Source organism: Lactuca sativa, chromosome 6 (genome assembly GCF_002870075.4).
Source record: "Lactuca sativa cultivar Salinas chromosome 6, Lsat_Salinas_v11, whole genome shotgun sequence".
Taxonomy (NCBI): domain Eukaryota; kingdom Viridiplantae; phylum Streptophyta; class Magnoliopsida; order Asterales; family Asteraceae; genus Lactuca; species Lactuca sativa.
This window is the reverse complement of record NC_056628.2, coordinates 136,790,697-136,862,785: the sequence shown is the minus strand read 5'-3', so window position 1 is coordinate 136,862,785 and position 72,089 is coordinate 136,790,697. Positions and strand designations below refer to the sequence as shown.

The 72,089-nt window shown below is 37.8% G+C and overlaps 2 protein-coding genes across 7 annotated transcripts; one reads left to right on the top strand and one right to left on the bottom strand.

The window, feature by feature from the left end:
• Positions 1–51,151: 51,151 nt before the first annotated feature.
• Positions 51,152–55,871, top strand: LOC111908544 (L10-interacting MYB domain-containing protein). Of its 6 annotated transcripts, none has more exons than XM_023904363.2 (9): positions 51,153–51,287; positions 51,488–51,551; positions 51,817–52,179; positions 52,266–52,416; positions 52,621–52,961; positions 53,042–53,171; positions 53,336–53,646; positions 53,728–53,854; positions 54,950–55,871. In XM_023904363.2, the coding sequence occupies exons 2-9, from the start codon at positions 51,492–51,494 to the stop codon at positions 55,354–55,356; spliced, it is 1,890 nt and encodes a 629-aa protein (XP_023760131.1). In that variant the 5' UTR covers positions 51,153–51,287; positions 51,488–51,491; the 3' UTR covers positions 55,357–55,871. The 6 variants fall into 6 exon arrangements, with proteins under 6 accessions (XP_023760133.1, XP_023760131.1, XP_023760130.1 ...); XM_023904362.3 differs by having other exon boundaries at positions 51,175–51,287; positions 51,428–51,551; XM_042895880.2 differs by having other exon boundaries at positions 51,210–51,287; positions 51,428–51,495.
• Positions 55,872–60,428: 4,557 nt separating this feature from the next.
• Positions 60,429–71,108, bottom strand: LOC111908543 (uncharacterized). Its single transcript, XM_023904360.2, has 7 exons — positions 70,122–71,108; positions 69,909–70,055; positions 69,565–69,674; positions 62,286–62,631; positions 61,993–62,181; positions 61,662–61,762; positions 60,429–60,991 (listed from the first exon to the last, which is right to left on the bottom strand). Exons 1-7 carry the CDS (start codon positions 71,028–71,030, stop codon positions 60,538–60,540), a joined length of 2,256 nt encoding a protein of 751 aa, XP_023760128.1. The 5' UTR covers positions 71,031–71,108; the 3' UTR covers positions 60,429–60,537.
• Positions 71,109–72,089: the final 981 nt, after the last annotated feature.

The following is a 72,089-nucleotide window of genomic DNA, read 5'->3' as shown; positions in this document are numbered from 1 at the left end:
GATACTCTTGTAACGATTATGCACAAACTCACAAAGACTTGGCAACAATCATTACAGAGTATTCCAAAGGAGATCAACTCCTTGGAAATATTCTTCTTGCATTAAGTTTCCTTAATCTTACATAGATTGAAAATTCTAACTTTGAAACATTTCCAGATTCCATTTTGACTATCACTTCTGAACAAGAGTTGCCTCCTTACAGATTATGTCAATATGGTCCTTCCAGAATTATCACTATACTTCCAATTGTCCTTGAGTAACCAATCTTTGGTAAACCTTAGATTGTCCTCGACAATTGTTTAATCCTTTTAGTCATATCCAGTTCTAAACCTCTTCCCTTCTTAATGCCCTAGGCATTTGGAAAATTTTAGAACGGATGATTATAGCACATGTAATCGATCCTATATCTGAAGCATATGGGACACGATTCATGATGTCTCACATAAAGACTAAACCAGTCTTTTGCTATAATATGTCCATTTCAATTTGCTAAGTTCTCATAATTCAGATTATGAAAAGGGATGCCGTAATCATAATCGAATTTTAGAACGCAAATAATGGACCCGTATACAGAATTTCCTTATGTTGAGCCATTCCAACATGAAATTCATATATATCCTTGACTAAATGATTAAAACCTCATGATCTAAGCTTATAGATTTGAGATGAAGCATAATTTCCTCTGCCTTAATTATAGCAAAACAACTTTTTCCCAATTGAAACTTTTGTTTTCTATAATTACATTGCTAACTTGCAATACTTATCATAATTATCATGCTCCCACTAACATGATGATTATTAGCATAACACTTATGCTCCCACTAGCTTTGACATGTACCCAGAAATCAGCTGGACTTCTAGAAATCAATACTTCATTGACTTTCTTACCAAAGTTCAAATTTCTGATACTAGATTGTTTTGATAAGACTTTATCAAAGTCATACACCTTCCCTTAGATAGCACACTTGTGTGTCTAAACAATTATGAAGAGGTATGCCGTAATCATAATGGTTAGACCTTTTTTTGCCATTTCTCACAAGTCCAGGTTAGTGTGTCGGTAAACCACACACGCTCCACTAACGACTTTGAGAATGCAAATATCACAATTGCTATCTAGATAAAATCTACTTAGTGAAAGTGTTTCCTCACCATCATTTTCATGAATCGGAGAGAAACCTTATGACACTTAGATTTACTGGTGTATGTGTTCTTATCCATGTGAATGGTCAAAATCATAGTCACAAGACAAGGATAATGACAAACCCAAACTCATATGGACTGAACTCAATCTTAATTTCTTGCCACCTGGCAGCTTAAGGGCCTACCATTGCTTCCAAGTTGTTGTGCAACAAATTGAGAACTCTAAGAACTCATATGCATAGCCAACTTACTGGAATGGGCACAGAATATGTCGGCATGATAGATTGTAAACCTCAAGTCGTGTGCTAGTGAAGAAGTTCAGGTTTTATTCTTGATTAGTTCTTGAGACTTTCAAGACCTTTAAGACTCCCACTGTCCTCTTGACCTATAAGACTCCCTTGTCAAACATCCAAGAGATAGTGTGGATTCTAATCAAGACAAACACTTCAAACATTTGGCCTAAGTTGGTCTTTGTTTTTATCCAAAACATCACAACTTACCAATTTCAAATGTACAAGAGTAGAAAACTTTTACTCTTACATTTGACAAGTGTTTTAAACCTTCTTTAAGACATGTCACTCAAGTTACAATCTTGGAGTATGACTCTAAGACTTGTATTGGAACGAAGTATGACTCATCTTCTTGATTTAACCATTTCAACAATTCAAGATCCCTCTTCTTAGTCATAAGAATGCACTAAGATTTCCTTAGAGAACTAATTGTGCTATGGTTTCTTAATCATTAAGATGATCACAAAACTGATACTAAAGTACTCTCCCATCTTTTCAGATTTGAGAAACTTTTATCCTTCTGCCTAAGTTGATTCTTCTTATTCGCTCTGCCATACATTGGGACCTTTTCCAATGTCTCAGAGTTACACTTAAGCTTGTAAGTATAATCATATTTACTAAGCTTTAGTAAACTATGACGAATAGTCTTATCAATCTTTTGTGGTGGACTTAATCAGTGCACAAGACTATGTACTCGATCCCTTAGTCCATTACTTGACTCACACATCCATGTGATCGAGTAATTAGTCTTAATTTTCCAATACTTGAAAGTTCTCATTCATCATGCTATACAACTTGCATGATTCCAAGTTCCGGTCCAAATGAAACTTGGGTGATGAGAATCTTTCCTTATTTGGTAAATATAGACATTACCACAAATGAAAGAATCAACTTCATATTTCCACTCTTGCTCTTAATGGAATCACATAAGCAACAATTTTTCCTCAAATGCCATTGTAAGGATATTTTAAAATAAATAAAATAAAAAATTTTCTTTTATTTTAAACTTTGCGGAAAACTTATCCTTACAATCCATATGAAAACTTGTTGTTACCTATTCCTAAGCAATATCTCATAACTCCTAAGAAGTAGCTCAAGAATCCGAGTTTTTCAAACTATGCGATAGAAATCCATCTATGCGATCAGATTCAACATATTCTTTCTTTAAGTTTCTCCACTTGTTCTTTGATTCTTAAAACATCACCATGTGACCCAGTCACATCATGTATCAAGAATCTCAGAATAGAAACTTAACAGAGTTAGATAGTGGAATTTACCTGAAGTAGAGTCAAACTTATTGACTTTAACATCCTTAGGTAAATTTGGCAGCTTCGCAACCAATGCCCCTTCCTTTGGCAACATAAACATATGGACCCTTTGATAATGGTACACGGGACTATCACAGACTTAGCTTTTCTCTTTACCATTTGGTCAACCGAGTTGACTATGGCCGATCCCTTTCCATTGGGAAGAGAATGCTTTTCTGGATTTCATGTGTCACTATTGTCAATGTCCATCAAGTTTTAAGGAAGTTGACCTTAGATAAGATCATTAAGGGTCTTGTCATAGTCTGTTTCATAGGTGTCCCAAAGGAACTCACTATGTGACTTAGAAAGTGATTGAACCACCAACTTTCTCAAGACTTTGACACCCAACTCTCCCGGCTTGTCAATATGTGACTACATCTCCAAGATGTGATCACACCTAGACCTTGCCTTGCCAATAGGGCTTGAGTGACCTTAAACTTTTCAAGAACTTGTGGGTTAGGGAGATTAGTTGGAGGAGGAGAAAGAAGTATGATATCCATGGGACATCATCTTCATTAGGAAACCTTGTTTCAAGAGATTTGGGAAGATCATAGGTGCCTAAACCAGACAACTTTTTGGGAGATATTCAAGATAGTTGATTTAAAGTCCTTAATATGACACCCAATATGAAATATTAAGGCTAGGACCCAACAAACTATTTTATAACTTAGAAGAGGTATGCCGTAATCCAAGCTATAAACTATTTGAAGGTAGATGAATGACGATTCACCAATTTCCACCAAGATAAACGAAATGTATTATTAGGTTTTAATTGGTTTTGAAACTCCTAGATCTTTGAGATTCATTGAACTGTTCAAAGGCATGTTTCAATCTCGAGTGTGCCCTTCAGGTTTTGTGACTGGGATGCCGAGGATCACAAAACAAGGTGTGAAGTAACCATGCAAATCACTTGGTACCCTTAATAAATTACCCCTCAATCGATGTGCCGGTTAACCACACACGCTCCACCGATACTATGATAAACATTAAGTTACCCTTTGCCTACCTTGTTAAATACGAGTTAGTGTGCCGGTTAACCACACACGCTCCACTAACGACTTAGACAAAGTGTAAAGTGTAATTTCATGGGTTAGCACCTTATTCACATTTTTCCTAAGTAACTAAGATTGGGTATTATTAAGAGTTTAGTTACTTAGTATTATCATTAATACTTTTAATGAAGGAGAATTATAGTCTTGTCAAACCCGTTCGGCTAACGACCCTCCACCGGTCAAGCAAGCGGTGGGTGAGAGTGGACACCCATTAAGTTGCCATTTTATAGGCAGCAACCTTATACCCACCTTATAGACCGACTTCGTGAATGAGGCGTACTAGCGGTAAGACTGACTTTACTCTTATACATACATATATATATATATATATATATATATATTATTAACTTATAATATTATAAAGTATAAGGGTTGAATTTTAACTTTTAAAATTCTAAGGGCTAACTTGGAATTAAAGTATTCATAAGGAAAACTTTTCAAATTCCAAAACTTGAGGGCAAGTTTTGAAACTATTCAAAACTAATTAATTCCATAACTTATGTGTTTAAAGTAGTTTTAATCCAAAAACTCTTCAAGTTCCATAACTTAAGGACAAGTTATGGAAGACTTTAAACTAATAAAAGAACTAACTTTTCTTTATTTTATAACTTATGGATTTAATTATGGTTACATATTTTTCTTTAATGAAGTGACTCTTGAACTTCCATAACTTGAGGACAAGTTATGGAGTCACAAAAATTATTCAATGACACAAGAGTCTTCATTTTGTAACCATTGCCAACTTTTATGAGTTTTATGAAACTTAAATGTGACTTTTCATATAACTTGAGGACAAGTTACACAAACACATTTTAGAATCAACTCTTAGATTAATTTGGATTGAAAACAATAATTTCACTTAACTTTTCTATTAATCTAAGCAACTCATAACAACAAGATAATTCAAATCAAACTTTTTCATGTAATTAGTCTAAACCTTAAACTAATACAAAACATGAATCTATTGACAATTATCTTTGTAAATGGATTAGCATGAACATTACCACATCAAAAACAAGTTTATAAGTTCAAAAACAACTTAGGGTAATGTTCCTAGTCCATTTCTAGCCAAAAAAGTCGAATTTATGCTGTCTGGGGGTCCAACTCATCGAGTGTACGAACCAACTCGGCGAGTTGGATGCTTTTTGCCTTGGACTCGGCGAGTCCATTCATGGACTCGGCGAGTCTGCTGGGCAGACAGCATCAGAACTCGTTTTTTCAGCTCCTTTTGCAAATATAACAAGAAAACAAGCCTAGGCTCTGATACCACTGTTGGGTTTTGAGCATTCTAACACTCCTAAGTGTACATGCAACCCTAAATACCTTGGATCTATGTTTTCTCTATTATACATGCAAATAAGAACTTCCAAGGTATTATCCTAATCTAGCATACAAAACAATGAATGTAACAAGATAGAATACATATCTCTTTGATGTAGAAAGTCTTCATGAAGCTTGAGTGCCTAGCCCCAATAGTGTGGAAGCCTCAAATGGAATCACAATCACCAAAACACTTGGAATAACTTGAGAGAATTATACAACTCATGAAATCGGCTAGCCCTTTCTTCCTCTCACTCTAGTGGCCGATTTTGGTCAAGAATAAGATGCTTATATAGTTAGGATTACACCATGTAAACCCTAATTGACATGGCCTTTCATTTCCATGATCCATGGGTACAAATACACCATGGAGCATCCATGGACCATCCTATGGGTTTTAGCCCAACTTGATTATCCATGGAGCATTAGCCCACTATACAAGTATGGATGATTTACACAATCAACCCATATATTTAATTAGTCTTCTTTTGATCACTTAATTAATCCTAGATTAATTCTTGATCAATACTAATTAAATAATCTTATTATTCTTATTATTAATATACTAGAACGTATAATATATTAATAACCATAAGTGTCTTATTTCTCTCATTATAGTCTATCCAAGTGCATGATGGTATGCAACCCAAATGGACCATGCCGGGTCGGGTCAAGTCTTACCAATTATAGTTATGGACTTAGACATTAATCCAACAAACACACCTCAAATGCTATAAAGTCGTTGAACTGTCCTCAACTCTAAAATCAACCCCACTCAACTCCTACACATAAAAGATTTCCTTTAATTACCCCTTTCATACTCATAACCCCTTAAGGGTCAATTTTGGTCAAAATCCAAGTCAAGGTCAACACCCTGGTCAAAGTCAACATTCTGGGTTGACTCAACTCACCGAGTTGGCCAATTAACTCGCCGAATTCCATAAATCGTGAAACCCTAAAATCGCAATCCAACTTGTCGAGTTGTTTCACAAATTCATCGAGTTCCTCCCATCAAAAGAATCGGGACTTTCCCACACAGCTCGTTGAGTCCGTCCTTGAACTTGTCGAGCCCTCCCTTTTACAAAATCGGGGCATTTCGACCCAATTTGTCGAGTTCATCTATGAACTCGTCGAGTTCTTCAGTATGATAGGCTTTCTTAATGTATTAAGCCATTATTCTTCGAATCTAAGTCCCATACTCCAGATCTGAGTCGAATACTCCTCTAGGAGGGAAAAGTTTTTGACTTTACCCATTAAGACCCATCCTAGAAGAAATGAGCCCTAGCCTTAGCTCAAAATGGCTTAGTTCTAACTTCAAAAACCATCAAAACTTCAAGATAAGCCATAGGATCATAGATCTGGACTCTAGGGACAATTTGGTCACGTAAAGTTCCTAACTTTACTTGCATGCATAGACTACTTGGCTCAAAATGTCAAAAAGATGGTCCACAAGTTGCATAGGACTTTCATGGCCATAAATTTGGCACCTTTATGCCATGAAGTCCCCTATAGACCCTAGATCTAAAAGGTTTGCCCCCATGGGACGTCCAAGTCCCAAAGACCAACATTCTTGGACCAAAATATGGAGAAAACCTCCTCAAACTAGATCTAGACATACTATAAGCAAAGTAGGAGCTTTATATCTCAGATGAACCAGAAATTAAGCTCAACTTCTGGATCTACTCTTCACTTACACGTCCTTACTCCTTCTTCAAGTATCCTCTTCTTCAAAATCACAAAGAATGCACAAAGATGGCTCAAAACTCTCAAAAGTGGATTAGGGTTTTGTGGCTAGGGTTTGGGACAATGGAGGTTGTGAATGAGACCATATTATAGGGGTTAAGGTGTTTAAATAGGGTGTAAAACCCTGAAAATTAGGTTTTCATTCTGCCAGTCTTACTCGTCGAGTTGAGGCTCCTGGACTCGTCGAGTAGACTTCACAACCCGCGTCCAAATCCATTTCTACTCGATGAGTTTGGTGCCTCTAACTCGCCGAGTTTCTATACAAAAATGAATAAATTGAGAATTAAATACATACCAGGAAACGAGCGTTACAAATCTCCCCCACTTATTTTAGACTTCGTCCTCGAAGTCTGCTGTATCTGGAAATAGCGTTGGGTAGTGCTCCCTTATCTCATCCTCCGGCTCCCATGTCCATCCTGAGCCCTTGCGGTACTGCCACTGCACCTTTACCTACTCCACCCTCTTGTTCCTCAGATCCTTTGTCTTCTTATCGAGAATAGCTACTGGTCTCTCAATGTCGTTCAGGCTGTCATCCACCTAAATATCCGCTAAAGGCACCACTACGAGTCATCTACTAAGCACTTCCGCAATTGGGAGACATGAAAGGTACTGTGGATCTGACTAAGCTCGGCTGGCAGATCCAATCGATACGTAACCCAGGCCACTCGGGCCAATACTTTCAACAGACCAATGTATCTGGGGCCCAACTTGCCTCCCTTCCTGAACTGGATGACACCTTTCCAATGTGACACCTTCAGGAGGACCATATCTCCTACCTGAAACTCTAGGTCTGATTGACATTTTTCGGCTTAGCTCTTTGATATGTGCATAATTAGTTCATATTAAGTATACATTTTTATTCATTTATTAACTTAATTATCGCATATTATGGACAAAAGGTACTTAAAAGTGTTAAATTATGTTTTTCAATCCAAAGATGAAGCTCGGAAGCGAAAGGAAGCGGGAGAAACAGTTAGAAGATTGAGAATGGAATAAAGAAGAAAAACACTGAAAAAGGCACCTACTCGGCGAGTCAGATCGTCTACTCGGCGAGTCCAATCGAAGAATCGAGAAGATAATGACTCGGGATCCCAGAGAGTTATCGCAATACGGGGAATGTGAGAGGGACTCGACGAGTCACCACTTGACTCGACGAGTCGATTCGTATATTTAAAGATAATTCCACAGATCGATTGGGGATTCGACTTCTAACCTAATTTAGTCGACAATTAACTTCTGTTAAGCCGTTTTGAGGGTCTAGAAGGCGGCCGAAAGGCCGTTAAGCTAACGGGAGCAGAGATCGGAAGGATTGGAGAGCGGATACATGTCGGTTATCATATGGATTGCTGACGTGACCATGTTTAGCATTCCATTGTGGTACTTTTCTGTATTTAGTTTCTGATTTAGGTGTAAAAACCTTTTACTTTGTGTTTATGATTGAATGAAGCTTTGATTATTAGACTAATTGCTATATTAAATGGTTTATTTGTGTTTAATTTATCTTGCCAAGCTTGTTTAAAGATCCTCATGTGTTAATGATGATTATTTTCTGTTAATTGTTAAGTGAATTGAGTTGCTTGAACATCTGCTCGATTGCTTGTCTCTTATGATTTTTGATGACCATCGAGATTATAAGACTAGAAATAACGAATGTGAAACTAGGATTAACTTGAGAATAGGTCAGTTAATGTGTGAGCCTTGTTTGATGACCATCAACAAGAGGTTAATTAAATGTCTAAATTGATTAACTATATTTACAAGTCTTGCTCGATACGAACTGAACACTAGGAAGCATGTTAGTTTAATCAACTGATCACTGTTTGAATTGACTTGTTTGCTAAAGGATTAGTTATAGTGAACATGAATCTAATCATTTTAGGAATCGGTGAACATGAATAAATGAATTTGTGTATGCAATTGTCTATGTTTTTAAGGTGTAATTTGTTTAAACCAAAGTACCTGAAGAGATTTGCTTTCCTGTTAGTTTATCGAGAGTTGTTAATTAATTGTTAGTTTGAGATTTATTAAATTATTTCTTTATTCTTTTCGTGTGACCTGTAACCTATAATCAAATATATTAAATTAATCCACCGTTCCATGTGATCGACACCCGACTTACCTAAGCTAAACTGTAATCTGACTAGGTACACTGCCTATAAGTGCATAGATAGTCTAAGTTTGTTAGGTTATAAATATTAAAATTAGTGGGTACTTTTGTGCACATCACTCTTCTGCTGACTCTGGGCCATCTGGAGTCTACTCTAAACCTACTGGATCTTCTCCGCCGTCTTAAGTACCACTAGGTACTCCCCATGACCCTCTGTCCAAACTCACCCCAAGATATCGGGGTTCTGCACTTCCTCCCATAAAGCATCTCGAAGGGAGGACGGTCGATTCTGGCGTGTTAGCTATTATTGTAGAAAAACTCTGCCAAGGGAAGGTAGGTATCCCAGCTATCACTGAAGTCTAAAACGCACACCCACAACATATCCTCCAAGGTTTGGATGGTCCACTCGCTCTGCCCATCTCGTGCTAAAGTGCAAACGAGTACCCAACTCGTCATGAAATTTCTTCGAGAATCTGGAAGTGAACCGTACATCTCGGTCAGAAATCACGAAAACTAGAACCCCATGTCGAGCTACTACCTCCCTGATGTAGATGTCAGCCAACTTCTCAGCCAAAATGCCCTCCTGAATCGGAATGAAATGGTCACTTTTGGTCAACTGATCCACTATGACCCAAATTGAATCCACTCCCCATGCGGTCTTGGGAAGCTTCGTGATTAAATCCATAGTGAAATCCTCCCATTTCCATACAGGGATATCCAACGGTTATGTCTTTCCATGAGGTATCTGGTGCTCTGCCTTGACCTTCCTGCAGGTCAAGCACCGCTCCACGTACCAAGCTATGTCCCGCTTTATGCAGGGCCACCAATAATCAGGCAAAGATCCCGCTTCGTCGCCCCAGGATGGATGGAGAACCTCGACTTGTGGGCCTTATCCCTCAGAACCTGGCGTACCATGCCCCAGTAAGGAACCCAGACCCTACGATGCAAGGTCAATAACCTACGGCTGTCATAATCAAATGAGGCTACTTGGCCTACGATCCGCTCACATTTCTGGTGCTCTTCCTTCATACCCTCAACCTGCGCCTACCGAATCCGCTCCAAAAGCGAAGTCACTACTGTCATCCTCAGGCAGATGTCTCTAATCGGGGCTGCGAATGTCTTGTGGCTAAGTGCATTGGCCACAACGTTGTCCTTCCCAAGTGGTAGAGGATATCACAGTCGTAATCCCTTACCATGTCCAATCATCGCCACTGCCTCATGTTTAGATTTGGCTGGTCCATCATATACCTCATGCTCTTGTGGTCCATGTAAATGGTACAACAGACCCCATAGATGTAGTGTCACCAAATCTTGAGGGTAAAAATAACCGTCCCTAACTCCAGGTCATGCATCAGGTAATTTGCCTCGTGAGGCTTCAGCTGCCTCGAGGCTTAGGCGATGACGTGCCCCCTCTGCGTCAACATTCCGCCCAAACCCAAGATGGACGCATCACAGTATAGTAAAAAATCTTCGATGCCCTATGGCAGGGCTAAGATCGGCGCCTCACACAACCTCTGCCTCAAAGTCTCAAACGCTTCCTGTTGCTCAGGCCCCCAACGAAAGACAACAGCCGTCTTCGTCAGTCGGGTCACGGGTACCTCTATCTTGGAGAAATCCTGGATGAATCTCAGATAATAGCCTGCTAAACTGAGGAAGCTCCGAATCTCAGATGGAGACTTTGGAACCTCCCATCTCATCACAACCTCCACTTTCGTTGGGTCAACCAGAAGACCATTCTGGTTGAGAAGGTGCCCCAAGAACTGCACCTCGTGCAACCATCACTCATGCTTGGAGAACTTGACGTACAAGCTCTCCCTCTTTAGAGTATCTAACACCTCTCGCAAGTTCTCCTAGTGTTGATCGTGCCTCTTGGAGTAAACCAAGATGTCGTCAACAAAAACTATCACAGACAGATCCAGCATCGGTTTGCATACGCGGTCCATGAGGTCCATGAATGCAGCAGGGGAATTGGTGATCCCAAAGGGCATCACCACAAAGTCGTAATGACCATAGCGAGTCTAGAAAGCAATCTTCTATACATCCTCATCTCTGACTCTCATCTGGTGATAGCCTGAATGTAAATCGATCTCGGAAAACCAAGATACCCCATGAAGGTGGTCGAAGAGATCTTCAATCCTCGGGAATGGGTAACGGTTCTTTGCCGTTACATTGTTCAACTCCCGGTAGTCTATACATATCTAATGTGACTCGTCCTTCTACAAAATTGGGGCTCCCCAAGGCGAACTGCTCGACCTGATAAATCCCTTGTCTAACACCTCCTACAATTGTGTAGACAACTCTTGCATCTTGGGAGGAGCCAACCGATATGGTGCCTTGGCTATCAGAGCCGCACCCAGGACTAGGTCAATCCTGAACTCCACCTATCTCTCCAGAGGTATCCCATGCAATTCCTTTGGGAACACATCCAGATACTCCCGCATAACTGGCATGTCGCTCACGGCCGCCTTACCCCCTTCCTGGGTATCCCTAACATAGGCGACATAACATGTGCAACCCTGCTGAAGGTAGCGCCTAACTCTCGTTGTTGAACACAAAGTCGGCCCACGTTGCGTCCTCTCGCCCTAAATCACTAACTTACCCCCACTTGGGGTCCTGACATGAACCAACTGTCGCTCACAGTCGATCACCACCCCATTAAGGCTCAACCAATCCATGTCTACGATGACCTTGTTCCCATGCAAAGGAATGGGAACCAAATCTACAAGGTAACACTCGTTATACATCCTCAGAACACAATCTATGTAAACCTCTGATGCTCAGACAGATCGGTCGTCCGCAATCTCGACCTCTAAAGGACAATCCAACATGCCTGGAGACTCAGCAAAAATCTTGCTAAGTATAAGAGATATGAATGATCGGGTAGCCCTCGAGTCAAATAATGCCTGTAATGGGATGCCGTTCACATGGAACGATCCTAAACAAAACACATAGAATGTAAATATAAAAATTGCCATATAATAAAAGTTAAGGAGAAGAAAACATACCTATCACCACATCCGGTGTGGCATGCGCCTCCTCGGCGGTTAGTTGGAAGGCTCGACTCTTTACCACTGGAACATCTGTCTTGCCCTGTTGGCCATCTGTGATTAGCATGGTCATTGGAGTTGGAGCCGCCATCGACGCTGCTGATACCAATCTAGGGCAATTGGCCTTTTTATGGCCCTTCAGCAAATCAAGTCTGATGTCTGAAGGGTGGGGGTAGGGCCAGTGCAATCTCTGCCAAAGTGCCCAAGCTTGCCGCATTTATAGTAGCCTGATCACCCTAATCTGCAAACTCCCTCATGCGTCTTGTCACATTTCCCACAGCGGCTCTGGTCCTGCTGGTCCTTCGACCTAGAGTCGAATCCCTTGGGTTTGTTCCCAGAAACACCAGTCACCTACCCAGTCTCCGACTTCCTCTTCCTGATGAGCTCTATATCAATCTCCTTCTCCCTCGTCCTCGTTATCATATCATCCAAGGTAGGGCATGTCGAGTAGCTGACATATTTCCATATGTCAGCTCTCAACATATCATAGTACTGGCTTTTCTTCATCCCCTCATCACTCGCATACTGAGGCACCAGTAAGGTCCTCTCCTTGAACTTGGTGGTAATCTCTCCCACTAGCTCGGTAGTCAATCTCATATCCAAGAACTCCCTGGATAGCTACTGAATCTCCACAGCTGGCGCAAACCCAGCTCGAAATCTGGTCACAAAGTCCAACCATGTCACAACCTTAATGGTTGGGGCTCCCAATGTATCACTGACTGCCTCCCACCAGTCTCTAGCCCGCTCTCTCAAACAACTAACAACAAACCTAACCTTCGACCCCTCAGAGTAGAAGCTCATCACCTACATAGACTCAATGTTCGTGATCCATCGTCTCGTCACAATAGGGTCCTTCACCCTGCTGAAGTCTGGCCCTCCACATCCCCTGGAGTCATTGAAGGAGAGCATGCGAGTCCTTGACTGGCCAGGTGCCATGTCACTCCTGAAGGCCCTAAGTTGATCCTCCATCAGCTCAATAATACTTTCCTCGACCGACCCAAAAATCATCGGGCTCACCTCAAGTATGCCTCTCGTAATCTCGGATGCAATGAACTCATGTAATCCTTCATCAACTGGCTCGGAACCTGTACCCAAACCTGACCCATCCCTGAACCTCCTGCTCTGTGACGTGTCACCATCATTCTAAAACAAACCACACAATCATCAGAGTCACACATAATATCGAGAGATCTCATACTCACTACACGTTCCTTGGTTTAATCTTAGATCTCCTTGATTTTAGTATGGATCCTCTACTTTCAGTAGTACGGGCCCATACTGTCACACCCCCGAATCGTGGAAACAAACGGCGGAAACGTCCGGGGGTGGATCACGTCATGCGTAGTATCACAACAATTGTAACATAGTAATCAAAGTAAACACAACCATTACATTATAATATGAATATTTACATCTGTTTGAAAACATAGTTTGTATACATCAAAATGAAACAAAAGTAAAAGACGAGACTTCCAAAATGCTCCGTCTTCTCCAAAGGTTAGTGTGTGTACCTGTCTATTGTTGTCCTGAGAATACAAGCAGTTTTGAAAATATATCAGCATAAAGCTGGTGAGTTCATAAGCATGATTTTTATAATGAAAACTAGTCACCGAATTTGTGAAAATAATTCATTTTCATTATAGGTAAATATCGTTTGTATCAAGAACCCTGGTCACCCTCGGTACGTAAAATGTATTCTGTTTGAAAACCCTGTCTACCGCCAGTACGTAGTATGTTTTGCTTGAAAACCTTGGCAACCGCCAGTAGGTATTGTTTGACTGGGAAAATCCCTTATTTTCCCTGTTATACGTGTGTTTGTTGCTTTAAGGGTTCTGAAACTGTAAGGCATAAGTAATATACTTATGTTATTAAAGCACGTAGTTATGAAAGGTATATTATTCCGTAAAAAGAGAGTCGTACGATTGGCGAGTTTTATGACCATACATTAACTTGATATGACAGAAAATGAGCATCGATATCCTTTATGACATTTGTCACCCGTAGACCTGTTGGTCCGATTGTAGCTAGCAGCCAGGTGCGGGGTAGTCAGTCCCGTATAGATCTATACACAAAAGTCACGCTTTCCCTCCAGGAAATTCTGGTTCATAAGGGCAGTCCTCCACTTAGCTGATGTTTGAAAGTGTCTAAGGACGGAGTCCTCCACTTTACTACGTTGTACGTTCCCAAGGATGAAGTCCTTCCCTTTGTTATTTAAGTGTACGATGACGTGTCTCCCAATTAAGTTAACGACTTTATGAAATAATAACATGTGAGTGTACTGGTCTTTCATATGAAAATATGTTATATGATTTGTAGAGCAAATTACAATAATACTAAAATAATTATTTACTAATGTACTTTCATAGTAATGTATGATATAAACTAAATCTGTCATGGTTTATGTATTCAATCTCGTATGCAGTTTGTATCCGTAAAACTGGTAATGAAATCCCCAAACTATACCCATTATAGTTTGACTGTTATGTTCGTGATGAGTTTGGAAAACTATGCAATTAAATTTAGAAAACGCCCCTTATGTTCTGCATTGTACAAAAAAGGATTAGGTATCTAATTACTTGATGAAATCATTAATTGGTATAATTGCATAAGTTTTTGTTTCATTGAAATCCTTTATGTTTGGCTTGTATCCCCCCCCTGAAAATGTTTAAAAACATAAAAGCGTGGGTGTATGAACTCACTGTTTGACGTAGGATTTGAAAGTAAGATCGGTGTGGATGTTGAGAATCAACTAATATTTCGTACGCAAGAGGATCCTATTAACATACGGTAACACATATATGTATTAGATTAGGGTATTTCATGACTAATCATGACAGGAAACCACCCTAATGACCTGAAAATGCTTGAACCTAGCGTTGGAACCATAAATGATCGAATGAGGGAGGCGTACGGCCACCCTTTGGGTGTGTACGACCATGGGTGTACGACCCATGAGTGTACAGTCGTACACTCATGATGGGGAGTGTTTTTGAGGTGTTTCCAAGGCTCTACAAGCATCAAATGAGTGTTCTAGGTACCATATTGAGTGTTATTGCAAGTTTGAGGCCAAATATGAGCATCTAAGTGGGTGTACGGTCATGAGGATGTGTGTGCGGCCGTATAAAGGTGTGTGCGGCCGTACAGAGGGGTGTGCGGCCATATACTCTTCATCTATGCCCAAAATGTTGATTTTGAGGTGTTTTAAGGCTAATACCAAGTCTAATTATAAGATAGGGGCCAAACTCCCACTTTGGAGAGTTTTTAAGGTGTGTACGGCCACCTTATGAAGGTGTGCGGCCGTACACCTTCAAAGGATGAAGAACATGAAGAAACTTGATGAATTAAGGCTTAGATCAAGAAGTCTTACAAGTATAACAAGCTAGATGATTGAATACTTACTTTTTTGAAGCCTTTGGAGGGTCTTTATGTGAAGATTCTAGAGAGAGAAAGTAGTGTGCAACCAAAAAGGAAAAAGAATGAATGAAGGGGTCTCCTTTTATATATAGAGGTGGGTGTACGGTTACATATTGTTAAGAAGTTCCTGCTACTTTTCCCTAACTAGCTCGCGAATACAATTACATATTGCTAAGACCAGATAATTCTTCGAATGAGAGGTTTCTCCCTACAACGATTAGACTCAAACGAGAGCTGCGAAATATGGCTAAACCTAACCTTCTTAAATTATTTAGTCCTCGTAATATGTAACTTAACATATTCGTTTACTAGTTAGTTAAAGGTAACTAGAACTCCTAATAGCACAAAGTAAGCAGCATTCGGGCATTGAGTAACCAAAACCAAGCATATCTTAACCAGGTCATCATATTACTGACTAATCAGTACTATCATGCAGTTCAATAAGCACATTCAATAGGCATACAAGGCATCTTTCCTAGATCCTTAGGCCTAATCTAGCATGCAGTTCAATAAGCACATACGGTAGGCATACAAGGCATCATTCCTAGATCCTTAGCCCTAATCTAGCATGCAGTTCAATAAGCACATACAGTAGGCATAGAAGGCATCCTTCCTAGATCCTTAGCCCTAATCTAGCATGCAGTTCAATAAGCACATACGGTAGACATACAAGGTATCCTTCATAGATCCTTAGCCCTAATTTAGCATGCAGTTCTCATGATCATATCATATAGCATAGCAAACATGTATGTGTATCTTGGGGAAAACTTACTTGAGCTCGGCCAATTGCTCGCATCACACACCTTATTCTTCATTTAAAACCCTTGTTTAATTTTTCAAAAATTATTTTCTTCTTGTAAAAATCATTTCAAGTCCTTGATTTGAGTCCAGACACCCCCGAAGGTGCATCCGAATCCCTCAAACCAAGACTCTGATACCAACTTGTAACATCCCAAAATTTAAGACCAAAAATTTCATTTTTAATTTAACAATTATCAAACCATCTATCTGAAAACATCCATAATATCAACTCATATCAAAATAATGTATCAATAATTAAAACATGTCATGATAAAGCGACATCAGAGTATAACTCCCAAAGATCTCATGTGTGGAAATCATGGTGTGATGCGCTGCAATCATGATGTGTGACAACCCGATATTTCGAATCTATGTAATGACCTGAAAGGGCAAGTATTGTAACCTCTTTTGATGTAATGAAATTAACTTCGACAATAAAATGTTCAAAAGTCTCTATTCGGTTACCTACTATGTTAGATATCATTAAACCGTGATTGTACATAAAAAAAGAACGTCCAAATCTGACTTCGTATAAGGAAGTTATGATTTATCCAAGTTCGACATAGCAATAGACAGCTAAAAACTCGAAACAGAGATCGAGCGACTTTTGTCCGGAATGACCTAAATGAGAATCGAAGGTCTCGACAATGGTTTTTCAATGGTAAAAAGTCTGGCAAAAACAGAAGTCGGATAATGAAGTTATGGATTTCTAACGAACTTCTCTTACCCCGACCTTTTAAAAATAATTTCAAAATTTGCCGACGGAGTCTAAACGAAAGTTGTAGAGCGTAGTCTCACCTACGTGTGGATATAAAGAACGTCGAAAACAGAGTTCGTATGAAGAAGATATGAATTTTTGAAGTTTACTAAATAATAAAAATAAAAATTTAAATCAAATTTCGGTATTATCCGAAGGAGGAGTAACCGGGCCAATCCGAGTTACGCCCAGCGTACACGAGGACTAGGCCTCGGATCGTCCACGTCACCCCCTATGTGAGGCTATGCCCTGTTCCATCCGAATTCCGAGGCAGTCGAGGATGCGGTCACGCATGACGCACGCGTACGCCCAGAGTACCGAGGCGGTTCCCACCCCTATAAAAGGGATGCGAGGGTTCCGGGGAAAATGCTCAATTCCTCTCATCTTTCTTGCATTTTTCCTCGTTTTCCGTGCAATTAATATCCCGAAGACCCGGTTCCCATACCCAAGTCCCGAAGGAAGTTTGTGTTCCCGAGATTCCCGAGAATCCCGAGAAAATCCGCTTTCTCGAGTCAAAGTTCTTCTCGGTTTTCATCTCACCTTCTTCGATCTATCAAGTGAGTTCATACCCCTATAATCTAAACTTTTAAATGTTTTATAAATGCTTTTATATGCTTTTAAGGGGGGGGGGGGGGGGAATACAAGTAAAACACACAGTTATTATCGTGTGTTATATAAAGTTTCATTATACACTTTTTATCAAGCGAATCATATGTGATTTATAACTACTATAAGGAAACTTTCATATGCAAAATATATCACGATAACATCTTGTCTTTTGAAATGAAAAATGTTGTTATATATATAAATCAAACACTCTGCTTATACTGTATGTATATGTGTCCATCTTTGGCACTACAAAAGTTATACTTTTCATAACAAGTGAGCATTTCACTAGGGTTTACTATACAAACGAAACACACTTTTGGAAAATTATAATAGGTATAGTTTTACGAGAACATCACGAACTTTTACATACTAGAAACACTATTTCAAGGAGATACTTTCATATACTAGAACAAACGAACATTTTTCATACGTAAATCTGTTTTATACTAAGTTTTGTGAGACATTAAACTTCACGTACGTTCGAGTATACATTTCAAGTCCTATATTATATACCAGAATCCCTTGGAGGGGGAGCATGGTGTTTGTGTATAGATCTATACGGGATTGACAACCCCGCTCCCTGACTGTTAGCTACAGTACACCATTTGGGGTGACAAACGTCAGAACATTCCAACGCCTGAAGAACGTTGTGTATAGGCCGTCCTTGTCAATAGCATGGTTATAAAACTCACATGGAGTATTAAAAACACATTGATTTACGGGGTTTTTCAGACGTCTTGGTAACTTTATACGTACTTAAATTAACTACTCTAGGCATGAAAAACATTATTGTGTTACAGTTTTGGAACTTCTAAACTGCCACCCACATACGGAAAAACATCAATTTTCTAGAAACAAACATTGGTCTTGATAGAAGGCTACATTTATACCAGTAGAAAATATGGGATTTTCTAGAAATAAACAAACAAAAACAAACCATTTCATTTTAGTTCATACAAACATTGTCATTAAATACTTATGAAACTCACCAGCTTAAATGCTGATCTACTCTTTCAAAACTACTTGTATGTCCCAGGGATTCAGTAATTACAGGTAACAAACAACTTTTGAAGAAGAGACGTTGCGGCGCCAGTTTAAATTCATATTTTGACATCATATTGTAATTGGTTTTTGAACATGTACTTTTCAACAATGTAAACTTTCAATTATATATATGATGGTTATATTGATTTCTTTACTATGTATTCAATTGTTAAGGTACTACATGAAGTCATCCGCCCCCGAACATTTCCGCCGTTCCGGTTTGGGGGTGTGACAGATTGGTATCAGAGCATTGTTTATAGTGAACTAAGCATATCGAACCACATAAGATATACAAAACTATAAATGCTTAAGGGACTAATACTCTTTGACAAAACATCTTTTTACTCCTAAGCCGCGTTTCGTTTAACTTAATTTGTTAGTTCATTTAAGTACAAATACAAGCATACAACAACTTATTTTCATGATTATAACGATACAAGAAGTATTTAGACAAGTTGGACACTACGATTAAGCCTCAATGTATGTAATTGGATTTGGGACGAATATAGCCTGATCAACTATATTCATCCGAGATCGGACTAATTTATGTCGAGGAATGGTCGTAGTGAGCAACAAGTCGAAACTTACCAAAACATCACAAATGATCAAACGCACGAATTTAAATACTATAGGAGTATTTGGTACATAAATAGTTTAACTTACATGTTTGGTCTTACATGTTCCAAATTTTGTTCAATTCTTATAACCCTATTCTCGTATAGTCAAATGGTTGGATTTCATCCATTCGGAGACCCCTACTATCCCAACCAAGGCAACAGGGGATGGATCGAAGAGGATCCCAAGGAATACGAAGAACCCATAGAATTGGATGAAGGGGAAGACTCTGGTGCTGACTCAGAGCCGGAAATAATCAACCCACCACCCACACAACCTCCCGTCTTCGTGAGAAACTTTCAAGGACCAACTCCCGTGTGGGGGAGCCATCTTCACCATTGGAGCCAACAACAAGGTCTACGCCCTCCCTACGGCATGTGTAGAGACTTCTACAATGTCAGAGGCGGAAGTTCAGCCGATTAAGCACTCCCAGTTATGATTGGCAAGCTAGCCAACCAGAGTTATCAATCCGGATTGCAAGCGGCCCGGATCCGCAAGGTCAATGTGGAAGTTCAGGTACACACTTCCGACATCCGTCGTCTAGACAAACTGCAAGGGGATGACCAAGACCGCATCAACACCCTTCAAGCACAACTAAATACAGCCATCACAGAAATGCTAGAAATGAGAGAACAAGAGGCCGCTTTTGATAGGCACCTTATGGGGTTGAAACAGTCGGACACGGAGTCAAGCTCCAAATGCAACTCACGCCGCAAGTAGTACTTCCCGGCTCCCAAATTTTGTTATAAGTTAGGACCTCGGCTAAAAGTTTTATTTTTTTCTTAAACTTTGTAACCGGAGACCCTTAGAGGGGTCAAATTTTCTTGATCGTTGTATCAACTATTATATTAATATAATTGGCACGCCATTATTAGTACATTGGGTATTTCGTTCAATCCTTAAAATGTTAAGGAGAAACCATATGCTTGTTTCATATATCCAGATTTGCAAATAACTTTCATTCTTCTATCATTAAGACTCATACTATCATCTGTTGTTGAACTATGGTGATTTAGTTCATGAGACACATTCATTTTCTATGCAATGGAATTCTTATCTTTATCTTTTCAACCTATAGTTGAAGGATGCCTCCGCGTAGAAACCCGAGACGAAACAACGGTGGGGAAGAACCGATACCACCACCGCCTCCACCTCCTCAGTTCAATGCTATTATGTTTCAAGCAGCAGTCACAGCAGCTGTGGCGGCTGCCATGTTACAGATCAATACTCCTATTACTGATGGTTCGGGAACTGGCACAATCCCGTCCAACCATGGCGAGAGTCATGGGCACTCTCGAGAGTGCACCTATAAAGACTTTACAAATGCCAAACCCCGAATGTTTAATGGAACTGGTGGTGTGATGATTTTGAGACAGTCAATTGAAAGGACCGAATCAGTCTTTGAAATCTACTCATGTCCCGAGCACAACAAAGTCAAGTTTGTCACTTACACACTTACTGACAGGGCTTTAACTTGGTGGAATGGCCACGTTAAGGCACTTACTATAATAGTGGCGAATTCAATAAGCTGGTACTGATATATCAACTTATACCAACAGCTTCTACGATCTAGCAATCCTTTGCCCAGATATGATTGCTCCTGAGAGCAAGAAAATAGAGAGATACATTTGGGGACTGTCACCCCAAATTCAGTCAAGCGTGTTAGCTTCAAAACCTGACACTTTTGAAAGTGCCAAAGAACTGGCACAATCTATTATTGATCACGGAATTCATCAGAACTCAACGATTTCTGCACTAGAACCACAAAGGGGAAACAACAACAACAATAACAAGAAGAGATGATGGAATAAAGGGAAGGGTGGGTCTTCCCAAGAGCCCTCGAAGAAACAACAACTGGTTACAGTGAATGCTACTATTGTACTTACTACCTTTTCTACAAATCTCTACCCAGTAAAGCCTTATGTGGGTAACCTTCCAAAGTGCACCAAATGCACTTACCACCACAATGGACCTTGTCGGGAAATGCAATGCTCCAACTGCAATAGAAAGGGACACACTGTTGGTTTCTGCAAAGCCTCGTAAAGCCTATCACTCAAGTTCCCAATGCTGGTGTGGGCCAAGCTTGCTACGGTTGTGGCGAGGTGGGCCACTACAAAAGAAACTGCCCAAAGGCAGTGAATACCGGCGGAGTTGGACGAGTTTTAGCTATAGGCCACGAGGAAGCCGTAGCTGATCCTACAGTAGTTGCTGGTACGTTTCTTCTCGATAATTCATATGCATGCATACTATTCGATAGTGGAGCAGAGAGAAGCTTCGTGAGCCAAAATTTTATTCACTTACTTAAACATAAACCCCGCACATTAGAAAAATCATTCACTGTAGAAACGGCAAATGGAAAAACGGAAAACACTAACTGCATATACATGGGTTGTACATTAACTTTAGACGGTCATTCTTTCCCAATCAACCTCATGCGGGTCCAAATTAAAAGTTTCGACGTTATAGTCGGCATGGATTGGTTAAGTCTTCTTCACGCCGACATCATGTTCTTTGAGAAAGCAGTTCGTCTTAATCTCCCTAACGATGAAACAATAGTGATTTACGGCGACAAATCATGAACAAACCTTCGCATCATTTCGTGCATCCAAGCTCGAAAGTGTTTGCGGAAGGATTATCATGCATTTCTTGCACACATCGTCGATACGAGTCAGGAAGTGAAAGACATTAAGAACATTCCAGAAGTACGCGACTTTCCCGATATCTTTCCAGAAGAACTACCGGGATTACCACTGCAGCGACAAGTCGAGTTTAGAATCGACTTAGTTCCAGCGGCTACCCCAGCAGCCAAATCGCCTTATCGTTTGGCACCAACGGAAATGCAAGAACTTTCCAGTCAGCTTAACAAACTCCACCAAAAAGGATTCATTAGACCAAGCTTCTCACCTTGGGGAGCACCGGTCTTGTTTGTAAAGAAGAAAGACGGATCGTTCCGTATGTGCACTAACTACAGAGAACTAAACAAACTTACTGTCAAAAATCGTTACCCTCTACCCCGCATTGACGACCTATTTGATCAACTTCAAGGAGCAAACTACTTCTCGAAGATAGATCTACGATCTGGATATCACCAATTACAAGTACTAGAGGAGGATATTCCCAAGACAACCTTACGAACTCGTTATGGACACTACGAATTTGTAGTGATGCCGTTCGGATTAACCAACACACCAGCAGTATTTATGGACCTAATGAATAAGGTGTGTCGTCCTTACTTGGATCAATTTGTCATCGTCTTCATAGATGATATCCTTATCTACTCCCGAAGTAAGGAAGAACTTAGTCAGCACCTACGAAAAGTCTTAGAAACATTACGATCGGAGAAGCTCTATGCGAAGTTCTCTAAATGCGAATTTTGGATTCGAAGAGTCGAATTCTTGGGCCATGTTGTTAGCGAAAAGGGAATACACGTGGACCCCTCCAAAATTAAGGCCATTGAGAACTGGTCGGCACCGAAGACACCTACAAAGATTCGTCAATTTCTAGGTCTCGCCGGCTACTATCGCAGATTCATAAAGAACTTCTCTAGCATTGCAAAACCTCTTACTACATTAACCCAGAAAGGCGTGGCCTTTGACTGGGAAGCGAAACAAGAGAAGGTGTTCCAAACACTAAAACAGGCCTTGTGCACCGCACCGATACTATCCCTCCCCGAAGGGATAGAAGATTTTGTTGGAATAGTGTCTAAGGCTGCAACTATATTAGGCAAGTATTTGACCCGGTTGTGCATGGTCCTTTTGGGTTGCCTTCACCATAGCAACTTGATAGGATAATTTATTACGAGAGAGTAAATATTATTAATATATTATGAGAATAATATAATGAATAATATATTTGTTATTTGATTAATATAAGTCATAGAATTAATTAGAATTAATTTGGTGACTTAAAGAGATTAATTAAATAAAGGGGTATAAACTGTCAATTGTTTGATAGTTAAGCTTTAGACTGTAAATCCTTATGGATATGCTAGGGACAGATTCTAGAAGTTAGGATAGCTTCAAAATCGTCCAAGGCTTATCTATGGAAAGGATATGGATAGCTTTAAGAGAAGATTATCCAATTAGGGTTTAGGTTGTAACCCTTAAGGAGTCTACAAGTATAAATAGACCCCATGGCATAAGGAAATCGGCACCTCTCCTAAAGTAAGAGAACCCTGGCCGATTTCCTCCCCTCTCCTCTCTCCTAAATCATCTTCCTTGCTATTGGTGTTTGTAAGCCATTAGAGGAGTGACATTTGTGACTCTAGAAGCTCCAAGACCTCAAGATCAATAAGGAACTTAAAGGTATGATTCTAGATCTGTTTCAATGTTGTTATTTAACCTAATTAGTCATTAGAAGTCTTGGATTCAAAGCATGTTTATTAGAAAGCCTAGATCCAAGCATTAGGGTTTTGCATGCGCACATAGGAAAGTTCTTATAGCTAAAACCCATCAGTGGTATCAGAGCCTAGCTTGGTTTTCTTTAAATTGTTGCTTGATTAACTGAAACAAACCTGCAAAATTCGTTTTTTAGGTTTCTGAGTCACTGACTCAGCGAGTTCCAAGGTGGACTCGGCGAGTAGGCCTGACTCGGCGAGTCCCCTTGTGCACTCGGCGAGTCCAGGCGTCAGGAATGGCTAGATTCGGGATTTTTCATAATTATCTTATGGAAACTTACCTTAATCATAATAGATCAATCTAAATCCGATTTTTTTATATATATGACTATTATCTTGATCTAGTTAAAGGTATTTATCAACTAATAAAATATTTAATTTCCTTATATGATAATTAATTAATTATTTTAATTATTTTGGTAATTACCTTTCAAAGAAATCTTGAATAAAATCAAATATAGATAATTAGGATATTAATTGTTAATTGGAATTATTTGATCCTCCAAGTTTTAAATGTTTAAAACTTACCCACAAGTTTTGAAATTTATATGTGTGATTAAAAGTTTTAATTTAGACAACTTAAATTTCAAACCCTAGATTTTAAAAAGGTTTTAAAATATAGCCCTATACTAATATGATATTACTAGAATAATATATATGTATAACTAAATGCTAGTCTTACCGTTAGTAGGCCTCATTCACGAAGCCGATCTATAAGGTGGGTATAAGGTTGCGGCCTATAAAATGGCGCTTAATGGGTGTACACTCACACCCACCGCTTGCTTGATTGGTGGAGGGTCGTTAGCCGAACGGGTAGGATAGGGCAACCTCATCCTCTCATTAAAAGTATAATAAGAAATATAAAGTAACTACACATATTTTAATAAATTTCCCAATCTTAGTTACTTTAGGAAAAGTGAATTGATGCAATCCCATGAAATTACACTTTGCACCTTGCTAAGAAGTTAGTGGAGCGTGTGTGGTTTACCGGCACACTAATTGGTTCTAAGCGAAGGTGGCAAAGGGTGATTCATTGTTTATCATAGTTTGATGGAGCGTGTGTGGTTTACCGGCACATCGAATAGGTGATCGTTACAATGAAGGCACCATGTGAATTTGCATGGTAATTCACACCCGCTTTGTGATCCTCGGTATCCCAGTCATAAACAGGAGGGGCATATCGAGATTTAAACATGTCATTGAATAGTTTCAATGAATCTCATCCGAACCTAGGAATTCTCAAAAACACTTAGGACTAATAGTTTAAGTTTTGTGATGGAGAATTAGTGAGTCGTCATTCACTTACCTTCAATTTATTTGCATGTTAGATTACGGCATCCCTTTTCTAGTATGTAAATGTTATTGTTGAATCCTAGCCCTAATTTTTCTTATTGGGTGATAATTAGGGATTCTTATTCTAATCTATCTTTGTCCTTTCTAATTATAGATGTCGAACGCAAACAACGTTGCTACTAGTTCTTTCACGTTGATGAGCCTTTGCCAAAAGGTCACCTTCGATGGAACGAACTTTAGCGAATGGATAAGATACATTCGCACCATTGCTCGCTATGAGGATAAGGAGTATGTCCTCGATGAGAAGCTCGAGAAAATCAACCCCGAAGTTGCTACTCCCGCCGAAATCACCGCTTTTGAGACTCATGAGCGAGATGCAACGAAGGTACATTGCATCATGATCGCTACCATGAACTCCGAATTCCAAAAGTCCTACGAGGACATGTACCCGTACGAGATGCACCAAGACTTATTGGAGAGATACCACCAAAACGCGAGACAAGAGCATTATGAGATTTTCACCAACATGATTTCCGCTAAGATGGGTCATGGAGAATCTCTTACCGTGCACCTGCAAAAGATGTAAAGGTATGTCGACCGCCTTCGCAAGTTAAATGTTGACTTCGGTGAAGACTTGGCGATCGATATGGTGCTTCACTCTTTGCCTCCGATGTACAACCAATTTAGGATGACCTACCACATGAACAAATAAGAGGTCACCCTAAGCAAACTCCAAGGTCTCTTGAGGGTCGCTGAGAGCAACTTCAAGGACAAGTTTGTTGCACCTACTCCCAATCCGCCCGCTGCTCCTGTCTTGGCTATTGGTCAAGGAAAGGGAAAGAAGAGGAAAGCTTCATCGAAGAACTATCGCAAGGTGAAAGCCCGAGATGGTGCCTCTTCTAGTGGGACCAAAGTTGATCCCGCTAAGCCCTGCTCTAACCCAAAGGAGGCAGAGTGCCACCAATGCCACAAGATAGGACATTGGAAGAGAAGCTGCCCTGATTACCTGCAAGCAATCAAAGAGGGAAAGATCAAGCCATCTTTCGTAGGTATATACACAATCAAATCTAACGATTCTAATCATGCTATTTCTTGGGTTCTTGATACCGGTTGTGGTTATCACATTTGTTCTAATGTGCAGGGACTAAGAAGAAGTAGGGATGTGGAGCAAGGAAGGATCAATCTAATCACGGGGAACAGAAGAACGTCGCCTGTGACCAAGATTGGAGTGTATTCTTTAGTGCTTAGGAATAGTTTGGTTTTAGATTTGAACAATTGTTGTTATTCGCCAGAAATGGCTAAAAACATCATTTCATTTCATGGTTTATATAGACAAGGATTTAGATTTTCTTTTAATAATGAGAATGGTTCTATTTTGGCTTATCTAAATGGTGTCTTTTACTTTGAAGCTATACCATGTAATGGAATATATGAAACCGTTATGATTGTTGATAACTTAGGAAATGATGTTTTGAATATTGATTCTTCCACTAGTATGGATAAAGCATCCTTGTGGCATTGTCGTCTTGGACATGTCAACAAGAAACGCATAGCCCAACTCCAAAAGGATGCAGTGTTGGAGTCATTCGACCTTAGGGAAGATGACACATGCGAGTCTTGTTTGCTTGGAAAGATGACTAAGTCACCCTTCACGAGTACATGTGAAAGGGGCGAGGGTCTATTGGACCTAATACATACTGATGTATGTGGACCGTTTAGATCAACCACGAAGGATGGTAACCGCTTCTATGTGACTTTTACCGATGACTATAGTAGATATGGGTATATCTACTTAATCAAGCAAAAGTCAGACACCTTTGAAAAGTTCAAAGAGTTCAAGAATGAAGTGGAGAATCAATTGGGCAGGAAAATCAAGATGCTTTGATCCGATCGAGGAGGAGAGTACCTAAGTCTTGAATTCCACGATTATCTCAAGGAGTGTGGAATAGTTTCACAATTGACGCCTCCTAGGACACTGTAGTTAAATGGTGTGGCAGAAAGGCGTAATCGAACCTTATTGGATATGGTTCGCTCTATGATGAGTCGTGCTTCACTATCTATCTCTTTTTGGGGGTATGTCTTAGAGACTGCCGCCCATATCCTTAACCGAGTCCCTACTAAGAAGGTTGCCAAAACACCTCACGAGATGTGGACAGGGAAATCTCCCTCGTTGGCACGTATCAAGGTTTGGGGTTGCGAGGCTTTCGTAAGACGAGATACTCACGACAAGCTTGAACCTCGAAGTGAGCGATGTATTTTCATCGGCTACCCGTAGACATCCTTTGGATATCTCTTCTATAGACCGAAGGACAATGTTGTCTTCGCTGCGAGGAGAGGAGTTTTCCAAGAGCGAGAACTCATGAGCCAAGGGGACGGTGGGAGGCAAATCGAACTTGAAGAGATTCAAGAGTCGATAGATGAAGGAACCTCTACCGCTGGCACTCAACCCAAGGAGGAAACTCCGGTTGAACCGATTGACGAATCCTTACCTCTTAGACGTTCCGATAGAGTTAAAGTTCATCCCCAGTTTTATGGCTTTCATATTACTACCGAAGGGGACACGTATATTAGTGATGGTACACTAATAAATCTTGATGAACCTAATAGCTATAAGGAAGCCATGGCAGGCCCGGAGTCTGCAAAGTGGAAAGAGGCAACGGATAGCAAGATCCAATCCATGTATGATAACCAAGTTTGGAATTTGGTTGATTATGTGCCCGGACGTAAGACCGTTGGGTGCAAATGGATCTTCAAGAAGAAGACCGACGTGGATGGAAACATACACACATATAAAGCGCGATTGGTTGCGAAGGGCTTTACTCAAACTCCCGGAGTTGACTATGATGAGACCTTCTCACCAGTTGCGAAGATTAAATCTATTAGAGTGATGCTAGCAATTGCCGCATTTCATGATTATGAGATTTGGCAAATGGATGTCAAGACCGCTTTCCTTAACGGAAAGTTGGCTGAGGATGTTTACATGGCTCAGCCAGAGGGGTTTGTGGATCCGAAGCATCCGAATAGAGTGTGTAAGCTTGAGAAGTCCATTTATGGACTTAAGCAAGCGTCTCGTAGATGGAATCTTTGCTTCGATGAGAAATTCAAAGAGTTTGGTTTTGTACGAAGCGAAGACGAATCTTGTGTATATGTCAAAGCCAGTGGGAGTATAGTAAGCTTCCTCGTTCTATATGTCGATGACATATTACTCATAGGAAACGACATCCCGACTCTGCAGGAGGTTAAGTCTTGGCTCGGGAAGTGCTTCGCTATGAAGGACCTCAGAGAGGCTTCTTACATTTTGGGAATAAGGATAGTAAGAGAAAGAAGTAAGAGACTAATTGGACTTAGTCAGAATACTTACTTAGAGAAGGTACTAAAACGTTTTAGTATGGAAAACTCAAAGAAGGGAGAACTACCGATACAAAGTAATGCCAAATTGAGTAAGACTCAAAGTCCGAGTACCGAAGCTGAGATAGCAGAAATGAGCCGAGTACCATACGCTTCCGCAGTTGGCTCAATCATGTACGCTATGACTTGTACTCGCCCTGATGTAGCCTTCACTTTGAGCATGGTTAGCAGATATCAAGGGAATCCTGGCAAAGCACATTGGATTGCGGTGAAAAACATCCTTAAGTACCTTCGGAGGACGAAGGAATGGTTCTTAGTCCTCGGAGGGAGTGATGACTTGAAGGTGCGAGGGTATAGTGACGCCAGTTTTCAGACCGACAGGGACAACTACCGTTCGCAGTCGGGCTGGGTCTTTACCCTAAATGGAGGAGCAGTGACATGGAAGAGTTCCAAGTAGGAAACCGTAGTTGGTTCAACGTGCGAATCAGAGTACATTGCAGCAAGCGAAGCGTCGAAGGAGGCAATATGGCTAAAGAACTTCATCGGTGATCTTGGAGTTGTACCTGCCATAAAGGAGCCAATGGAGATTTTCTATGATAACAAAGGCGCGGTTGCCTTGACTAAGGAACCGAGGGATCATGGTAGATCAAGACATATCGACAGAAAGTATCACTTTATTAGACATCGTGTAGAAGAAGGACAACTCGTAGTAAAGAGGATATCATCAGAAGATAACCCAGCAGATCCGCTTACGAAGGGACTGAGTGGGGTTAAGCACTTGCAGCATGCTAGGAGTATTGGGCTGAAGGATGATATTAGCATAGATTAGATAGTATTAGAAACGTGTAATAGATAAATGTAATTGACATTTGATGATTAAATAAAGGATTTTTATTTATGAGTAATGTTACTATCTTATGTTAATTGTTTAGCTATTGTTTCATTTTGCATGTTTTGACTTCCAAAATAATTAAGATTATTAAGAATAATAGAAATTGTTCAAATGGTCCACAATCGTTCATATGTTGGGAGTAGATATGAATGAAGATTGTCATGAATTTGTGTGTAGAATGTCTAAATGGTGTTAGACATAGCAAAGGATTGCTGCAACGTTCATGAGTGCTTATGAACTAGTTTTGAGCATTGGAACAAACCCGCGCTTGCTGGAATCACCTTATGGAATACGATATAAAAGGTGATCGCAAGACGATAATATCATATGGTCTTAAAAACTAGATATATGATTTGTTATTTGTTAATTGATTGTACATTGATAATACGAAAACGCATCAGTAACTCGGTGTTATAAAACGTATTGTTGTGTATAGTTGGTTAATGAATAAGTAAATGCATATAAGTCGAAGTTTATCTGTAACTTTTATCTAAGAAGGTAAAAGCAATAACTCGGCCGCTCGATGATTTGATTTGACTTATGTGCCGGGCCCGGTCAAAACTGAATTGATGTGTTCGATTAAGTTCTATGTCAAATAAATCAGAGATCGAGAAACCTAAATGCTTGACTAACCATTCCATAGGATTGTCAGCATGATATCTAACAGAGGACTGTACGTTCCCTTATCTAAAGGACAAGATTGATTAGATCAGAGTTGACAGCGTCTTTGAGAGCTACGATTGCAAACCGAATTGTACTTGTGAATATAGTTACTAGACTTATCCAAGTGGGAGACTGTTGGAATAGTGTCTAAGGTTGCAACTATATTAGGCAAGTATTTGACCCGGTTGTGCATGGTCCTTTTGGGTTGCCTTCACCATAGCAACTTGATAGGATAATTTATTACGAGAGAGTAAATATTATTAATATATTATGAGAATAATATAATGAATAATATATTTGTTATTTGATTAATATAAGTCATAGAATTAATTAGAATTAATTTGGTGACTTAAAGAGATTAATTAAATAAAGGGGTATAAACTGTCAATTGTTTGATAGTTAAGCTTTAGACTGTAAATCCTTATGGATATGCTAAGGACGGATTCTAGAAGCTAGGATAGCTTCAAAATCGTCCAAGGCTTATCTATGGAAAGGATATGGATAGCTTTAAGAGAAGATTATCCAATTAGGGTTTAGGTTGTAACCCTTAAGGAGTCTACAAGTATAAATAGACCCCATGGCATAAGGAAATCGGCACCTCTCCTAAAGTAAGAGAACCCTGGCCGATTTCCTCCCCTCTCCTCTCTCCTAAATCATCTTCCTTGCTATTGGTGTTTGTAAGCCATTAGAGGAGTGACATTTGTGACTCTAGAAGCTCCAAGACCTCAAGATCAATAAGGAACTTAAAGGTATGATTCTAGATCTGTTTAAATGTTGTTATTTAACCTAATTAGTCATTAGAAGTCTTGGATTCAAAGCATGTTTATTAGAAAGCCTAGATCCAAGCATTAGGGTTTTGCATGCGCACATAGGAAAGTTCTTATGGCTAAAACCCATCAGATTTCGTAGTGTATTGCGATGCATCAAATCAAAGACTTGGTTGTGTTCTTATGTAAAGAGGGAAGGTTATTGTCTATGCCTCCCGTCAGCTTAAGACACATGAAGTAAACTATACAACACACGATCTTGAGTTAGGAGCAGTGGTATTTGCTCTGAAGATCTGGAGACACTACCTGTATGGAACAAAGAGTACTATTTTCACTGACCACAAGAGCCTTCAACACATTTTCGATCAAAACGAGCTCAACATGCGTCAACGACGGTGGGTTGAGCTACTCAATGACTACGAATGCAAAATTCGTTATCACCCTGGCAAGGCCAATGTAGTAGCTTACGCCCTCAGTCGAAAAGAATACACTGGTCGGAGAGTCAAATCTCTAACTATGACTATCCATTCCCACTTGTCCACACAAACTAAGGAGGCTCAACTAGAAGCTTTGAAACCTGAAAATGTGACGGATGAATCCCTGAGAGGAATGGAAAAGAATCTAGAAATCAAGGGTGGCGGAGCATATTATCTCATGGACCGTATCTGGACACCGAGACATGGTGGCTTCAGAGACTTGGTCATGACTGAAGCACACAACATGAGATATTCCATTCACTCAGGTTCAGATAAGATGTATCTGGATATTATGAAACTGTACTGGTGGCCTAACATGAAAGCAGAAATTGCTACCTTCGTAAGTAAATGTCTTACTTGCGCTAAGGTTAAGGTCAAGTACCAAAAACCCTCAGGATTACTACAACAACCGGAGATACCGGAATGGAAATGGGAACATATTACTATGGACTTCAAAACCAAGTTGCCCAAGACAACGGGTAGACTCGATACCATATGGGTCATCGTCGACAGATTGACCAAATCCGCGCATTTTCTACCAATCAAGGAGACTGACAAGATGGAAAGACTTACAAGAACTTACATAAGGGAAATAGTATGACTACATGGTGTTCCAATATCCATTATCTCCAATAGAGAAAGTAGATTCACTTCAAGGTTCTAGAAGTCACTACAAAGTTCCTTGGGGACTAGGCTGGACATAAGTACAGCCTACCATCTACAAACAGACGGGCAAAGTGAAAGAACGATACAAACTTTGGAAGATATGTTGAGATCCTGTGTGATTGACTTTGGAAAGGCATGGGATATCCATTTAGCCCTTGTCGAATTTTCATACAACAATAGTTATCATACGAGCATAAAGGCTGCTCCATTTGAAGCCCTCTATGGCCGTAAGTGCAGGTCCCCTCTGTGCTGGGCTGAAGTTGGCGACACACAATTAGCTAAAGGACGAATTCCTGAAAGCACTCTCACCAGTTCGGAAATCATACGAGAAATGACAGAGAAGATCGTTCAGATTCGTGAACGATTGAAAGCCTCTAGAGACCGACAGAAAAGCTACGCTGACAAAAGGAGGAAACCTTTGGAATTCCAGGTAGGAGACCACGTTCTATTGAAAGTCTCACCCTGGAAAGGCTTGATACGCTTTGGAAAGCGTGGAAAGCTAAATCCAAGATATGTAGGGCCTTTCGAGATTCTCGCCAGAATCGGCCCTGTAGCTTACAAACTCAATCTACCACGTGAACTTAGTAACATGCATCCAACTTTCCACGTCTCGAACTTGAAAAAGTATCTGTCTGATGAGACTCTTGTTATCCCACTTGACGAGATCGAGATCAATGAGAGCCTCAACTTCGTGGAAGAACCGGTAGAAATCATGGACCGAGAGGTCAAACAAATGAAACAAAGTCGCATACCCATTGTGAAGGTTTGCTGGAACGCCAAGCGAGGACCTGAATTCACATGGGAGCGCAAAGATCAGATGAAACAAAAGTGCCCACATCTTTTTCCCTGATTCACAAGTATCTTTCTTACATTAAATTTTGGGACGAAATTCCCTCTAACGGGGGGATGATGTGACAACCCGATATTTCGAATCTATGTAATGACCTGAAAGGGCAAGTATTGTAACCTCTTTTGATGTAATGAAATTAACTTCGAAAATAAAATGTTCAAAAGTCTCTATTTGGTTACCTACTATGTTAGATATCATTAAACCGTGATTGTACATAAAAAAAGAACGTCTAAATTTGACTTCGTATAAGGAAGTTATGATTTATCCAAGTTCGACATAGCAATAGACAGCTAAACACTCGAAACAGAGATCGAGCGACTTTTGGCCGGAATGACCTAAATGAGAATCGAAGGTCTTGACAATGGTTTTTCAAAGGTAAAAAGTCTGGCAAACACAGACGTCGGATAATGAAGTTATGGATTTCTAACGAACTTTTCTTACCCCGACCTTTTAAAAATAAATAATAAAAATAATTTCAAAATTTGCCGACGGAGTCTAAACGAAAGTTCTAGAGCATAGTCTCACCTATGCGTGGATATAAAGAACATCGAAAACAGAGTTCGTATGAAGAAGATATGAATTTTTTGAAGTTTACTAAATAATAAAAATATAAATTTAAATAAAATTTCGGTATTATCTGAAGGAGGAGTAACCGGGCCAATCCAAGTTACGCACAGCGTATGTGAGGACTAGGCCTCGGATCGTCCATGTCGCCCCCTATGCGAGGCTATTCTCGTCCCATTCGAACTCCGAGGCAGTCGAGGATGCGGTCACGCATGACGCACGCGTACGCCCAGCGTACCGAGGCGGTTCCCACCCTTATAAAAGGGATGCGAGGGTTCCGGGGAAAATGCTCAATTCCTATCATCTTTCTTGCGTTTTGCCTTAATTTCCATGCAATTAATATCCCGAAGCCCCGATTCCCATACCCAAGTCCCGAAGGAAGTTTGTGCTCCCGAGATTCCCGAGAATCCCGAGAAAATCCGCTTTCTCGAGTCAAAGTTCTTCTCGGTTTTCATCTCACCTTCTTCGATCTATCAAGTGAGTTCATACCCCTATAATCTAAACTTTTAAATGTTTTATATGCTTTTAAGGGGGAGGGGGAATACAAGTAAAACACACAGTTATTATCGTGTGTTATATAAAGTTTCATTATACACTTTTTATCAAGCGAATCATATGTGATTTATAACTACTATAGGGAAACTTTCGTATGCAAAATATATCACGATAACATCTTGTCTTTTGAAATGCAAAATGTTGTTATATATATACAAATCAAACACTCTGCTTATACTGTATGTATATGTGTCCATCTTTGGCACTACAAAAGTTATACTTTTCATAACAAGTGAGCATTTCACTAGGGTTTACTATACAAACGAAACACACTTTTGGAAAACTATAATAGGTATAGTTTTACGAGAACATCACGAACTTTTACATACTAGAAACACTATTTCAAGGAGATACTTTCATATACAAGAACAAACGAACATTTTTCATACGTAAATCTGTTTTATACTAAGTTTTGTGAGACATTAAACTTCACGTACGTTCGAGTATACATTTCAAGTCCTATATTATATACCAGAATCCCTTGGAGGGGGAGCATGGTGTTTGTGTATAGATCTATACGGGATTGACAACCCCGCGCCCTGACTGTTAGCTACAGTACACCATTTGGGGTGACAAACGTCAGAACATTCCAACGCCTGAAGAACGTTGTGTATAGGTCGTCCTAGTCAATAGCATGGTTATAAAACTCACATGGAGTATTAAAAACACATTGATTTACGGGGTTTTTCAGACGTCTTGGTAACTTTATACGTACTTAAATTAACTACTCTAGGCATGAAAAACATTATTGTGTTACAGTTTTGGAACTTCTAAACTGCCACCCACATACGGAAAAACATCAATTTTCTAGAAACAAACATTGGTCTTGATAGAGGGCTACATTTATACCAATAGAAAATATGGGATTTTCTAGAAATAAACAAACAAAAACAAAGCATTTCATTTTAGTTCATACAAACATTGTCATTAAATACTTATGAAACTCACCAGCTTAATTGCTGATCTACTCTTTCAAAACTACTTGTATGTCCCAGGGATTCAGTAATTACAGGTAACAAACAGCTTTTGAAGAAGGGACGTTGCGGCGCCATTGTAATTGGTTTTTGAACATGTACCTTTCAACAATGTAAACTTTCAATTATATATATGATGGTTATATTGCTTTCTTTACTATGTATTCAATTGTTAAGGTACTACATGAAGTCATCCGCCCCCGAACGTTTCCGCCATTCCGGTTTGGGGGTGTGACATATTGGTATTAGAGCATTGTTTATAGTGAGATAAGGTACTACATGAAGTCATCGTCGAGTCCGTCCTTGAACTTGTCGAGCCCTTCCTTTTACAAAATCGGGGCATTTCGACCCAACTCATCGAGTTCCTCTATGAACTCATCGAGTTCTTCAGTATGATAAGATTTCTTAATGTATTAAGCCATTATTCTTCTAATCTAAGTCCTATACTTAAGATATGAGTCGAATACTGTAACAACCTGAAATTCATATCCGTAATTGAAAACCCTTTTCACGACTCGTTCCAATCATCCAATCGCCGTTCCCGATTTCGTTTCCGTTTCCGACCTTTTATTAAGTCATTAATGTGAGTTTTATTATATGACTTAATAAGTGTCATAATACCCTTAGAACTCATTCTAACGCCTCATATTAATGATCGGAACATTTCTAGAATCAACGATATCAGATTACGGCAAATTGGCCGGGTGCGACCAAAAGCCCCGTCTAACGCCGGTATTGGGTAGAATTCTACCGTGTCCCGAACTTGGACACTATTTAAAGTGATCCAAGTCTCCATTTTGAAGCTTTTGCTTCATTTTACAACTTTCACTCCAACCTCTCTCCTCAAACTAGATTTAAGGGTCAAAATCTCAAGTTTAAGGCTTCAAATCACCAAGGTACCTTCCCTAAATTGTTATGCAACCTCTTTAGCCTTCAAATTCGAGTTCAAACCATGGATTAGGACCATTACCATGAGTTTACGGCCCTAGAACAATACTAGGCCGTAAACTCATATAAAAGGGGTTTTTGGAGCAACAAAACCCTTCCAAACCTCAATTGGACCTTGAATATGGCTAGAGGACTTTATGAAATGGAATTAGAATGCCTCAAACCAAGATTTAAAGCCTTGTATATGAGTTTACGGCCCTGGAAGCTGCCTAGGCCGTAAACACATATTTAAAGGGTTTTTAAGCCATTTAACCCTTCCAAAACACAAACAAGACTTAGATATGACCTTTAGAATATTGGAAATGAACCTAGAACATCTTAAACATAAATTTTGAAGGGTTTGTGTGAGTTTACGGCCAAGGCTTGTGCTTGGGCAGTAAACTCCTTAAACAAGGGTGTAAACTCACTTCTAAGGTGTTAGAAAGCCATCCAACACCACCAAAAGCCTTGGAATAAATCATAGAACCAACCAAAAATAGTTTAAGGACCTTAAACACATCAAAACTCATCATTTGAGAGTTTACGGCCATAGAACATGCTCCATGGCTGTAAACTCCTAAAAGCATGTCAAATGGTACCCAAAATTCATTTCTAGGCTTGTGGGAATTTTTAGAATCACATGTGAATAATTTTGAGACCTTAAAAACACTTATTCAAGAGGATATGAGAGTTTACGACCCTAGACCCCATGCCAAGGCTGTAAACTCCCTTAAGTGTTGTATTTGGTGATTTTAATTCAATCCAAGCCTTATGTAAAATTATTCCAAGCATTTCCAAGTGTTAATATCCATTTGTGACCCATTAAACACCATAAACCACCCCACCATGAGTTTACGGCCGTAAACTCATGGGGAATGGGTGTTTAGGCCATAAACATCATTAGGGAGTTTACTCTTGGGGAGTAAACTCAAATTCCAAGTCCCTCGCTTCAATTCTCGTCCGTAGATGTCACCCGGGTCACTCCAAACACCCGTTTTGAGGTGTTTTCGTTCGTTGGAGTGTAACTTCATATCTAATTAGAATTTGGGAATCTAATTAGATATATTTGTATTCCATTTCATTTTACATAGGAACCTCGCGAGTTATCAGGCCTCGATTCGACGTTTAGCATCCGAAATCAACACATATCCGTGTCCGTTGAGTTCATACCCCTACCTTTTTTCAATGATTTTTCAATGTTTTTAGGGGGGGAATACAAGCAAAAGTACAAGAATATCTTGTACTCAATCACATGATTTCAGTTAAATGGTTTCATAATTGTACATTTTTAAGAATTGAAAACCTTTTAACAAAATGTTTTAACTTGCAGAGTTGTTTGTTTTAACCCGATTTTCAATTCTTATTATACACTGTTATATTGTGTACTTTGCATTTGATTGTTCACACTTAAACTGATAGAATACATAAACCATTGTAATGTCTGTAATAAAACACTAAGGTTCGAGTGTAAAAGACAGACACCATCAGAAAACATAAAACATCTGTATATCCTTAACAATACACCTAGGCTCGAGTGTGTGAAAGATAAACATCATCATGACACGCAAATCAATTGTAATGTCCTTAATAATACACCTAGGATCGAGTGTAAAGGACAATCACCATAAGATAACACATATATATCATTTGTAACGTCCTTAATAATACACCTAGGATCGAGTGTAAAGGACAGTCATCATTAGATAACACCTAGGCTCGAGTGTAATGTCCTTAATAAAACACCTAGGCTCGAGTGTAAAGGACAGGTACGTAGAACATAGCCAGTCGTAAATACTACTTTCCTAGTCGAAAAGTAAAGAGTAATCTTAATGATTTGAGACACGTCCTTGTAACACTTCCATGGCACGAGATAGTGGAGGACTAACCCTGTAACCAGAATCTCCATTCGTCGGAGAGCGTGGATTGAGTGTATAGATCTATACGGGACTGGCAATCCCACACCTGGCTGCTAGCTACATCCGAACCAAATGGTTCAAGGGTGACGAAAGTCATAAAAAGGATATTGGCCATGGTCCGAGTCATATCCAGTCTGAGTATGGTTAAGGACTCGCAATCTAGATTATTAACGTTTTAGACTCATTTGCTAGCTTTATGTACGTAGTAAAGCTAATGTACGTTCAAGAAGGGCAGGCACACATACACACATAGTCAGGGAAACATGGGGTTTTTCCTGGGAAGAACACTGAATATAACCAGAATTAGTAATGATATTTATACACACACATTCAGGAAAACTTGGGGTTTTCCTGGGGAGAACATTGAACATAACCAGAACCGGTAAAGATACACACACACACAGTCAGGGAAAACATGGGGTTTTCCTGGGAAGGACACCGAACATAATCAGAATTGGTAATAATTCACACACACACAGTTAGGAGAACATGGGGTTCTTCCTGAGTAACAGTAGTACGTAACTAGAAAAGTGTAACAAGTTAAACAACTGAACTACAATTCACTAGAACAATCATGTTTTCATTGTACATCGTTTACTTTACTTTAAGATTTGGAAACAAACTTTACATAAGAAAATATGGGATTTTCTTGGATAACCACTTTTTCAGGAAACCAAAGGAACTCGTACATTTTCATAAAAACTAACCGCTTATGAACTCACCAGCTTTATGCTGATTTTCAAACCGCTTGTATTCTCAGGTCCGTGTTAGACAGGTACCCGAAGATCCTTTTGTGCGAAGACGGAGTTCTCAGAAGACTCGTTTTCTGTTGTTTATATATACTATGTATCACATGTATAACTTTTGCTTTTGAAACAAATGTAAAACTTTCATATGTAATGTAATGTTTGTTTTACTTTAATTACTATGTACATTGGATTTGATACTCAACGTGGAGTCAACCCCGAAAATGTTTCCGCCTTCGGTTTTCGGGGTGTGACAAATACTGTTGGAATAGTGTCTAAGCCCGTAACTATATTTGGTATGTACTTGACCCGGTTATGCATGGTCCTTTTGGGTTGCCTTCTCCAAAGCAACTTGACAAGGTAATTTAAGGAGAAAGAGAGAGTATTATGATTTATTAATATATTATAAAAATAATATATTAAAGGAGAAATCATATTTATTTAATTAGTATTGGTCATAAATTAATTAAGAATTAATTTAGTGGTCAAATGAGATTAATTGAATAAAGGGGTATAAACTGTCAAATGTGTGATAGTTGAGTTTTAGGTTAAGGAAACCTAATGGGCTTAAGGGGGAACGAAATTATGATAGGTAACCATCATATTTTCGTCCAAGGGCCTTATTCCAGAAGGTTCCATGGGTTGCTTTGTGGTTAAGCTGTCCATTAGGGTTTAGAGTGAAACCCTAGTAACCTGTAACTATAAATATGACCCCTAGGGCATGAATTCGGCTACCACTTGATTCCAAGAGTACCCTAGGCCGAATCCTAGCCTCCCTCTCTCTCTCTCTCATATTGCCTTCTTGCTTGTGGGGTTTGTGAGCCATTAGAGGAGTTGCATTTGTGACTCTAGGCTCAAAAGAAGAAGATACAATATCTAAGCCAACAATTGAAGAGGTAAACATCTAGATCTGATTCTATATGTTAGTTGTGTTGTTTATATGCTAGATTAGGGTTTGTAAGTCTTGGAATCAAAGCATGTTCAATAGTGAAACCTAGATCCAAGCATTAGGGTTTGTATGAGCACATAGGAATGTTTCTTATGCATAAAACCCATCAGTGGTATCAGAGCTTTGATTGGTTTCAGTTGTATGTGATGCTTAACTGCTTTATTTGTTGAGAAAACGTTTTTTGGTCCCTGCCCGACTCAACTCGGCGAGGCACTACCTGGACTCGGCGAGTTGGCCCCTACTCGGCGAGTCCAGGCCTGACTCGGCGAGTCAGTTCGTCAGAATTAGGGTTTTTTGGGTTTTTGGCTGCTGTTTTGACTTGGACTTGATGCTTAATTGTTTTATGAAGTTAAAATCCGAATTTTATCTATATTAAGTGTTTATCCTTGCCAAAAGAATAGATAATTTCAAATCTTTTTAAATATTAGTTATTTATGTGATAAATATGGATTATTTAAAAATTATTTGGTAATTATCTAATGACTAAAATTAAGAATAGGTCAAGTATATATAATTATGAAATTAATTGGTTAATTTGAATTATTTGTAATTTGATCCCTTATGTTTTGAAAAGTTCAAAACTTGCCCTCAAGCTTTGAAATTTGAATTTTGTAATTAAAAGTTTAATTTTGAATAATTTAAAACCCTTAGAATTTTACAAGTTTAAAATTCAACCCTATACTATTATATATTACAAGCTTAATTAATTAATATATATATATATATATATATATATATATATATATATATATATATATATATATATATATATATATGTATAACTTAAATGCTAGTCTTACCGTTAGTAGGCCTCATTCACGAAGTCGGTCTATAAGGTGGGTATAAGGTTGCTGCCTTTAAAATGGCGCTTAATGGGTGTACACTCACACCTACCGCTTGCTTGACTGGTGGAGGGTCGTTAGCCGAACGGGTAGGATAGGGCAACCCTCTACTCATTAAAAGTATAATGTTGAATCTAAAGTAACTACATGCTTTTTGCAAATTCCCATTCCTAGTTACGTTAGGGTAAAATGTGAAAATGATGCTAATCCATGGAATTACACTTCGTACCCTTGTCAAACGTTGATGGAGCGCGTGTGGTTAACTGGCACATCAATTTGGGGATGACATAGGTAGCGAAGGGTGACTCGATGTTTGTCATAGATCAATGGAGCGTGTGTGGTTTACCGGCACATTGATTAGGTGATAGAGACATTGAGTGCACCACGTTGATTCGCATGGTTATTCTCAAATTTGTTTGCGATCCTCGGCATCCCAGTCGCAAATTTGAAATGCATATCGAGATTTAAACATGCCATTGAAAAGTTCAATGAATCTCAAAGATCTAGGAGTTTTCAATACATTTAAAACCTAAATTGCTTTTTCGTTTTTCATGGTGAGAATTAGTGAATCGTCATTCACTTACCTTCAAGTTATTTACTTTTAGAGTACGGCATCCCTTTCTAAGTTGTAAATAATGTTGTTGGATCCTAGCCCTAATTTCTCATTTGGGTGTTTAATTAGGGATTCATTTCTAATCAAACTTTGTTCCTTTCTTTTTCAGATGTCTGCTAACAACAACAACAACAACAACGCTTCTGGGCCATTCTCGTTGATGAACTTGTGTCAGAAAGTGACATTTGATGGTTCAAACTTCAACGAGTGGATGAGGTACATTCGCATGATCACACGCTACGAGGAAAAAGAATATGTCCTCGATGAAAAGCTTGAGAAGATCATCCAAGATGTTGCTACTCCTGAGGAATTGGCCGCCTTTGAGGCCCACGAGCGTGATGCCACGAAAGTTCACTGCATCATGCTGGCCACCATGAACCTCGAACTCCAAAAGTCCTATGAGGACATGTATCCATATGAAATGCATCAGGATTTGCTAGACAGGTATCACCAGAGCGCGAGGCAAGAGCGCTATGAGATCATTACTAACATGATCACCGCCAAGATGGGGAGTGGAGAATCCCTAACCTCTCATTTGCAGAAAATGCAGAGGTATGTTGATCGTCTTCTCAAACTTAATGTCAAGTTTGATGAGGATTTGGCTATCGACATAATCCTCCACTCCTTGCCCTCCTGCTACAATCAGTTTAGGATGACCTACCATATGAACAAATAGGAGGTCTCCTTGAGCAAGCTCCAAGGACTTTTGAGGACTGCTGAGAGCAACCTCAAAGACAAATCCGTTGCACCGTCCCCTGCTATGGGCGCTCCTGTGATGGCAATAGGTCAAGGAAAGGGCAAAAAGAGGAAGGCTCCATGTAAGAGCCACCATAAGGGGAAACCCCGTGATGGTTCGTCCTCAAGTGGGACCAAAGCTGGCTCCGTTAAACCCTCTTCCGATCCTAAAGAAGCAGAGTGCTTCTATTGCCACCAAAAGGGCCACTGGAAGCGAAGCTGCCCTCAATATCTGCAGGACATAAGAGATGGGAAGATCAAGCCCACATTTGCAGGTATGTATTCTATTAAATCTAATAACTCATCATTTGCTACTTCATGGGTTCTTGATACAGGATGTGGTTACCACATTTGTTCTGATTTGCATGGCCTAAAAAGAAGTAGGGAGATGGAGCATGGGAAGATGAACCTGATTATGGGAAACAGAAGATCGTCGCCTGTGACCAAAGTCGGTGTTTATTCTTTAGTGTTGAGTAATGGGTTAGGAATAGATTTAGAGAATTGTTGTTATTCGCCAGATATGGCAAGAAACATTATTTCTTTTCACGGGTTGTTTAGACAAGGTTTCAGATATTCTTTTGATAATAATAATGGTTCTATTAATGTTTATTTGAATGGTGTCTTTTATTTCAATGCATTACCTTGTAATGGGATTTATGAATCTGTGATGATTGTTGATGATTTTGGAAATAATGTTTTGAATATTGATTCGTCTACTAGTCTAGACAAAGCATGCTTGTGGCATTGTCGCCTTGGCCATGTCAACAAGAAACGCATAGCCCAACTCCAAAAAGATGGAGTGTTGGAGTCATTCGACCTTAGGGACGATGACACGTGTGAGTCTTGTTTACTTGGGAAGATGACCAAGTCACCCTTTACTGGCACTTGTGAAAGGGGTGAGGGTTTATTGGATCTCAAGGGATGCTTGCCGCTTTAGATCCACCACAAGGGATGCTTGCCGCTTCTACGTGACTTTTACAGATGATTATAGCAGATATGGATATATCTACTTGATCAAGCAAAAGTCGGAAACCTTTGAAAAGTTCAAAGAGTTTAAGAATGAAGTGGAGAATCAGCTGGGCAGGAAAATCAAGATGCTTCGGTCAGACCGAGGAGGAGAGTACCTAAGTCTTGAGTTTCACGACTATCTAAAAGAATGCGGAATCGTTTCGCAATTGACGCCTCCGAGAACGCCACAATTGAATGGTGTGGATGAGAGACGTAATCGGACCTTGTTGGACATGGTTCGTTCTATGATGAGTCGGACTTCGTTACCAATAGCTTTCTGGGGGTATGCCTTAGAGACTGCCGCCCACATACTTAACTTAGTTCCCACCAAGAAGGTTTCCAAGACTCCTCACGAGATGTGGACAGGGAAGGCTCCCTCGTTGGCACATATCAAGGTTTGGGGTTGCGAGGCTTTCGTAAGACGAGAGACTCACGACAAACTAGAACCTCGTAGTGAGAAGTGTTACTTCATTGGCTATCCGCAGAAGTCTTTTGGCTACCTTTTCTATAGACCGAGTGACAATGTTGTCTTCGTTGCTAGAAGAGGAGTTTTCCGAGAAAGGGAATTAATAAGCCAAGAAGACAGTGGGAGGCAAATTGAACTTGAAGAGATTCAAGATCAAAGCGATGAAGGAACCTCGGACACTGGCACTCAACTTGAGGAGGAAACTCCTGTTGAACCTGTTGATGAGTCCCTACCTCTTCGACGTTCCACTAGGGCTAGTGTTCCACCCCAGTTTTATGGTTTTCATATTACTACTGAAGGGGATACATTTATTAGTGATAGTACACTAGTAAATTTGGATGAGCCTAGCAGCTATAAGGAAGCCATGGCAGGCCCGGAGTCTGCAAAATGGAAAGAGGCTATGGACAGCGAGATCCAATCCATGTACGACAACCAAGTTTGGAATTTGGTTGATAATGTACCAGGTCGTAAGACAGTCGGGTGCAAGTGGATCTTCAAGAAGAAGACGGACATGGATGGGAAAGTGCATACTTATAAAGCGCGATTGGTTGCGAAGGGCTTTACTCAAACTCCCGGAGTTGACTATGATGAGACCTTCTCACCAGTTGCGAAGATAAAGTCTATTAGGGTGATGCTTGCCATAGCTGCATTTCATGATTATGAAATATGGCAGATGGACGTGAAAACCGCTTTCCTTAATGGAAAGTTGGCTGAGGATGTCTACATGAATCAGCCAGAGGGTTTTGTCGATGCGAAACATCCAAATAGAGTATGCAAGCTTGAGAAATCCATTTATGGATTGAAACAAACATCTCGCAGGTGGAATCTTTGTTTTGACGAGAAGGTTAAAGAGTTTGGCTTTCTGCGAAGCGAAGATGAATCTTGTGTGTATGTCAAAGCCAGTGGGAGTATAATAAGCTTCCTCGTATTGTATGTCGACGACATACTACTCATAGGAAACGATATCCCAACCTTCCGGGAGGTCAAGTCCTGGCTTGGGAAATGTTTCGCTATGAAGGACCTCGGAGAGGCTGCTTATATTCTGGGAATAAGAATAGTAAGAAATAGGGAAAAGAGACTGATAGGACTCAGTCAGGATACATACTTGGAAAAAGTACTAAAGCGTTTTAGTATGGAAAATTCCAAGAAAGGGGAGTTGCCAATCCAAAGCAATACCAAGCTGAGTAAGACCCAGAGCCCGAGTACAGAGACAGAGATAGTTGATATGAGTCGAGTACCTTACGCTTCCGCAGTAGGCTCTATCATGTACGCTATGACTTGTACTCGCCCTGATGTGGCCTTCGCCTTGAGCATGGTCAGCAGATATCAAGGGAACCCTGGTAGAGCACATTGGATTGCAGTTAAGAATATTCTTAAGTACCTTCAGAGGACCAAGGAATGGTTTCTAGTCCTCGGTGGGAGTGATGACTTAAGGGTACGAGGGTACAGTGACGCTAGTTTTCAGACGGATCGGGATAACTTTCGATCGCAGTCAGGCTGGGTCTTTACCCTAAATGGAGGAGCAGTGACTTGGAAAAGTTCCAAGCAAGAGACCGTAGTTGATTCAACGTGCGAATCAGAGTATATTGCGGCGAGCGAAGCGTCAAAGGAGGCTATATGGTTGAAGAACTTCATTGGAGACCTTGGAGTTATGCCATCCATAAAAGAGCCGATGGAAATTTTCTGTGATAATGAAGGTGCGGTTGCCTTGACCAAGGAACCGAGAGATCATGGCAGATCTCGACATATTGACAGAAAATACCATTTTATCAGACATCGGGTAGAAGAGGGACTCCTCGTTGTGAAGAGGGTATCATCAGAAGAGAACCCAACAGATCCCCTTACGAAGGGACTGAGTAGGGTCAAACACTTGTAGCACGCTAGGAGCATTGGGCTGAAGGATGATATAAGTTTGGATTAGATAGGAAATGTGTAATAGATAGTTTGTACTTGACATTTGATGAATAAATGAAATTGTATTATTTATGAGTGAAGTTACTATCTTATGTTGGTTATTTATCTATTGTTTCCATTTTGCATGTTTTGACTTCCTGAATGATATGATTATTCAAAAAGTCCACAGTCGGTCATATTTTGGAAGTAGATATGAATTAAGACTGTCATGAATTGTTTGTAGATTGTTTGAAAGGTTTTGGACATAACAAAGGTTCGCTGCAAAGTTCATGAGTGCTTGTGAATATGAGTTGAGCATTGGATTAAACCCGAGTTTGCTGTATCACTTAGTGGTGTTTTATCTTAAGTGATCGCAAAGTGATAACATCATATAGTCTTAAAACTTAGAGATATGGTTGTTGTTTGCTGGTTGGTTATACATTGATAATGTGTAAACGCATCAGTAACTTGATGTTATAAAACACATTATTGTGTGTGATCCATTAGCAAATGATAGATGCATATGAGTCGAAGTTGATATGTTCCTTTTATTCTATGAGGATAAAAGTGATATATTGGCCACTTGATGATTTGGTTTGACTTATGTGCCGGGCCCGGTCAGAATGAAGTTGATGTGTTCAACTAAATTCTATATCAAACAAATCGGAAATCAAGGAACTACTGCTGGACAATAAGCATTGTCAGCATGATATCCAGAATAGAGGATTATACGATCCCTTATCTAAAGGACAAGTTGATCAGAGTTGACAGCAAAGTATAAGAGCTACGATTGCTAATTGGATTCTGAAGTCATATGTGAGATATAGTTACTAGACTTATCCAAGTGGGAGACTGTTGGAATAGTGTCTAAGCCCGTAACTATATTTGGTATGTACTTGACCCGGTTATGCATGGTCCTTTTGGGTTGCCTTCTCCAAAGCAACTTGACAAGGTAATTTAAGGAGAAATAGAGAGTATTATGATTTATTAATATATTATAAGAATAATATATTAAAGGAGAAATCATATTTATTTAATTAGTATTGGTCATAAATTAATTAAGAATTAATTTAGTGGTCAAATGAGATTAATTGAATAAAGGGGTATAAACTGTCAAATGTGTGATAGTTGAGTTTTAGGTTAAGGAAACCTAATGGGCTTAAGGGGGAACGAAATTATGATGGGTAACCATCATATTTTCGTCCAAGGGCCTTATTCCAGAAGGTTCCATGGGCTGCTTTGTGGTTAAGTTGTCCATTAGGGTTTAGAGTGAAACCCTAGTAACCTGTAACTATAAATATGACCCCTAGGGCATGAATTCGGCTACCACTTGATTCTAATAGTACCCTAGGCCGAATTCTAGCCTCCCTCTCTCTCTCCCTCATATTGCCTTCTTGCTTGTGGGGTTTGTGAACCATTAGAGGAGTTGCATTTGTGACTCTAGGCTCAAAAGAAGAAGATACAAGATCTAAGCCAACAATTGAAGAGGTAAACATCTAGATCTGATTCTATATGTTAGTTGTGTTGTTTATATGCTAGATTAGGGTTTGTAAGTCTTGGAATCAAAGCATGTTCAATAGTGAAACCTAGATCCAAGCATTAGGGTTTGTATGAGCACATAGGAGTGTTTCTTATGCATAAAACCCATCAAATACACATCTAGAAGGGTAAAGTTTCTGACTTTACCCATTAAGACCTATCCAATGAGCCATAACCCTAGCTCAAAATGGCTTAGTTCCAACTTCAAAAACCATCAAAACTTCAAGATAAGCCATAGGATCATACATCTGGACTCTAGGGACAATTTGGTCACGTAAAGTTCCTAACTTTATTTGCATGCATAGACTACTTGGCTCAAAAGGCCAAAAAGAAGGTCTATAAAAAAAGTTGCATAGGAATTCCATGGCCATAAAGTTGGCACCTTTATGCCATGAAGTCTCCTATAGACCCTAGATCTGAAAGGTTTGCTCTCATGGGACGTCTAAGTCCTAAAGACCGACATTATTGGACCAAAATATGGAGAAAACCTCCTCAAACTAGATCTAGACATAATATAAGCAAGGTAGGAGCTTTATACCTCAGATGAACCATAAATGAAGCTCAACTTTTGGATCTACTCTTATCTTAAATGCCCTTGCTCCTTCTTCAAGTATCATCTTCTTCAAAATCACAAAGAATGCACAAAGATGGATGAAAACTCTCAAAAGTGGATTAGGGTTTTGTGGCTAGGGTTTGTGACAATGGAGGATGTGAATGAGGCCAACTTATGGGGGTTAAGGTGTTTAAACAGGGTGCAAAACCCTGAAAATTATGGTTCATTCTGCTAGTCCTACACATCGAGTTGAGGCTCCTCGACTTGTCGAGTAGACTTCACAACCCGCGTCCAAATCCATCTCTACTCGACGATTTTGGGGCCTCTAACTTGTCGAGTTTATATACAAAAATGAATAAACTGATAATTAAATACATACTAGGAAACGAGCATTACAAAAATCTACCCAAATATACCATTGTACTATCAGTTTTTTTAAAACTTGGAGATAGAGTATTGCATTTTTGTTTTTATGGAAAATCTATACAAATATAGCATACTGCTTTCTTTTTCTTAAACTACCATGATATAACATTGCATTTTCGTCTTTTTTAAAAATTAACACAAATATAACATTGTATTTTCATTTCTTTTAAAACTACATTGATAAAACGTTGCTTTTCATCTTTTTTTTGAAAATCTACCAAAATATCTCATTGAACTTTCATGTTTTTTTTTTGAAAAACTACCTCGATGTAACAATGCATTTTCATTATTATTGTTTAAATCTATCCAACTATACCATTGTACTTTCATTTTTTTAAATACCCCGATATAAATAAGTCGCTTTATCTTTTAGGGCAAGGATCTCTAATTGCATTTCTTTCAAAAGAAGCTTTAGACAGTTGCCTTTTGTAACGACCCGTCTCCGGTACGATGATTCCATAGTATTTAATTAGAAGTTTGCAAGAGGGACTCGACGAGTTCATAGCCTGACTCGCCGAGTAGGGACGGGATTTCGAGCACGTGTTAGTCGGCGACTCGGCGAGTCCATATTTGGGACTCGGCGAGTCTGCCTGCCTGGAAGAAACCCTAAATCCCCGGGTTGCTCACTATTTAAACCACCTTATAGCCCTCAATCTCGCCTCCTTCACCCTCAGAGAGCTGTGAGAAAACCCTAATCCATCCTTGAGTGATTTAAGTGTTCTTATGTGAAATTTTAAAGGCTTGAAGAAGAGGAAGAAGAAAGGAGCAAGGAAAGGAAGTGTAAAGCAAAGATCCAAGGGCAAACCAGAGTTCATTGAGGTATTATTCGGATTTCCTCCCGTTTTATGCTTTAAACCTCCATTAGAACTCTTCTAGAACTAGTTTGATGCTTTTCTCAAGCCTTATGATTGTATGGATGCCCTAATAGGTCGAGATATCCTTAGATCTATTCATTTAGGAGTTGTAGAGCCCGGATCTATTTCCTTTTTGAAGATACTTTGCATGAAAACCCTAGATCTAGCCTTTATTATGCTTTTTGAGCCATTTTATCTTCATGGATGCATATGGGCACGTAAAGATAGAATCTTTACGTGCTAATCGAGTTAAGGGAGCCCAGATCTATAAGTTTTATACACTGGATTCAAGCAGAATCGAGTTTAGAGTTGTTGCATGCAAGCGACTTGGCGAGTCGGAAGAACGACTCGGCGAGTCAAGTCGCGAGTCCCCGATTTTCCCTTTTTGAGTGATGCCGAGTGGGACCAGTGAGTCGTAGAGTGGACTCAGCGAGTTGGAGGTCAGACTCAGTAATGGAGGGACTCGGCGAGTTGTTCATACAACTCGGCGAGTCCAAGGCAATCTTCTTAGCTCGAAGAACAACTTGTCGATTTGTTCATATGACTCGGCGAGTCGGATGCAGATTGCCTGAGTTTTTGATTCGAATGGGAACTCGTCGAGTTGATGCCATACTCGACGAGTAGCAGCGAGTAGGGTTGAGAAGTGAGAAAAGGGACTCGACGAGTTGGCGGCCCAACTCGGCGAGTCAGGTCAACTGTGGGTTGACTTTGACCAGGAGAGTTGACTTTGACCAGGAGAGTTGACTTTGATCATGAGAGTTGACTTTGACCAAGGGTAAAAGAGTCATTTTACCCCAGTGCAGTGATTAGCATTTGATTGAGTGTGTTATGGATTTGTAGCCGGGGAGATACCGGAGCAGCAACAGTTAGCTTCCAGAGTCATACACACAGCAGTCAGTTCACGAGGTGAGTTTCCTTCTAGTAGGAACGGGTCTAAGGCCACAATGCCGGCCCGTTCAGTTAGCAGTAGTTCCTGGACTTCGGTCCAATGCAATCGTTAGTATGTTTGACGCCTCCGTGGCTCAGACAGCATTTATGTGTTTATGCCAGTTGATATGTTATGCTATGCTGTGTTCAGTTAGTCCGGGCTTCGGTCCGATGCAGGGGACGGGGTCCCAGTCAGCTTCGGGTTTCGATCCGATGTAAGGGACGGGGTCCCAGTCAGTTTCGGACTTCGGTCCGATGAAGGGGACGGGGTCCCAGCCAGTCAACTTCGGACTTCGGTCCGATGAAGGGGATGGGGTCCCAGTTAGTTAGTCCGGACTTCGATCCGATGCAGGGGACGGGGTCCCAGATAGTTAGTCCGGACTTCGGTCCGATGCAGGGGACGGGGTCCCAGTCAGTGGGCAAGGCCCAGTATGTGCTTTATATGTATTGTATGGTATGTGGTAGTTTGGGGGAACTCACTAAGCTTCGTGCTTACAGTTTCAGTTTTGGTTTCAGGTACTTCCGCAAGCAAAGGGAAGAGCTCGGGATGATGGCATCGCACACACCACAGCTTCAGTTTTTATCCTGGGAGTTGATTCAGTTTCTTGATTATGATTTGTTACAGTTATGATACAGTTTTCCTCACAGTATTTTTACTATGGTTTGAGATACATAGTGTGTGGTTTTATTATATAACACTCAGATTTATGGTTTTTGGTGATATTGAAAATGAAATTTTTGGGTCGTATTTTTGGGTCGTTTCACCTTTTCATTAGATTTTTGTTATATAACTCCTACCCATCCAAGAATTTTTTTTTATTTATTTTCTCTTCCGGATAACTGGATCAAAAGAAACAAGAAAAAATGGCTATAGATGGAGAGACTAAAATGAGTCCAGTAACAAAAAGTGGTTGGTCTGTTTGGGCTTATAAAATCACTTTCGACATTTGTATGTCAAATGTTTTCTGATGGTCACACGTTCAAAATCGCATTGTGAGCCAAACTACTTCCCAAATATCTTTTTGAGTATATGGGCGACTTGGGACCTTCAAATTTGATTTCCTCATTGGTTGCTATAGTAGTTTTGATCGGTATATATGTGGACTGTGATTATTAGTAAATAAATGTTCTGTAATATTTGCAATTTTGAGGGACTAATGTTTTCCATGACTAAAAAAGAGCATGTTTAAGTCCGTCGACTTCTACCTCCAAATGTAATGTCATGGGCAATGAACAACAAATTGGACATTTGACTACTTTTATTTCATTCCCCTTGTTACTAGACATGCTAAGCCTTCCATTTCATAGTATTTTGGTGTGCTCATCATGATATCAAAAAATTAACTGTTATTTTCTTGCACTTTGTAGTGGCAAACCTACAGAAACTTGAGCTGAATGACTGAATGCTAGAGATGGTCTCTTAAATACACATTCTTAGCTAATTGGCTACTACTCAACAAGCTACAAGATAAAAATGAAATAATTAACCAATTATAAATCTTTAAAATGACATGTTTTAATTGGTAAAATTGACGAATATGCCCTATAGTACTACTCATACACTTTGCTTGCGGGGGGTTATTTCCTTTTCCAAATTTCTTTTTACAAGACATTGTACTTTTATAAATATATCCAAAAGAGTTGTATTAGCTGTACGATATGAAATCGGATGACTAAAACAATTTAACCCTCATATTGATTCTTTTCACCATGTGCTCTTCGAACAAGACACAGTTCAATATCAATATCCCAGAACTACATACATTTTGACCCGCGCAACGCACGAGCTTCCTTCCGATTAGATAAATAAAACGGACATGATCATGAGATTGTAAATGATGATTTGTGGTAAATTGTGAGAAAATGGATCGGATAAAAGCATGAGTTCATCATATAGAGCCGTATAAGGCTAAACCAGTCTCGCTCAAAACCATCTGAATGTTAACCAAAAAATAACGAAACCGAACCGAGACCAATTTTATACGGACGAGATTACCCTATGAGTCATTAATGATTTTGGGCTTGTAAACTTTGGCCCAAATTGGAACCCTAATTAAATAACTTATAATCCAGCCGCACACATTTTCTGGCTTCGTAACCAAACACAAGCTTCCCTTTTGCTCTTATTCCGGACTAGGGTTACCAGTTTACCAATCGCTCCTCTCATCGAAGTTCTATTCCTTGTCCACAAACACCCTAGTCGGTAAGTACTTATGAGTTATTTCGCTTGCTAGGTCAACTATTCTCTACCACTTTTCGATTTCTTTGATTTTTCCATTGTTCGAATAACGTTGGGTTTTCGTAATATAATGCAATTGTGGTTGTCTTTTGCGGAATCTGCAGTTGAAGTTTTTATAATTGCATTCTGAGATTGTTAAATCTGATGCCGAATTGTTTCTACAGTGCAATGGGTATGCTATTCGTGTCTGAAACTGTAAATATCAGAGCTTTGTGGCCTGAGGGCAAGGTCTTGCATCGATTTGCTAGTTAGTTATTGTTTTCGTTTAGCTAATTGATTTGTTATCTTGCTCATTGACGCATTTGTCATTTTTATTTAATCTATACCTTTTACTGCTTTAATTTGTTGGATTCAAACTTAGAACATCATAGCTTTTGTACTGAAAGATTACGACATAAATTGCATACTTCGTTAATCGCAATGACATTAAGTTTATCCATCAGATTTCATTCAAAATAACTGCAATGATATTAATTATCATTGCCTTTTGCAGGTATATGGTTTGATTGTGTTAATTGGGACAATGGGTAGCCAAGCTCCCATTAACAAAGATCGATCAAGAACTTATTGGACTCCAACAATGGAGCGTTATTTTGTAGATCTCATGCTTGAACATATGAATTTAGGGAATAGGGTTGGACATACATTCAATAAACAAGCATGGAATGACATGCTTGCTGTCTTCAATGCAAAATTTGGATCACAATATGATAAAGATGTACTCAAAAGTCGCTACACAAATTTATGGAAGCAGTTTAATGATGTCAAGATTATGCTTTCCCAAACTGGATTTTCATGGGATGAAACAAGAAACATGGTGGTTGCAGATGATTATATTTGGGATTCTTACATCAAGGTATGATAAAAAACCAAAATCTATTACTAGTAAAACATAAAAAAGTTAAAAACCATATCACACTCTTTCTATGGTATATTTTTCAGGCTCACCCTGATGCAAGACAATATAGGACAAAAGGTGTGCAGAATTTCAGTGATTTATGTTTGATTTATGAGCATACAACTGCTGATGGAAGATACAGTCGTTCAAGTCATGATATTGATATTGATGATGAAGTTAATGGAGTGAATTTAGGTAAGAATTCGGATTCTATTTGTTGCAATATTTTAATAAATGTGAGAAATAACAAATGTTGTTTCATTTACATGTGTCCTTTTTGCATCTTACTTTCTTTTCTTTCTTTTATAACATTCCACCACATCAACTAGCTTTGTATTTTCATGTTATTGATATAATTATAAAATCAACTTTATGTAAAATATAATTTTTGTTGTTAAGGTGATGGGATACAAAGTGTAATTCCTTCAAATACTGAGAGATCAAGAACCGATTGGACATCAGAAATGGACAATTTTCTCACTGAGTTACTGTTACATCAAGGGCAAAAAGGTAATAAACATGATAATTCATACACCAGAGAAGCATGGACTGAGATGCTCACTTCATTCAATTCCAAATTTGGCCCTCAACATACAAAACGCATGTTAAGACATCGATACAAGAAACTATCAAAATATCATTCAGATATAATGCTTTTGCTAAAACAAGATGATTTTTCATGGGACACAAAGGAGCAAAAGGTTGTTGCTAATGATGATGTTTGGGATGCATACTTAAAGGTATTGCTTTGAATCTTTGATGATGACGTGGCAGTTTTTTTTTCTTCATTTATCTGTAATGTGGTTATTGTTAATTGCAGACACATCCACAAGCAAGAACATATAGAACAAAATCAATGCCAAATTATAAAGATTTGGAATTGATTTTTGGAAGTGATATTGTTAATGGATCTCAAAAGGATCTTGATGAAGACATTGGATCAAAGACTGGTGTGTGAATTTATTTCCTCAGATTTTATTTATTTATTTATTTGTTTCCTACATATAAAAAAGCAATTGAGTGGCTTTTGCAAAACCTAAGTTTCTAACTAAGATTAATAATTGTATTAGATATTATTAATTTATGTTTTTTTTTTAATCCAAAAATTATGCAGGAAATGAACGTTCTAGAACATACTGGACCCCACCAATGGACCGATATTTGGTTGACTTATTGGTTGACCATGTAAACAAAGGAAACAAAATTGGGCATACATTTATTGCTCAAGCTTGGATTGAAATGGTGAAATCATTCAATGCCAATTTCAACTCAAATCATGACAAAGATGTTTTGAAGAATCGATACAAACACTTAAAGAGGCAGTACAATGACATAAATACCCTTTTAGGGGAAACTGGCTTTTCTTGGGATGATACACGAGAAATGGTGGTGGCTCAAGATCATATTTGGGATGCTTACATCAAGGTAAAACAGTTTTTGACTTTTTTTTAAAAAAAAGAAAGTTTTGTTTTTTGTTTTTTTTTTACTCAAGTGAAGTTTATTCAGGTACATCCTGATGCAAGATCTTATAGGGTTAAAATGGTCTCTAGTTACAATAAACTGTGTGTTATTTATGGTGAAGATAATTCTGAGGGGCGTTATGGTCGTTTGGCTCGAGATGTCTCAAGTATAGGTATGCATGTTATGTGTGAAATTTCATTTTAGTTTCTGTTTTATAGGTGTTATCTCAATTTAAGGGTTAAATTTCTGTTTATTATTATTATTATTTTTTAAAATTTCAAGGAAAGTATGGACGTAAATTACACTTATAACCTAAAATAATACCTATTCTTATTTCTTAGGTAGCTTTTTCGTATGATTGTTTAGATAATAAATGGAATTACAAAAATTTATTTTAATTTCATTTTTATGTACAAGTTATAATTTTAAAAAGGGAAAACTTCATAAAAGTCCTTATATTTTAGCCTCATTATTGATTTAGTCCTTATATATATATATATATATATATATATATATATATATATATATATATATATATATTTAAATCAATTGTATTCGTTTTGACCTTTTTACCCAATCAACAGGCCATCTAACTTTCAAAATTTATACTTTTGGCTTAGATTTTAAATTTTATTACAAATTTGGTCTAAAATTTACACTTTTGGCCCAAATTTCAAAATTTCATCACGAATTCATTCTAAATTTACTTTATTTACATCTTTTTTTTAATAAATTTGTTTTGAATTTGTTTTTTACTGTATAAAATCATAGTTATACAAAAAAACATGTTGACCAGGTTTTTTAATGTGAAAATGTTTTTTTGTATAAAAAAACATATTTTCACACTAAAGATCCTTCGTTGGAAAAACATGATTTTAATGATTTCTTGTATTAAATATGATTATATACAAGAAAAAAAAATATTCGATAAAATTTTTGAAAAAAAAGTGTAAAAAACTAAATTTGGGATTAGTTCGTAACAAAGTTTTGAAATCTGGGTAAAAAATGTAAATTATGGACCAAATTCGTAATGAATTTTTAAATTTGGGCCAAAAGTGTAAATTTTGAAAGTGCGATGACCTCTTGACCGGGTTAAAGTGTCAAAATGAATACAGTTGCCGGTTTTTGAGACTTAATTGAATAAAAAAAATATAAGGACTGAATTGATTATGAGACCAAAATATAATTATTTTTTATAGAGTTTTCCTTTTAAAAATTATGTCTTTAATGAAGCCTTTATGTGTTCTAACTTTTAATTTGTTTCTAGGTGAAATTGATGAAATCATCTTATTACCAAACAACTCAACACCAAATTCCAATACTCCAACAAAAATAGAAGACACAAATCCAATCCAAATAAATCCTCAAGAAACCGAGACACCCATCAACAAAAAACGCCCAACAAAGTTGCCATTAACTCTACAACCTTCTTGCAAAGTGCAAAAAATCCAAAAAGATGATATAAAAGAAGGTGTGGTAAATAAAAACACGGATGATAACAAGTTTAATGCAATAGAAAAAGCAGTTGATGCACTTCAAGCAATACCCGATTTAGATGATGAACTTTTGTTGGATGGTTGTGATGTTCTTGAAAATGAGAAAAAAGCAAAAACTTTTTTAGCATTGGATGCGTCTTTACGGAAGAAATGGTTGTTGAGAAAGCTTGGGCGCTAACAAGAGTCTTTAACCTTTTTTTTGGGACCATTTTTGTCAAATTTTTAGTTTTACAAGTCACTTTTTGATTTGATTAAAAAAAATCTTGGTTTCTTAATTTTCATCTAGTAGAATGTTGGAACTCTTTATGTTACGATTTAAGACTCTATGCTATGTTCCTTAAGGGATTGTGAAGGTAATCCAATCCATTGACAAGCTCGATGCATATCTTGAGACATTAAAGCTACGTGACACTTGTGCAGACAATGATATGTTTTGTACAAGTGTCACATGGGCTTTTTAATGGCTCCAGATATTCATTGGGACTGTTGATGGATTGGATTCTTTTCATAATCATTTGAAGAATATATCAAGGAGTTTTGCATGGTGACAAAAAGAGTTCCAACATTCATTGGATGAGAAGTAGGAAGCTAGGCTTTTTTTCTTGTGAGATTACATTATATAATACTTGTAAGCCATTATCTTCTCATCAATTTATCGTCATAGAAAAACATACCAATGAGTTTTTGTTGATAGATTATGCTTGTATTAGACTACTATGGATATTTTGTCTCCTCATGTGAAGATTGAATAATGCATTCTATATGAACAAAAAGAGGAAATGATGTGCATGAATATTAAAGAGTCTTATTCATGAGGTTACCCTTAATGACCATAATGATAGGTGGTATTGGGATGTGGGAGATGCACGAAATTACATGGTAAAGGATACTTGTCATGTTATAGATGAAGTCTTATTGGATATTGAGAATAGTGCTACCGGATGGAACCAATATGTCCTAAGGAATGGTTAATATCATTTGTTGGTGAGTATTCCTAGATCGGTTACATACTAGACTAGACTAGACCGAATCTAGTAACTTGTGGTATGGATGTGCCTTCTGTTTATGTCCTTGGTGTGAGTTATATGTGGAGTCCTTAGATCATCTCTTTATCAAATGCATGAATGCGACAAAAACTTGGAATGCCGATTTTTCAATGGGTTGATGTTGCAAAACCGAATTGGAATACATACAGTTAGTGACAGTTGAATTTGGATTGATTGATTACACTTGACTACGAATAAGAAGAAAATGATGGACTTACTAGGTTATAACCCGTGGAAACCATGAGTTTTTTACAGGTAAAATATTTAATAAATAATTATTAATTATTAGAAAATATTTTTATTGGTTGTTAAATTGCCATTACAACTTCATCAAATTTTATAAAATAAATATAAAAACCTATTTATGATTCAAATTAAAATAATAAAGATTTACAAAATTAATTATATAAAAACAATAGTTAATTACATTACTCTATAAACAATATTGAAAAATTGTCAATTATCTTAATCTAAAAACAATGATCGTCTGCAAAATTTATAACTTTTAAGGGAATAAGATAATATTAGTTAAAAAATACACGGACAATTTATGTAAGGGTATAATGAGTTAATCAAGGAAACAATTTATGCATTGTACTATAATCATGTATATTTTGAATTAGAAGAAAATCATTGACAATGAAGGAGTATTTTTGTATTTGTCAAATCGAACATTGATTTGAGCAAAGGAGGGCAAGAACGCTAGATGACCTAATATCGTTTGATTGTTTCTTCTATATTAATTACGATTTCTTATTACACAAAATAAAAATAAATGCAAGAAGATCGTAGCATTTCAAAAGATTGGGAAGAATCAATCTTGCACAGTGGATCGCATTTTCGGTCTTGATTTTGTGCTACGTGGAAGAAATGGTCTGGTACGATTAAAGTGATGATCCTCCAATAAACCTCCGATGAACAACAGGTAAAAATTTAGTTCGTTTTTTTTTTTTAGAAAATGAATATATGGTGTTGTGGAATACTTTCCACGGGTATAACTTCAGTATATATACTTTTATTGTGGTGAAAATTTGAATCGCTGAATTTTCTCCTGAATCTTTTGAAAAATTTTGATTCTCGCTTTTAGAATATTAGGTTGTTTACGTTAATGGGTTACACTTTCCATTGAAGATTAATTAATTTTGTATGTATACTTATACAAAAGAACCTCCTTGAGTAATTAGATGTAACACATATTGTCGTAATTATGATATACAAAAGCCGAAAATACCCTTTTCTATTGATACTTCTCTAATATTTTGAAATCCATGTTACCAAATACCCTTTTCTATCGTTGCTTTATTTTTAATTGAGGATCATAAATGAACTTTATAAGCAACATTCTTTGATTCACAATGCTCTACTTAAGTGCTTATGCTTTCTCATGTCAGGTTAGCACTGATCTACTTGATCCAACATGGCAAAATCTGCATGAGAAGATTAACAGGTTTCTCCATTAACTGACCATAATTACATATTGCATAATCAATTCCTAAACAAATATCAAATGGCCATTAATATGACATTTATAGCTTGTAGCCTCAAAATGAAAAATCCTTTTAGGGTATATCAGTAATTTTACTTTTTTAGAAAAAAGGTTGTAGAATGGACACGTGGCAGAGAGGAATTCTTTTATTAGCCAGGGAGATGTGGTTTCTTTTGGCAAGTAACAAATCAAAGAAGAGACATGATTTTTGATAATTATATAACTAGGTGTGAGACCCATGTGTTACACGGGTTGATTTAAAAAAAGATTAAACTTTAAATTAAAATGTAAACATAAAATATTTTTTAATGTATAATTTTAAAATAAGAAAGGAAGAAACTTATTTATTGCAATTTAATATCATATATATGATATTTAACACTTTACATATATAAGTAAATGACTTTAATTATAAAAATTGAAACAAATCAAAAATTGACAAGTGGATAATATTTATTTCAAAAATATCACAAAATGACAAGTGTCAAAACTCATGAGAGATTGATATGTGGCAAAAAAAAACCTTCATTTATTAAGAAGGATTGATAGTTCCTATAATTGGTATGTGAATAGCAATAATAAAATTACTATATCGTGGTTTCTATGGTTACAAACCAAGTTTCTATGATTCCTTTGTAATTAATTCCCCCCACTAGCAACTTGCTAGTCATAAAACTTGTTCAAACAAATAAAAAAAATAAAAATAAAGAGACACTAATACACATCTATGAATTAGTTCGTGGGGTGGGGTGGGGTAGTGTGTGTGGGTGGGAGGTAGGCAGGTGTTGGTGATTTGTATCACTAATATTATTTAAGTGTAATCAGATTAATTTGTTGACCAATATAATATTGATAAATATCAAACAAGTAAGGATGGTACGGAGTGCACACTTGTTTGAGTTTATTAAGATTTAAACTAGACAAAATTGCAAAAATGGTCCCTGTGGTATGCATTTTTTCTGAGGTTTAGTCCAAACCTCGACTTTTTTGGCTTCATGGTCCTTTTGAGCTAGTTTCATTGTGGATTTGGTCCCTCGATAAACTGAAATGACTTTAATGCTCTTGGGCATTTATTTTCAATTTTTAAAATCATTTTTTTATTGTTTAATAACTGTGTATTCATTTTAATAATTAAAAAATGAGCCCCCCCCTCTCTCTCTCTCCAAACACACATACACTCTCCAGATCCTCCAAAAACGAAATCAGCCCTGTCGTTACCTAATCCTCCAAAAACGAAATCCACATTCTTCATCTTCTCTATCTCTCATTCATCAGAAAGGTGTCGACTTCAACGATTCTTCCTTAGATGATCTAATCCGGTGGGGAAACTCCAACAACAGCTTCATCGTCGTTGACTCTTTAGCTTTCTCACAACACCTCTTACCTGCTTACTTTAAGCACAATAATTTCTCCAGTTTCATTCGCCAACTCAATACCTATGTAAGCAATTGAAATCCTGTTTAGTTCATATTTAGTTTATGTGTATGTGTGTCTGATTGATGTTTATGTAGGGATTCAGAAAAGTGGATCCGGATCGATGGGAGTTTGTGAATGAGTGGTTTGTGATCGATGTTTATGAGGCAAATGAACAGTAGTAGGGGAAAATATTAAGGGAATATGCGAAGAGATGATGAAGAGGAAGAAGAAGATATGGAGATTGTGGGGTTAAAATAGGAGCAGAAGGCACTAGAAGATGAGCTTTTCTCTCTTGGATTTGAGTTCAATACGACAACAAATGCAGGTCTTTGTGACCCACATCGAACAGAGCAAGAAGTTTTCTCATCTGCTATCCATGTTTGTGGGTAAAGGTGGAAGTCGATCTGATTCCATCTACCCGCAAGAGGAAAGGGGGCAGAGTCGATCGGTGGGCAGATGGTAGATCCAACAGAGATACGACAACAAAATACAGGCTCTGTTACTGTTGGGCCGGAGAAGATGTAGCCTAGAAATTGATTTCTTCCAAAATAGGAAAATTATTAGTTGGTTTGTGTTGCAGGGAGGAAGAACAAGCGAAGGGGAATGTGTTTTTTTATTGTATCTATTCGAGAGAGAGAGAGAGAGAGAAAGGTGGGAGGCGAGAGAGAGAGAGAGAGGTGGGGCCTCTTTTTATTTCTTAATTATTAAAATAGATAAATATATATTAAATTAAAGAAAAATGAAAAATAAATACATGAGGGGCATTACAGTCATTTCAGTTTATCGAGGGACCAAATACGCACCGACACTAGGCCAAAAGGACCACCAATCCAGAAAATTCGGGGTTTGGACTAAAACCCCAAAAAAAATGCAAACCACAGGGACCATTTTTGCAGTTTTGTCTTTAAACTATACTACTATTTAGGGGCTTCGCCCCTTGAACCACGGGGGTCTGGGGGCAACGCCCTTGGTAGTGGGGTTCAAGTGGTGGCAACCCTGGTGGTGTCTAAGGGGCATAACTCCTGGTTGGGGTTGAAAGTGCCATATAGTAGTTTTTGACAGTGTTGGGACAAGGGAGTTATCTCCTATTTTGGTCATTTTTTTTTTCCACAGGTACAATAAAAGATATAACATCCATCATTGTCTGTTCTTGATCTTATATCAAGTTTTATCCGATTAGAGATTTCGAGTGTACCATCGACATGGTTTAATCTGAAAGTGTAATTTATGACTCTAGTAATCCAAGCATTCGTAACCCTGATTTCCAAAACAGGAGAGGGCTCTATAGGATGAAAAAACATATAAGCACCAAAATAGCTTTATTACAAAACTCAATTATTATTATATAATGCATTTTTATAATAATATTTAACACAAAGATCATCCACCAAAATTTAAATCTTAACAAAACTTACAATGGTCTAAATTCGATTCCTTGAACAGAAAAACCCGTAAACTTCCATTTATCACAACTTTTGAAGCACGTACGCATTGAAATAGTTGTTGCAAAATCTCCCGGGAATTCCCACACTTTAAGTTCCATCCAACCATCCTTCCTTAGTCTTGGATGACCTTTTATTTTGCGAGTACTTAATGGGGATTGAGACAAATGATCAAGCTGGGGTCTAATAATAGGAACATGAGGCGGAGTAATTAAATATATAAGCCGTTTATGTGTTATAAAGTCAATCTTGAGATCTATGTTTTCTACTTCTATTGGTCCCTCAAACACTGAGTGATGATTTTTAGGAAGTTTGTACAAGAGGTAACTTGCATAAGTTGTTTGAGGTGATAGTAGCTGGGATTCGATTACACAAGCAATAGAAAAAGAGTTTGTGTCTTGCGATTCTGCCACCATGTCAAATCTGCAAAGTAGGAAAAACATATGTTTCATTCAAATCTAGACTTGTAAAAACTGATTGTAGTTAATAGTATAGGATACATGGAATCTTAGATTTTATGTCCAAAAGATTCCTTGAGAAGAAATAGGAGGCTTCAACGTATATAGAGATGAATCTAGTGTAGTAGATAGAGACTCAAACACCCAATCCTATTTTTTGCATAATTTCTTACACAATTTTGTTCGATTCCAACATCATTTTTGCACCATTTTGTGGAAAATAAATAGTATAACACCAAGATTGTGTTAAACTTTCATGTGTCAGTTTTGGTTCTTCAAAATTTATGTTTATACAGTTTTAATTTATTTGATTGTAGAGTCGTATTTACACGATTATTACTTATAATAGTATGGTTTATATTAAATTGTTATTAATAAACGAGAGTTTTGACAACTATATAAGTAAAAAAATGGAATATAACATGAACATATTTTTTGATATAAAAAATGATGTAATGGTTTGAAGATGAATCAATCCTTGCACTATTTTTGCACCATTTTTGTGCATAAATAGTGTTATATGTTGGAGATGAATCATTCCTTACCCTCCTTTTGCACAATTTTCGTGCATAAAAAAGTCTTATGGCTTAGAGATCGTATTAGCAACCATATGAATTGAGAAAAAAACAAATAACCTTGATTCTTGTAGGGGCTTCCATGTCCACTTTTCTTCTTGTAAGATTGCTCTTGCAGGTAGCATATGACATTTCTTCATATTTTCGTCAATAAAAAACCACTGATCATTAATAAAGTGTAGATTATTAGTAAACCTGTTGCATTATCATTTGAAATTATTCAAACTCTAAAGTGATAATTCATGAGAATTAACTTAACATTATCATTTGTAAAGTTATGATAACTGATGAAATAAATTGTGTGCTCTTAGTTACAATAGTCGTACTATATATTATGGTCCATTTTTTTCGACACATGAATGTTTTTTTCTACTTGATGAGAGTTAATTACCTTTTCACCATTATTAATGGAGCACCCTTTACGAAGAAGACATAAGAGTTCCTTATTACTTGTGGAGTGCATTCTATCTTCCAACCACTTGGTTATTTCTGGATGATCACATGACATTTTTTCTATTTCAGAAGATGAAATGGGTTTGATATCCACATTATATTCATCCTTCAAATTTTGATGCTTCTCCTACAAAGCATATCAATATGGTATTATATTAGTACATAATTTTCATGGTTGATATATGCAATTTAACAAATATACATTTTTCATACTATGAAGTGTGAACTTACATGCTCTACGGGTCGAAATTCAATTCCTTCAAGAACCAGGTTACGATGTAGGGAATAATAGGATGGGCGCACAAACCGAATCCTAAATTTATGTTCTTTCTGATAGCTAGTGAATTGGTATAATTCGGTCATTAGCCACCCATCTTCTCTGAGATGCGCAACACATGATGTGGAATATTCTTCTTCCTCTTCCAGTTTGTACTTAAAGGGTACATATGGCCCATTATCCCAAAGATGATGCTTGAAGACAAGGTTGATAGTATATGTGACATGTGTGGACAAGAATTTTGTATCTGCTTCTAGTCCAAAATCACCATCTATCATATGAAATACGACACTTGGAAATCTGCATATATCACAATACATGTGGTTGAGGTACAACCAGTGATGGACCTAAGAGGGGCCTTCCTGGTTTTAGAGTTTATATATATATATATATATATATATATATATATATATATATATATATATATATATATATATATATATATATATATATATATATATATATAGGTTCATGTGAGACGGACTAATTTTGTGAGACCGTGAGATGCAATCCTAGCCATTCATTTGATAGATAAAACAAAAAACATTTTTAAAATGCAAAATAATTGAAAATTTTCAAATTTTTTTTTCCAAATATTATTTTCGGAATTTATATTTTCCAAAAATAAAAAAATAAAAAAACCATCTTTTACATATTCTAGTAGAATAAATAGAATATTCTACATATCTGAGAAATTTAGTATAATATTCTAACATTATAAAAATCACATTAGAATATTTGCTGTTTAATATTCTATTAGAATATTTAACGTATATTTAAAAAAACGGTTATTTATTTTTATTTTTTTATTTATTTTTAGGTAATTAAAGTTCCGAAAATAATAATTAAAAAAAAAATATTTAGATTTTTCCTTTTATTTTGCATTTTAAAATTATTTTTAGATACGTACGACTCAAATTTTTTCCCCCAGGTCGATTTTTTGGGGATTCTACGCTGCCTTCTTCTGCTTCAATCCCTTGCTCATCGATCTCCATTGACTGTCCTCCTGCCCTGGTTGTCCCTTGTTCTCTGGTGATAACTGTCCTATCGAACACTTCTGCCTCTTAAACATTTTGCCCAAATCGTTGCCTGAGGAAGCTTTTCTTTTCATTTTGGGGTCTCGCAAACTGCTGCTCTAATAGTTTCTACAATTGCTGCACTCCTGTCGAAATCCACCATTGCTGCAACACCTAAGGTACTGTTACCATGTTTATACCAGGCTTCAATATCTAATCGATCTCAATCTAAATTAAGTCTCGTGTGCACTCTCACCAACATGTACAACCAGTTTAGTTTCAAATTGAATGTTGATGGGTCTCAGTATAAACCATGGTGTCAAATCTTCTCTAACTTGTGTGAAGGTACTTTATGTTATGGTCACATATCTGTTAAATCTGTTCCAACGGGGATGGGGACGAGAATAGTATTCTGTTGATGCTTGCATCAACTCTTGGTTTTGTAGCACCCGTGACCCAAGCTTGCTTCATATAATTTGTAGTGATGACTGTGCTGTTAAAAACCTTTGGGATAAGTTGGATGATTTTTTCTGGAACAACAAAATGTATCGCATGTTGCAACTCTAGGATCAGTTTCGCAACACCAAAAAGGATGCTAGTTCCATCATTGAATTCTGCCATACACTGGTGAATGTTGATGATGATATCAAAGATGTTGATTCTCCTATCATAGAAATTGAAATGGTAATGCAAATCTTGAGACAGTTACCATCTTCATATCATAGCATCGTTGATGTCATCACCAACACGAAGCCATTTCCCTCGTTTCTAGAAGCCAAAAATATGCTATTACTACATGAATCTCGTGAGGCTGCCATCGACACCATTCATGATCCTTCCATCTCTCAAAGTTCGGCTCTCTACTCTTCCTCCAACACCACCGGGAAATCCAAAAATCATTGGACCAAAACCGAAATAATGGAAGAAACTCTTCAAAAATTGGTGCTCATGGAAACTCTATGGAACAACAACAAACTTTTGTTGGTAAATTGGGAAATGCATTGACTCAGCAAAAACTTGCTGCCTTCTAACCTACTGGCTTCACACCTGTTGGACAACATCCCTCACATCAGTAGCCTCTCGGTGTGTATTAATAGCAATAGATAGCTTTACAACAACAACTTCAATATCCGTCTTCGCTGCATTCATAACTGCTAGGTCTTCAATATCCGATCCCTTAGTAGCAGCCTATGCCTGCTGGTTGCTCTCCATCAGCAACTTCTAGATTCGGATCTACATCTTAGCAACTATTTCAGCCCCCCACTACTCTTCAAAACCTACGCATACTTACCTGCAACAGTTTAACACCGGAGGAACATGCTTCGGCGGTCATGCTCCGTCCACCCTATAACAACTTACTCACTTAGCCTCAGTATTTCAAGCCATGCCTGTTCAACCGCCGACAAACAAAAACTACTACATGGATTTTGGTGCTAACTCTCACATGTCCTTCAACTCAGGTAACATGCTTTCTCTAACACCGTGTAACTCTAAATTTATTATGATTGGTAATGGTGCTATACTTCCCGTCCCTCACATTGGTCAAACTTTTTTCCACATTCTCACAATTGGTTAGCCTTAAATAATGTACTTATCTCGAATAAAATGGTCAAAAATCTTGTCTCTGTTCGAGAACAAGAAAAAGTCCTTTAAGAAGAAATCGTAAAGCTGAGCATAATTGTCTCATAGAAAACTGCTTTGTCGATGGTGTTGTGTATGCTGGAATGTTTAGATGAGTGTTCAAGATAAGGAAAGAATTATTCATACATATAGTTGATGACTTAAAGGGTCGAATTGCGTATTTTTCAATTAAAATGGGAAGCAAGACATAGGAAAGATTTATCTTCAATACATAAATACACCACCATAGTTTGTTAGTTAACATACAAAATGAGAGCATATTCATGGGATAAGTATTTGAGGATTCATGAGGAAACCACACAAGAGATTGCTTACAAGTTTTATAATGCTATGGTTATGGTTTACGTGAAACGATATTTTCAGAAACCTACTGTCTTTGACATCCACCAATTATACATGTCACATGAATATAAGCATGGGTTCCCTGGAATTCTAGGTAGCATTGATTGTATTCATTGAGCGTGAGTAATGCGCCCTAATGCATATCATGGTCAATACATGTGAGGTGCTCACAATGAAACGAGGATAATTCTAGAAGCAATCATGTTCTATGATCTTTGGACAAGACATGCATTCTTTGGTGCCATGGGTTCCAACAAGGACATCAATGTTTTATATTAGTCGGCAGTATTCAGTTACACATATTTTGGAAATGCGTATGATGTGTCGTTGCAAGTGAATGAAGTATCATACATGTGTAGGGTACTGTCTTACGAATGTGATATATAATGAATTATCTATATTTGTCAAATCGTTGACATACCTAAATAACGATAAATGATTAGGGTTTAAAAGGATCTAAGATGCAACTATGAAGTATATGGAATGAGCGTTTGGTATCCTTAAGGGGTGTTGGCAGATACTCAAACTCCCGATATGTTCATGTGATCCTAGAAGATTACAAAACATAATGTATGCGTGCATTATATTACGTAATACAGTTTTAGAAGATAAAGGAAAAATAGATATGCCACTTTGATGACAACTCAATTTTGTCATCCTTCGAAGGAGTAGATATTGGTATGCCACAATACATGCTTTAGTGACCCAATTAGATGACGAATACAGAAATGTAATGATTATGTGAATCAAACAATATCAAGAACACAAGATGTAAATAAAATGGTTTTAGCTCTCATTAGTCTAGCAAGTATTACAAAGTGGGTCATGAAATATTTCTCTCACTAGACTAATCTCTCATATGGGTTCTTACATAAATGGGAACTACTTACTTCATATTTATAGGAAAAAGCTCAACACATTACACAATCTAAGAGGGTAAGCCTACATCACATCCAATAAGAACTTTGCATCCTAACATCATCCCCTCAAATTTAGGATTGGATGTCCCGAATTCAATATCCAAAACGAGCACCAAGCGATCAAGACCAAATCTCCCTCGAAGTAACACCGGTCTTCAAATCCGCTTTGGAAAAGAATATCCAAAAAGCTTCGAATACCCATTTCGAATTTCTCCCTTTTTATAATCAAAAATGATTATAAAACCCAAAAGGTATGAGAAATGCTCGAGGAATATACCATACAAAACTCCCCCTCGATGTGTGACAAAAATGAAACTCTTCAATCCGAGAAAATCGAAAAGGTACACCAATGTCTTCAAATCTTTGACAACCTGAACTTGAAAATGAACATACATTGTTCATATACCACAAAAAATATTGCACCAAAAACAATCACAAAAAGACGAGAACAAAATAATGTTGTGAAGATTTCGACTTTTGGTGAGAGTTGCAAAAATTTCGAAAATTGGGTACAAACAACCACTTTCGCAAGTACTTCAGGGACCAATTGCGAAAAATCAGCTTCAAATTCATTCCAGATGTGAAACTTTACCCATTTGCGAAAGTGGTTATACAGTGCATTTTTGCATAAACTTCAGGGACCAATAACGAAATATCTTCCCACTTCACAGAAATATACCCATGATTCGAAACTGGGTATAAAATGTCAAAATGTTGAAAGATGAGGGACCATATATAAAAATCAATTCTCTTCTTCCCCAAGTTGTTCTTGTACACGAAAGAGCACATGTCATCAGTCGAAATCACTTTCAACTCCCAGCAAGTTTCCATAATAGTCGAACTACCAACACCACAAAATCTAGACCCCAATTCTCGATTCGAAACTTCACCCTTGAATCGACCTCAGTTCACTTTCGATTCCATGAATCTTTTGGCTCTTGACTATTGATCTCAAAATACTTTCGACTCAAGCAAACACTAATTAAAATCAAAATCACTTTCGATTCCATACTTGGTTCGATTTTATCAACAATCGAAAGACTCTCTCAACTCGAATCCATTCTTTCGACTGTAAAGATCGAGTTCAACAATTCACAATCAAAAAATCAATTCGACCCTTCACAGATTGACTTTCGTTCCTTACTTGAATCATACATCCAATTTCGCTTATCAAGCTTGAAAGTCGAGTCATATCCTCTGAACTGTCATTAATCAAAATCGAAAACAAATCCCTTTCGATTCAAATCCAAGCTCTCCTGATCAAAATTCGATACCAAAACTTTAAATTGCAACCTTGATTTTACTTTCGATTCCAACAATTTCGATCCTTGAATCTGGACTTTCAACTTCAAACTCCATCATTCAAATCCATTCCATATAACTTTCGATTCCAAAATTGAAATCCCAACTTTCGACATCAACACAATCCTTCAACTTTCGATTCCACAATTACATTTGACATTTAAAAATTTCGATTATCATCAATCAAAAACACTTTTGATTTTATTTCATTTACTTTCGTTTTCAGTTTCGTCCGTCACAACCAAACTTTTGTTCACTGAAACACCCAAAAAAATTCGATTTTAACCTTCGTTCCTAAAGCTTTGACAATCGAATCATCTGCGACTATCGAATTGATTCCACAAGAATTCAAATGCAATAAAATTGATCAAACCATCTAATTTTCTGAACAAATCGAGCCTTCTTCGTTTTCAATTGTCAAGAACAAGATTTTTGACTTTTTATTTGTTTACGCTAAAACCATTTATCGACAAACAAGTTTGAACTGAATCTATCATCAATTGCAATTGTTCTTCATCCAACATCCTTAGGATCCTATTCAAACAAATATGAATGAACCAAATCGAACCAATACTTAAGAACAAGAATATACGTTGGAATCAGAGAGTGAATTAAGATTCGATTGAATCGAGTTTAAGAATAATCGTGAAGATGCGATTTCCTTTAACTTCCTTGATGCTCAATATGGTAATCACCCCATCCATAAGAATCAATTCACCATGGAAGATGAAATGAGGATCTTTTCAACAAACACAAACAATACTTTTACAGAGAATCAAATCCTCTTTAGTATAGGGATCAATAGATAATACTTCTCCCTACCTCCTTCCTACCAGAATAAAACATTTTGGGGATCTTTCCTTCAGATTAACACCTTTAGTTCTTAACCAAACAATATGGTCCTCAACACATAAATTAGCGCTCCAGTGAGAAAGATTGGGGAAGATATAACTAATATGAGTGTGTTTTTTTTTGGAAGAGAAACGAAACATGGGAGTATTTGCAGTCGATGAGTATTCAAAAACCACACAACCACTTAAGGGAGATGTATGAGAAACCTTTATTTTTACAAAGGTGGAGATGTTCAAAAGAGTAGGAAGATTCAAGTCTTTCCTACCACCATGATTTTCATATTTTTCACTCAATCGAAGTTATTTGACAAAGATAACGAATATAAATGGAATGTTTATGCATGAGGAGATATGAGAATTAGGGATCATAGGGGGAGGCGAGCGGAGAGTACCCTTGGTTGCATGAAGATTAAACTTACCTCCGACCAACCCCTCATCTAGGCCGGTAACCAAAATTTCTACCCTCTTTGTTCACCCTTTTAGCCATAAAAACATATCAACCACAAGGCCATACTTTTCAAAAGTTTTCCACAATGCGCTTTTGTCCGGTCTTGAGGAAAATTAGAGACATAGAATGTAGTTGACAACCTCCTGAGATCATCCGTTATAGCCTAAGATTGCAATGTTATTATGTAAGGGTTTGATATTGTTTAACGGTTTAGATAAACATGCATGAAAATTTGATAACGGTAATTTAGTAATTTCACTTGGACACCTCAACTACAGGCATGGGCGGATCTTATATGGGGCTAGAGGGGATTGTGGCACCCCTGATTTTTTTGGCAGATTTAGTCCCTATACTTTAGTTTTATACATATTAGGTTCAGAAATATAAAATTTTGATTATGGCCCCTTCCGTTCACCAATTTTTATACAAATTATATTTTCGGCCCCCCAAATGAAAGATTGAAGCTCCGCCACTGACTACAAGGACAAAAAACCGCAACAAATCCCATACTTAAGAGCTTAAAATTGCAACAAATTCAATACTTTAAGAGCTCAATCATTAAACAAAGTTCTAGGGATGAAAACTACATAATTTTGTAAACTATAGGGACATGCTCTGTAATTTTCTTTTCATAAAAGAAACACTTTTTAAAAAGTCATATTATTTGGAGTAGATAGAAGGATAACAAAAGAGATATAGATATTTAAACTGACCTTGATTTTTCATAATTTTTAGATAAATCGTATCCGCTTGTATATTCGAAAATAGATTCTGCTGCAGAAACCATTTCACATTGTTCACCATTTTTATTTATCGAAAGCCACTGAGAATAAACAAATTCAATTTAGAATATCAACAAAATGTTACAATGTGGGGCCCTAATAGGTATTTCTGACGTAGTCTTTTGGATTTTTTGAAGAAGATCTTAAATGAATCCCAATAATGTGACATATGTGTGACTAAAAACCAACACCATTTTTTAGCATCTTATTATTTGTCAATTCCTTAATTAATATGCGGCCCTTCAGAAAAAGACATAATTAACAAAATATATTACCGATTTACCCCCAGAAAGAAGAATTCCTTTGGAGAGAAGCAAGAAGAGTTCCTTTTGCGACCTATAGGACACTGGAGGTATTGCAAGATCTAGAATCTTACTTATTTCTTCAAAGTCCACTCTCTTTCTCACATCTTCAGAAAACTCCTGTATAAACATTTTACTTTAATTCTTTTTGCGTTTTAAATACAAAGAAAAAAAAAAAAAACTTACTTGTTGATCAAGTGCAATCTCAAGTTCTTTCACAATCTCAGCCATGGTTGGTCGTTCTTCACGCTCTCTCTTCAAACACTTATATGCGATGGATGAAAATGTATTCAACGAATCTGAATCCATGTTTTCCTTCAAATCTTGAAATATAATCTCATCAAGTCTCTTCTCATCATATAACTTTTGCCACATACGCACTAAAATTCGAAGCTGACCATTACTATATTCAAAGCATAATCTTCCACACATTACTTCAAATAAAACCACCCCAAAAGAATAAACATCAGACTCTTTCGATAGAAACCCCATCTCCCAATACAACGGATCACAATACCCTGGGGTACCTACAACATTCGAAATAAGATATGTATGTTGTTGATTAGCTGGACCTAGTTTTGACAAACCAAAATCAGACAATTTCGCATTCCAATTCTCATCCAAAAGTATGTTTGAACTTTTTATATCCCGATGAAGAACTCTTTGTTGTGTTCCCGAAGGATCATGAAGGTAGTTTAGTCCACATGCAGCTCCTATACAAATCTTTAGACGTTGAGTCCATGTGAGACCTTTGTTAGCAAGATACGTATCAAGGCTTCCATGAAATGCGTACTCGTAAACTAAGATCTTGTGTTCACCCTCACTACAAAAGTGCATGAGAGAGACAAGATTTTCATGTCTGTAACGGGAAAGCATCAAGACTTCCTTCCAAAACTCTGTATCTCCTTGCCCATGTTTACGATCTAGACACTTGAAAGCGACCATGGTTTGTCTTCCATCAAGAGAGAGTTCTCCTTTGTATACCTGTCCGAACCCACCTCTTCCAATCAATTTGTCACGACCGAAGTTGTTGGTAGCTAATTTGATATCTTCCAGTTGAATTTTTAGGTGTTCAAAATCGTCCATGAAGGACATTGTTTCGAGGTTTAGAGAAAGTCCAGGAAGCAACTGAATCGATTAACATGAACATTTAATGTTGAAGTGGGTCCTAAAGTAAGTGGATAACACTGTTTTTCAACTTTACTTTTGCTATTTGATGGCGTTATCACGTTATGTTGTCGACTTCGTTTGGAGCTTTTGTAAGTGGATGACATTATTTTTTGGGTGCCTTAAAATGAATTTTAATTTAAGGATGAATGAACTTTAAGGATGATTATTTTAAGGGGCTTTTGATAAATTAATTTTAAGAGATGTCTTAAAATGAATTTTTAGGATGATTATTTTAAGGGATGTTTTAAAATAAAATTCATTTTAAGGGATGTCTTATAATGAAATTCATCTTATTAGGGGTGTCTTGAAATGAATTTACCCTTTAAAATTAAATTCGTTTTAATGGTGCCTTAAATGAATTTTAAGTATGATTGTTTTGAAGGGCTGTTTGATAAAATGTGGTGAATTTTGCACCAAATATTTCAAACCTTTTTTTTTACAAAGGTTTGGTGTTTGGGTATTTATTTGAAAATGACTTTTAACTTATTAACTTTTTAAAAAGTTAATAAGTAAAAAAAAAGTGTTTGAGTATTAGAAAAGATTTTTTTTTGAACCAACAAACTAAGATATTCTTAAAATATCATCTATGTCTCCTAGTGAGACTTGAACCTATGACCTCTCATTTGAAAGTGTCATTCCTTACCGTCAGACCAAAGATCATTTAGTAGAAGAGACATTTTAAAACAACTTTTTATATAGTGTTTGAAAATAGGTTTTATAAAAATCCCATATTCTAATTTCTTAAAGCTACTTATGAATTATTAGGTTTACATAACATATAAAGTACAAAACTACCATTGACTTACCCTTAACCATCATGACAGCCTCTAATACCCACATCCTTCCTTATCATATGTCGCCTCCCAGCCTGCAGATAGCTCGAATATGAAATCTTTTTTTCTTCCCTCACCTGCAATTGTTGTCAATACATCGATTCCATCTTATGGTGCTGCTCTATTTGATCGATTCCATCATTGCACATGA

What these genes read in the sequence shown, in the direction of transcription:
- LOC111908543 (XM_023904360.2), bottom strand. Translation starts at nt 71,030, where the DNA reads ATGTCCTTCATGGACGATTTTGAACACCTAAAAATTCAACTGGAAGAT. An exon ending in AGATTGCACTTGATCAACAA is followed by an intron (nt 70,056 to 70,121) that starts GTAAGTTTTTTT and finishes ATGTTTATACAG; the next exon opens with GAGTTTTCTGAAGATGTGAG. An exon ending in TTCTTTCTGGGGGTAAATCG is followed by an intron (nt 69,675 to 69,908) that starts GTAATATATTTT and finishes GTTTATTCTCAG; the next exon opens with TGGCTTTCGATAAATAAAAA.
- LOC111908544 (XM_023904362.3), top strand. Translation starts at nt 51,468, where the DNA reads ATGCCGAATTGTTTCTACAGTGCAATGGGTATGCTATTCGTGTCTGAA. An exon ending in AGTTAATGGAGTGAATTTAG is followed by an intron (nt 52,417 to 52,620) that starts GTAAGAATTCGG and finishes TTTGTTGTTAAG; the next exon opens with GTGATGGGATACAAAGTGTA. An exon ending in TCGAGATGTCTCAAGTATAG is followed by an intron (nt 53,855 to 54,949) that starts GTATGCATGTTA and finishes ATTTGTTTCTAG; the next exon opens with GTGAAATTGATGAAATCATC.